Consider the following 69837-nt stretch of genomic DNA (forward strand, 5'->3'; position numbering starts at 1 on the left):
AATTATGAGCCAAAAATGATTGTTCGACACATTGAGCAGACTTACCAGTACACCATCAGTTATTTGAAGGCATGGCGGGCTAAACAAAAGGGTGTTCGAGATGCGGTTCGGCACATACGAGGCATCATATGATAACCTACCTCGTATGTTATCCCAGGTTGCTGCTAGAAATCCTGGAAGCTTTTATGACACATACCTTTTACCAGCCGTGACTAGGGGACAAAGAATTATGCAACGAGCCTTCTTTTGCATAGGTGCTTCTGTTAGAGCATTTCAGTTTTGTCTTCCGGTGATCTGCATTGATGGCACATTTTTGACTGGAAGATATAAAGGTCAGATACTCACCGCAATCGATGTAGATTGCAACAACCAAATTGTTCCGCTCGCATTTGCATTTGTTGAGAATGAGAACATAGACAGTTGGTATTGGTTCCTTGAACGAGTGAAGAATCATGTTGTTGCTGCACATCCAGATGTGTGCCTTATGAGTGATAGGCATGCAGGTATCCTGCAATCAATACTGAAATTGCAACGTGGAACCGCGACAACGCCTCCATTATGGCCTGATGTCCAAAACAGGTGGTGCATTAGGCATATGGGTGCAAATTTCTATGAACACTTCAAGAACAAGGATCTTAAGAACCTGTTTAAGAGATTGTGCACCCAAAATCAACAGAGAAAATTCAATGCATTATGGCAGATGCTTGATCAGTTGACTGCAGAGCTAGTGAAGGTAAGGGTATCAGGAGCAGGCACGAGTCAGGCTGCAGAGGCTAGGCATTCAATTGAGAAGCCATTTTCACACTGGATTCGAGGTGCACCTAAGGAGAAATGGTCATTCCTTTATGATACCAACAGAATACGGTATGGTATTCAGACAACGAACCATGCAGAGTGTTTCAATATGGTTATGCGTTCTTGTCGTGCCTTTCCACTTGTGGGAATTGTTGAGTTCATCATGTATGGGTGCATGAAGTATTTCAGAGAGCGTTACACGGCTGCAAGCATAAACATTAGCAACCCCCAAATTCAGTTTTGCAAAAGAGTGACACAATATATGCAAGAGAAGATTGAAAAGGCCAAACTGCACCGCGTCATATCCACAGGTACAATGGAGCATAGATTTGAGGTTCTATGTAAGGATAGAAGTGGTCGTGGTATCCGTAGAGATAGAGTGGTACAGGAGAGTTTGATTACAGTTGATGGCAAAGCATTCTGCTCCTGCATGAAGCCTAAGTTATTGCATATGCCATGCTCCCATCTCATTGCGGCATGTGCAGAGTCTGCGTTACAGCCAGGACTATTTGTTTCACCGTACTTCAGCAAGGAAGCAGCTGTATCCACATGGGGACATGAGGTATACGGGATTGGAATTGTGGGGCCATTCACTCAGGATAATGAGAATAAGATGTTTATTCCTGATCCAGCCACTAAGAAAGGCAAAGGCCGCCGTCAGACACGTCGTATTCGGAATGGTATGGACGAGTCAGAAGCAAGCAAGGCACAAAAGCGTTGCAGCCAATGTGGATCATTGAGTCACAACTACAAGAAGTGTCCTCAGAATGCACTTCACGATGCTGCTGACGTCGGTCCTTCCGGAAATCCCAGAGATGGAGCACCTCCTACGTTCAGACGAGCATCGGCGAGAATTGCTCGTGGAAGGCATTCGGTGTCATGATCCACAATTGTATTTCATTATTTGTAATATGTAGTAATGAAATATGGCAGGTATATAATGAAGTATTATTGTATTTATGTGTCCAGTTTGTATGAAATATATATTTACCTATGTGTTCTCATATATTTTTGAATGCAGGTATGGAGATGGACTCCTTGCTAGACCCAGTGATCGACTCGAGCCACAGGTCTTACTTTGCAGCTGTTGAGCACCGAGCCCTAGAGGAGACAGGAGACAGTTTGGGCAGCGCCAGGAGTTTCCGGTGCCCACCGCGTTGGAGCGTGTCAGTCGCCAGGACCACAGGTAATTATGAATGAACTTGGCTCATACATTCGTGTCGAATCTAACGATTCTTCGTGGTCCACTTTGTAGATTGTCAAGGAGTGGCTTGCCGTGCTCTGATGATTGGCTCACCAAGATCCAGCCGTGGGTGGACCAATGGGAACAGGCAGACGAGCACTTGGTCCATCCAACAGGACCACACACAGATAGCTCCTTTAGGGCTTACCTCACCTGGTACTTACCCCGGACTCGGGCTCGTCTGGTTTTTGTTGACACTCACCCGCAGCCACACCAGGCGAGGCCTCAGGATGGCTATGCCCGGCACCACGTGGAGGCACTAGCTGGCGCGGTGAGTCTCTTGATCATATTTGCATATATATATATATATATAATCATATTCATAAGATAATTCATGTGTTTGTAACTTTACTGAATTGATGCAGCTTCGCCTTTGCAACATGATGGAGACGGACTGCTCGACTTACCTGACGAGGGTATGTACCGGATCCCCAATGACCCAGTTTGAGCAGACAGAGGCATGGTCGAGGCAGCGTGATCAGTTGCGTCAGGTAGCGCAAACTTCGGAAGCCGTGTGCAGTACAAAGACAGCCACGGGTCGTCTCAGGCCTCGTCGTCGTTCCCGTGTCCGTCGACCATGCACGGGCCGACGTCGCAGTTCTTCCCAAGTGCAGGTAACGTACATATTTCTTTAAAATTACATCAAGTGTTCCTACATATTTACTAATATCAAATACAGGATACGATCCAGCTACTGCGTTCGGCCATACTGGAATGTTTAGAGGGACAGCACTAGTTGGCGGACCGTATCCAGGGATGGTACCGGGGCCACAGATACCGGCCTACACAGGTTAATTTATGTTTCATATTTCGGTTTCTACATGTCATTACGAAATATACGAGCGTACGCTAACATCCACATTTTTGCGTAGGATTCTACCCCGATGCGGGCGCCGGACCTTCTTCTTCCTCCTTTCGACCAGATAACGAGACATTCACCTTAGACGACTTCGACAGCTTGAGTCCAGAAGAGCCTGCCGCGCAAGGTGACCCCGATGTCTTGGGGTATTCACAGCTAGGAGGAGCACCACTTGGGATCTCTCAGCAGCAGACACCGCAGCCCCTTGCGCGTCTTGAGCGACAGGTGAGGTCTCCGGATGTTCTCACCTACTCCGAGGGACATGTCCGTGCCCAGCAGAGGGCTAAGAGGGTCCGACGCCCTAGGGGTGGTTAGATGTATATGATGTTTATTTGTAATGAGATAGCCGTGGACCGCTTATTTGTATCCGATGTTTATGATTGTGGTAGGTTACTTATCATTTGTTTCTATAGATATTATTGATGTGAACTTATTATGTTTGTGGGTTCCATAATGCTCGTGAAATAAGGGAAGTTCTTGCGATTTTTTTCTGTGATTTAATGAAGGACAAGTTACGTGCGGTAGGAGTTAGCGGCCGAGATCTTGCCGACGATGATGACGAATACACGCTCGAATAGCTCAAAATAGGTCCCTGGAAAAATAAAAGTCCCTGGAAAAAAAGGGGGGGCCTGTCGCCTGTCGCCCCCCCAACGGGCGACAGGGGTCTGTCGCCCGAGGGGTGGGCGACAGGCCCCTGTCGCCCGTTGGGGGGGGCGACAGGTCTCCCCCCCCTTTTTTTTCTCCAGGGACTTCGTTGCAAATTGGAAGAAAAAAAATTACACTTTGGGCATGTCGCCCTATGGGAGGGCGACCGGAGTATATTTTTGAAATATTTGAAAACAGACATATATTTTTGAAATTTTAATTTTTAAAAAATATAAAAATGAAAAAATGTCCCGTTACTTTGTGTGCATATTGGGCTCTTGCTGGCTGTAGATGTGAGGGAAAACGGACAGCAAGTCGCGGTTTTTTTTATATATTTTTAATTCTGTTTTATACAAAAATATATTTTCGATTTGGAAATTTACAGGAATATACCCCGGCCGCCCCGTTGCCGGGCGGCCGGGACCTGGCCGCCCGGCTGCCGGGCGGCAGGGACTTGAACGAAAAAAAAGAAAAAAAAATTGCAGACAGGTCCCTAGGGCCGGTCGCCCGGCAGCGGGGCGGCCGGCCCCCCTGGCCGCCCGGCAGCTGGGCGGCCGGCTCCCAGCAGCTGGCCCAGCCCTATATAAGGTGTTTGTCCTGTCACCCCCATTTGGCTTACTAAAAATCCAGAAAAAAGAAGAGAGAGAGGGAGGGAGAGGAGGGGTGAGGGAGAGGCAAAGCGGCGAAGCGGCGAAGCCCTGTCGGATTTTCAAAGCGGCGACTTTAGGTAACTAAAATTTTCTTCATTTTATAAGTAGATTATGTTGTAAATTTTTTTGAAACAGTAGATTAGCAATCAGTTCAATTATTGTTAGGAGTGATTAGTGGTACATTTAAATGCAGTTACTTATAGTGATTAGCGTTGGTATAGTACATTTAGTGTTAGATTTAGTATTAGAAAATAATAGTACATTTAGTGTTAGATTTAGTATCAGTTCAATTAGAAAATGTTAGAAAATTGTAGAAAATTATAGAACATGTTAGAAACATTTTTAGAAAATGTTAGAAAATAGTTTAGCAATCAGATTAATTATTATTATGAGTGATTAGTGGTACATTTAGGTGTAGTTACTGATACTGATTAGCGTTGATATAGTATATTAGCAATCTGATTGCTCACTTGTGATTGCCAGGGCTCAACACCACGGCATCGTCAGGATCCACGTACATTCCATGGAATAAGGTGACGGAAACAGTCCCCCAAGGAGTCCAGGTGCCTATGTGTTTTTGCGGATCCTTGTGCAAACTAATAAAATCAAGGGTTTTGGGGGACGACTTTGGCAAGAGATTCTTCATGTGCGAGAATTACGAGTACGACCCGCACAAGCATTACGGCAAGGACCGAGCAAAGGTACTACAAAACAATATTAGAGTTTGTCACTTTCTGATCTAGTAATGACTTCTAACATGATTTGGGGAAAGACTCCACAGCCTCTATGTGATTTCGTGCAGTGGTTAGACACCGAGCAATATCAGCAGGATAAGGACCACGTGGAGCGTCAAGCAAGGTGGGCTGCACAAAGGTGGCAACGAATGCTGCATGAAGAACAGATGGAGGAGAAGCGCAAGAAAAACCAGGAAGACATTCAGAAGAGGATTGCAGAAGTGGAACGTCAGAAGGCAGAGGAACGTGAAGCTGACAGGGAGAGAAAGCGAGAGAGGGCCCGCCGTGCTAAGGAAGCAGGGTCTGAAGCTATTAGGAAGAGAAAATATCCCCGGTGCACTCAGTAAAGTACCACCATGTAATCCCGGCATTTTACATTTCCTAAGGCATGTTAGGTTTACTCACAACACGATGTTATCGTGTTGCACATGCCATGGTTTTCATTGTTCAAGTATCTAGTAGTACGAACGCCTTAGGCCTCTGCTTTGTAATCGTAGCATTGTTTACAAAACTATATTGCAAACCGAAAATTTATGATTCGTAACTACCCTTCTATTTATGAATTTTGAGTTACCACTCTCTTCTGTGCTCTTGGATTTTTCTTCCAACCATCATATATATAAGAGCAAAACAAGCTCAAATAATTCGTAATTCGTCAAGGAGAGTTGAAAAATACAGAACAAACCAAATAAAACAAAACACATAACAATTCAAATAAAGCAAAACACAGAACAATTCAAATCAAGCAAAACACAGAACAATTCAAACACAGAACAATACCTTCGTAATATTACATGCTACAATCTGGTGCAAATACATATACATACATAACGAAATGTAATTATCACATACAGGTCGGAATACATATCCATACATCTGGTTCAAATACATATGCACACATAACGAAATCAAGACGCGACGGGCTCCAAACTCCGGAGGCAATCCATCGGTGGGATTTCCAGAAGGTCCAACTTCAACACCAGCATTATCTTCTTGCATTTTAGGGCACTTCTTGTAAGTGTGACCATCTGCTCCACACAGGTTGCATATTTTTTTCTTCTTTCCTGCCTCAGACTCATCCATTCCGTTACGGATACGAAGTATCTGCCGTCGACCTACCCCTCTCCTAGCATCTGGATTGGGAATGTATATTAGAGAGATATTTGGTGTAGTGAATGATCCCAGACTGTCTATGTCATATATCTCATGGCCCCAAGTGTGCACAGCGGTTTCTTTTCTGTAATATTGTGAAACAAAAACCCCAGGATCCAACCCAGATTCTGAACATGCCGCAATGACATGGGAGCATGGTAAGTGAAGAAGCTGTGGCTTCTTGCATCTGCAAAAAACCTTGCCTTCTGGCGTTATCAAGCAATCCTGAACGACCATTTGCCTGCGGACACCCTGCCCTATCCTGTCCTTGCATGAAACCTCAAATCTTTGATCCTTTGTGCCCATAGAGACCACTCTGTGATATTGAGCCTTTTCAATCTTTTCTTTCATGTAGTTAGTGACCCTATTACAAAAAGCCACACCTGGATCATTAAGTAAGACAGTAACTGCCTGGTACCGCTCTCTGAAGTACCTTGTGCATCCCGTATATGATGAATTCAACTATGCCAACAAGAGGAAATCCACAAACATGACGCATTACCATATTGTAACATTCTGTGTGGTTGGTTGTCTCGATCCCATATCGACGACCACCAGTGTCGTATAGAATTGACCACTTCTCCTTAGGTGCATCCTTAATCCACTGTGTGAAAGGTCCGCCGTCGGAACGTCTCCGGCTGGAGGTTGAGATCTGTTCCTTTAGCAGCTCGGCGCACATGTTATCTAGCACCTGCCACAATGCATCAAACTTCCGCTGCTGATTCTGAGTGCACAATCTCTTGAACAAATTCATAAGTTCCTTATTCTTGAAAAGCTCAAAAAATTTGCACCCATATGCCTTATGCACCACCTACTCACAACATCTGGCCGTAGAGGAGGTTGTCCTCGACTTCCTTCATGTAATTGCCTTATTGCTGCTAGAAGACCAGCATGTCTGTCACTGATGAGGCAAACATCAGGCCTTCCAGCAACAACGTGAATCTTCACACGTTCAAGGAACCAGTACCAGCTCCCTGTGTTCTCATTCTCAACAAAAGCAAAGGCGATGGGAACCACCTGCTTGTTGCAATCAACTCCAATTGCCGTCAGTATTGTCCCCTTATATCTTCCTATCAAAAATGTGCCGTCAATACATAGAACAGGAAGACAATACATGAATGCCCTCACACATGCACCAAGGCAGAAGAAAGCACGAAGCAGAAATCCAGGTCCCCCATCTAAACTCGGTACAATGTAGGTATCAGCCGCGCTTCCAGGATTTCTCTGCACAATTGCTGACAGCATGTGAGGCAAGTTATCATATGATGCCTCATATGTGCCAAATCTCATCTCAAACACCTTTTGTTTTGCCCGCCAAGCCTTTGCATAGCTGATTTTGTATTGAAAACGGTCGTCGATGTCCCTCATTATCAATTTTGGCTCATAATCAATTTTGTCCAGAATCACCCCATACATCTTCTTGGCAACAAAAGTAGATGTGATGTTACGGTGAGTTTGAGCAATAGCAATTAATCTACATGTATGTGGTGTAACAATTGAACACTCCCAGTGTGTCTTGTACTTGCCCTTGTAGGCATGTACTCGCCATGTACAATCGCCATTGGCACACTTCACCTCATATTCTTTGCTGCTAGACTTGACAACTCTGAATTCCTTCCTCAACGATATAGCCCAAAGCTTCACAGCATCTTTCACAGCTTCAATGCTAGGATACTTTGCCCCCTGCACGACCTCATTCTCTCTGTATTCGTACTCATTACTCCTAATATCTTGTATCACTGGATTTCCAAAACTCTTGCCTCTCCATTCACCTAGCAATGGGAAGTCCTCATCGTCTGATGAGTCCCCACATTCTTCCATCATTCGAGCCTCTTGGTCTTCATTCTGTACAGCTTCCACAATTCCAGGTATCCGCTCACCCTCATCAGCTAAACCTTGCGGCTCAGGTTGAATGGCATGCACGTTCTGATCTTTTTTTCTCCTACCTGATCAGCTATACCTTGCGGTTCAGGTTCTGTGACATGCATGTTCTGATCTTCATTTTCTTGTTCCACTGCTTGGTTCATATGAGATGATGTACTTGTTGATCCTTCACCGAAATGGCCTGCCTTCTGGTGAATCTGAATTAACATTGCAAGAGGCCACCCGCGGTCAAGAGCTGCTTGCATGTAAGTCCGCCATTCTTCGGTGTTTGCTATAAGGATCAACTCCCAGAAATCCCCTTCAGTTCCCCAATTTATCACAGTCTGAACGGTTAGGAAATGAGTCTTTGGATTCACATTGAATATCTCGTGAAACCATTTGCGTATGGAACCAAAACTCCTCTCTAAGGGTTTATCTATTCCGCACTCTCTTCGTTCAAAAGCTGATAGATCTACTCTATACGCATCATGAGAAATATATCCGTCACCATAATAAACTTGAAAACGAAGCTTGCTCGACATATCTGGACACAGAATCATGATATTAAATTGATTGCTAATCTACTGTTTCAACAAAAATAATTACAACAAAAATAATTACTCGACATATCTGGACACACAATCATGCTATTTGTAAAGCGTAGAAGAATTTTGGTTACCTGTAGTCGCTGGCTCGAAAATCCGGCAGGGCTTTGCCTCTCTCCCTTCCTCTCTCTTTTTTCTTTGTTTCTGGAATTGTAGTGATGCAAATGAGAGGTGGGGGACCAGCCAACCCTTATATAGGGGTGCTAGAGTCGGCCGCCCAGCTGCCGGGCGACTGGCCCCAGGGACCTGTCTGTAATTTTTTTCTTCTTTTTTTTGTGTTCAAGTCCCTGCCGCCCGGCAGCCGGGCGGCCAGGTCCCGGCCGCCCGGCAGCCGGGCGGCCGGGGTATATTCCTGTAAATTTCCAAATCGAAAATATATTTTTGTAAAAAACAGAAATAAAAAATAAAAAAACCGCCAGCAAGTCCCCCGTGCGTCCTGCTCCGTCGCCCGCCTAGGAGAGAAAACAGCCGTCTCCCGCCCCCGGTTCCGCTCCCCTCCCCCTCCCAACGCCGGCTACCAACGACAAGCCGAGGCCAGCTCCGATGGCGGCGGTCGCGGCGAGGCGGCTCCGTGTGCTCAATTGCCGCGGCTCCCTCTCGCCGGCGCTCTCCACGGCGGCGCCGCGGTCCCCGCGAGGTCGGTTGCACTCGAGCCGTTCGACGGAATGCCGCTGCTGGACGGGGTTGTTTTTGCCTGCTGACTTCTGCTTCGTTTGGATTGCGCGTGCCTTCTTTTTTTTTCTTTAAACAGATCCGCGCGCGCTGTGCACGCTCTCCACCACGCTGCGGTCCGGCGCCGGCGAGGACGAGATCGAGCGCATCCGCCGCGAGTTCGAGGACGCCAAGCGCAACTACCTCAGCATCCCCGCCGCAATCAAGGACATGCCCAAGATGAACCCGCAAGGTCTGCTGGGGCTTCCTTGTTCCTCCCGTTTCGCCGTTACTCTTGAGCGCCGAAGGTCGATTTTCCTCAGACTTAACATTCCTGGGGCTGGTTGGGGTCTCTGCTTTTCAGGCATCTACGTGAACAAGAACGTCAAGCTGGATGACCTGCACGTCTACGGCTTCGACTACGACTACACGCTCTCCCACTACTCCGAGCACTTGCAGTGCCTCATCTACGATCTCGCCAAGAAGCACTTGGTCGATGAGGTTTGGCTGCTCTCTTTATTGGGCGGCACTGATGGCGGATGGTGCACTGCACTTATTGTTTCTGAGCGAGGGTGTCACGTTTTCTGCAGTTGAAATATCCAGAGAGCTGCTTGAAGTACGAGTATGACCGCTCTTTTCCTATCAGGGGCCTTTACTATGACAGACTCAAAGGCTGCCTTCTCAAGCTTGATTTCTTTGGTTCTATTGAACCAGATGGTTGCTTCTTTGGGCGGAGGAAGGTAAGACAATCACTACATTGTTCTTTCTCATTTTCCCTGAAATGGTGCATTCTTGAGCTGCTTTTCATAATATATTTAGAAGTTTGTTAATACTTGATGTTATTTGCTTTCTGTGTTACTTATCTTTGGGATATCCATACATTAATATGTAGGTTCTCACGAGTGATCATTGTGTTTGTGATTGGTTGCCGTGTACTTGTTGACTGTTGAATTCAGACTTTGGCCAATTTATTTAGGTAAATGTCAACGCTGAACATAGATTAGGTGTGTTGATGGTTCTAGAGAATTTATGTACTATTTTTATGCTTGTTCTTTGCCTTCTCCTACAATAATTACATTATGTAATCTATGTATTTTGAGTTTTTGACAGCCTATGAATACAATTTCTTATCACAATGCTTGTTAATCAGCTGAGTTTGAGTGAGATAAAAGAGCTCTATGGCACAAGGCATATTGGCAGAGACCAAGCTCGCCAACTTGTTGGGCTGATGGATGTCTTCTGTTTTAGCGAGGTACTTTTGAATTAATCAGAGCCTTAGTTCCATTCCCTTCTTTCTACACTGCATCTATTTACTTACAGAATAGTAAACTATCAGTGCCTTATAGATATGTCATGTCAACTAGAGCACCGTATTATCAACTGGTTTGGTTAATGCTTTGTTCATAGGTTAATTATACTTGATCAGTTCAGTATTCATAGAGAAACTTCTGTGTGTATCTGATCATCCTTCGAGGGCATTTAGCTGTGCATGTGGTTCTGACCTAGCACATGTGGAGCAATATTTTGCACTTGTAGACGGGATGTAGTATGTATGACATTAATAATTAGCGTTATTAACTTATTATGCACTTAGTTTAGTAGCATGTTCTGTGTTTAATTGAAGTGATTGCTGGGACATCAGATCGTGCATCTAAACTGGTGTTTCCATACTACTTTCTAACTATGAGATGTTCCCTCCCTCACAGGCATGTCTCCTTGCTGATATTGTTCAACACTTTATAGATGCCAAACTGGAGTTTGATGCCTCTTATGTATATGAAGATGTAAATCAATCGATTCAGCATGTCCACAGAAGTGGTTTAATTCACAGGCAAATTCTTTCTGAGCCCCAGAAATTTCTAATAAAAAAAGTAGGTGGCACTGCTTTTGCTGGTTTTCTATGTCTGAAGTTTCAAATATCAATGATATAACCTGATTCTGCTTCTTGTCTTCTGGCATTCTTTCTGACATGTAACTCTAAGATTGGTGCCTCATTTGTGACCTGCAGAGCCAGGTGTTCCGTTTCTTAAAGATGCTAAGAGAGAAAGGAAAAAAGATGTTTCTTCTTACCAATTCACCTTTCCATTTCGTGGATGGAGGGATGCGTTATTTGCTGGAGGTTCTTGCTAAATTTAAATCTGCTTTTATGTTTTGTCCATGCTGTTTAGCATTCAAAAGCAAGATTTTAAGGCAAAATAGATTTCTATATGATCGATGAATAACAGATATATTTTATATGACCTTTTTCTTACTTTCTGAGATCTGACATGAGCTTAGATCAATGAATAACAGATATATTTTTATATGACTTTTTTCTTACTTTCTGAGATCTGACATGAGCTTCTATCCTTTATTTTTGTGGGCTAGTTTTTTTTTTGAGAATGTGAAATCATATTTTAATTGATCACATGCAACTCTTTGCACTGCCTTGTCATATTTTTTATACTAAAAGTGAATATTTTGCATATATACATAACACAACCTTCCTTTGTTTCTAGCTTTCAGTAAGAGTTTGTTGTATTCTACTAGGCTATTTCTTGTCTAATAGTATAGGGGATACAGTTGTTCCATGCAAGCGACATTCTTTTTATTATTAGTTTTGTGTATTTTTTGGTAATGTTCTAGACAAGTACTGTATTCCAAATAGAAAAGTATCATGTCAGTATATATGGCCAGTTGTTTTTGCTCACTCACAGTTCTCCACTTGACTTTCATAATTTGGTTGGGCAGGACCAGCATTTTGATGGAAATTCCTGGAGGGAACTGTTTGATGTTGTGATTGCGAAGGCAAATAAACCAACTTTTTATAACTCAGACCACCCATTCAGGTCCTGTGGAACATCTATGTGTTACTAAAGAAAAAAGATTAATATTTGATCCTTCTTACTAAGATATGGTTGTTTATATGCTTTTTTTCCCCTTTTTCCACTGATTCATTTGTAGGTCTGTTGCTAAACTTTGAATACTAGATGAAACCAAGTTTTCATATGTACAGATTCATTAGGGCCTGCATCTATATTGCCTCCAGATATTGTTTCTTTCTAATTCTGCACTATTATGTCTACTTTAGTTCTGGATTGTTAACTATATTTGCTGCTTGCTGGTTGCTTACAGGGTGTATGACACTCAAAAGGACACCTTAGCTTTTACTGCAGTTGACAAGTTTCTGCCAGATCAAGTATACTACCACGGCTGTTTGAAATCATTTCTGCAGATCACAAAGTGGAGAGGTCCAGAGGTTGGTTATTCTGAGCGTAAAGAAGAACCAATTTCTTTATGTTTTCTCAATTTTTTCTTTTCTCTCTGAGTGATACAACTTTCACCCTTTATTCTCCCTTAAATCTCCTACAATAATTTTCATGTTAAATGTAGTTGATATCATTGTTTCATAATGGAAGCTAGCAGTCACGTATTTGCAACACCTTGCGCTCATCAGCTGTGCATTTATCATGTTTCTTGCTCATCACTTTATCCTGGTATAGTACAGTTGAATAACCCAGATTTTTTTTCTCGAACACGCAGGAGATCTGCGTAGTTTTGTATTAAGATAAAAGAGAGTACAACCAACCCAATGCAGAGGCAAATGCATCGCCTCATTAACTGAGGATTTAGAGGATTGCAAAGATAGAAAACATGACCTGAACAACAATCTAGGCCAAACAGCTTAACTAACACATAGACCACTAAGACCTCTAGCATCATCCAAATACCAGAGGTGAACCTCTTCTTTCAAATAATAACCCACATACTAAAGATATAACTTTGGAAGGTCTTCGCTTGCACTAAAATATGCACTGCCACAGTATAAATTTAAGATTTTTTCAATGTTTCATCTTGGATCTTTTTTGGCCATGTATTAGGTGATATACTTTGGTGATCATCTTTTGAGCGACTTGAGAGGACCTTCAAAAGCTGGTTGGCGAACAGCTGCTGTAATTCGAGAACTCGAGGTAGATGCTTCACTTTTTTACTTGAGATTTTCTTGAGAACACGTCAGACATGGCTGCATGAAATTAAAGCACAGCCAAATTTAATATTTCGTATTTCACCTATTGATTACAATGTCTCATCTAAGGTTGCCTTGATCCTATTGGAATGTTGGCACCTAAGAAATTTTGAGCTGAGAAGGATCGGTAAAGGGAAAAATGTAATGAAAGGTTCAGAAAGTAACCTCTTACGCTATCTTGATCACAAATCTGTTGGATATGCTGCATACGCTCCTAGGTTACATGAACAAGTTTCTACTTGTTCTTTTAAGACCTGAATGGTTCTCTTATTATAGGGTTGTCTTAACTTTATCTGACAGTCTCACACTATTTTATCGTACAAGACACGTGATTATATTGAGACGATTATGTTCTATACCATATTACAATCTTTGTGACTTGCAGGATGAAATAGAAATACAGAACGGTGATAGCTACCGGTTCCAACAGGTGTGTACTATATCATCTGCTTCTTGTGTTTGTCTATGTCACTTGATTTTATGTTCCCCTTGGGCCTTAAGCTCTGTTTGTTCTTAATTGGCTTTCAAAAGTACTTCTTTTGAACAAAACTGTGCCCAACCAAATTTGTAACAAATATTGTGACTAACAATGGAATTGAAAAAAGGAAATACCATGCTGGAACAGCTTGAAACTCGACCTGCGGGGGCTAAGACCTTTCCACACAAGAAGACCTTTTCACACAAGTAGAGAAAACCCCCGAACCCCTGCCCCACCCTTACACATCGGCACCGTAGTCCGTGTGAGACGACCAACAACCTCATCCGGGCCTTAAACCTGTGCTTTGGTGTGGGCAGACGATGGGATTTTTTTAACCCCAGCCTGAAATTCACTCCCACCAGGAGTCGAATGCAGGACCTGAGTGCTACTAGAGCCCCCTAACCAATTCAGCTAGAGGCCCATTCGCTGGAACAGCTTCAAAGGCTGACTGTGTCGAAGTGGGATTTTGTTCAGGCAGACTCACTCTAGGCTTTAGGAACTTTTGCAGCTGTTATTGCTTTGCGAAGGGCAGTGGGGCACTTGTGGGTTGGTAAATCTTACACTCCATCCTCCTGCACACATGATCTGAAACATGACACATGGGTTATCAGTTGTATTGCAAATTGATCTATAGATTGATGATGGCATTTACCTTTTTAGTTGCCATAAATGATCTTTTTATTCCTCTACATACAACATATGCTGTTTGTCAGTCCCTGATTTTCCATCCACATGGATGCTTATCAATTTACAGAACTATATGTTGCATTGCAGGCAAAATTGAGTATAATTCATGATCTTCTTGGGAAAGTCCATGCAACCGTGGTTAGCACCGAGAAAGGCCAAGTTTACAGAGCATTACTTGATGAATTGAATGCAGAAAGACGACAATGCCGATCTGGGATGCGAGATCTGTTCAATAGCTCTTTTGGTGCAACTTTTCTTACAGATACAGGAAGGGAATCATCATTTGCCTATCACATTCATCAATATGCAGATATTTACACAAGCAAGCTCGAGAACTTCTTATCATATGCCCCTGAACCTTGGCTTCATCCACCTCATGACATAAAGATCATGCCACACAACGCGAAGGTAGTTTAAATTCTCGTAACAGAATCTAATTCAACCTGTTAAGTTCATTCCAATAACTACTTCCTAGAAACTCAAGATATAGTTAGCTGGTTTGCATTACTCTTATGAGGGAAACAAGCTAGAAATTTCATCGAAACTGAACACTGATTATCAAATAATAGTCTCCATTATTATAGTTTTCGTGATTTTTTGGGGGAACAAATGCTGATATTTCGAAGTATTGAGTTGGAATAATGATTTTGGACATTCTATGTTGTAGGTCCCAGCAAGCCTTTTCAGTACCTCTTAGTTCATTCTACCTTTTTTGGTTGGAGAAGGTAGTACCCATTATGGTTTCTGTGTGAGACCACGTGACAGGACTGTGGACTGCTGCGGCCTTCGCTTAGGTTAGGAATAAAGCACCGGAGATGCATGTCCAGCAGACCAAGCAGCAAGCTAGCAGTCATTCTGGTTTGCCATGAAAATGCAGCCATGTGAGTAGGTGACTCTTTTGCCTGTATGAGGAAGCTTCTAGCTGCCGCTCAAAAAAAAAAGAAGAAGAAAAGCTTCTGTCTGAGAAGCCTGCTTCCTTTTGTTCAACTTCTATGGATATTCTTAATAGTAAAGATGAACCCGATGCCCTAACAATCTGTATGACTGTCAAATGTCAATTGGAGTTACATGCAACCTATCTTGTCTTCCAGTTTACTTCCCATCGAGCAGAAAATATTTTGGGCTCGGAGGAACATTTTAGGGTAAATTATCAAACATCTATTTGTTCTTGTTTGCTACTGGAATGCCATCTTGATTTCCGTTGTTTCTGATCCTGGAGACTGGCTGGAGTTCCAGTTCTTGCTTGCTTGACCGTGAAGACCTGACATCACAAGAGTAACATTCATTAGGGGGGAGTCAAAGCAAACAATCCAGCACATATTTCTGGTACATGAATAACAACAGAAATTTCTGACAACAGGATCAGTGAATAACGGAGTTTTACCTCTGACGAAAACTTGATCTGTTTGCGCCAGAAGGGCTCGCACCTGCAGGTGCACATTAATGTCCAACGTCCTCATATTGTGATGGTGAAGCACACCTCTTTTTTTTCCAGAAGAACAAGCAAAAACGCATTAGAAAGTGGTTTAGAAAAAAAAGGGTCAAAAAGATGGTTGTGCAGACCCTGCTTCCAAATTCCAGAGAGAGATACTCACATTCCTACGGGATGTTGTCTCCTCCAGTGTGCACCTTTCATCGTTGAGTCGACTCTTTCGCTTAACCTTCAAAGCTTTAATGCATTTGAGGAGGAAATACAAGAGAGCGACGCCAAGGAATAGCATTGTCAGGATCTTACTTACTATCAGCCATCCAAGCACTGAAAGTATAGAAGGACAGATCAAAGATGTGTTCCATATTATATGGTCATAAACTGTAAATTACCAACAAAGGAAAGCAAAAATAGTAATCTGAATATTATGATCCTTCTTGCTTACAGTTATCTATTTTATCTACTTTTGTGTTGTTCTTATGTTTTGTTTTGATTTTGAATAGACGAACAGTCTTTGCAGCGGACAGTGACATCCCCATCATCTGTGAACAGTCAGGGTAGCATCCATAGTTTCCCGGCACCATATCCTATGGAAACCAAAGTCCTTGTGCAAACTTTAGAAACTCCAACAGAGACCACTGGATCTCCATCCGAGGGCACGGATTAGAGCTGGGGATTTTTTCATTTAGACGCCCGCCCCTCAACCCACCTGGCCTGCGATTTTTGCAAAAAAAAAAAAAAAAAACCCCTCCATCCGTAACCCCACGCGCCGTTAGCTGCCGTTCCGTCTCCCTCCACCCCGTCACGCGGATCGCTCCTAGGCACCTCCGTTCGAGTGCCTGCCCTAGGCGCCGCCGGCCTCGTACAAGCTCCAGCAGCGCCGCCCCTCCGTTCTTCTCTGTCTGGGCCTCGCGCAGGGCATGGCGCTTCGTCTCCCCCAGACGCCGCCGCCTAGGGTTTCCTCCGCCTCCCTCGGGTCGCCGCCTCCATCCACCGCCTCGTCGGGTCGCCGCCGCCCTCCGCTGCCTCCTTCAGGTCGCCACCCCCCCTCCGTCGCCTGGGTCGCCAACCCCCTCGTCGCGTGTTACTGCTACAATCCAGTGCTTGAGAAAGGCCTCTTAATGTAATTTTTCACATAATTTCCAGATTGTTTCACTAGGCGTAAAGCCTATGGAGGTCGTATTTGACAGTGGTAGCACCTATACCTACTTTACTGCCCAGCCATACCAAGCTGTTGTCTCTGTGGTATATTTCAGTCATTTGTGTTCCAATTCCCATGAATTTTTAAGGAAACAAACAGTAAACTAATGGTACTCTGACCTTGCAGCTCAAGGGTGGTCTCAGCAAGTCACTTAAACAGGTGTCAGATCCTGAGCTGCCTCTGTGCTGGAAAGGGCAAAAGGCATTCAAATCTGTGTTTGACGTCAAGAAGGAATTCAAGCCATTGTCTCTGAGCTTTCCCAATGCCAAGAATGCTATCATGGACATCCCTCCTGAAAACTACCTAGTTGTCACTGTAAACACTCGAGACTTAACTGACTAGCATCAGTGAACCACAATGTTTTACAGAATGAAACGATTGCTAAATGTCTTCTTACATTTTGTGCCAGAAAAATGGAAATGCGTGCTTGGGCATCCTTGACGGAACGGCAGCTAAGCTGAGTTTCAACGTAATTGGAGGTACAAAGTCCAGTCATACAAGTTCCTGAAATGTCTACAACCTGAACACTTTCATATTGCAATATTGATCAGAATTTGTTTCTGATGGCATATTTCATCTGACAACCTTCAAATACTGATGTCCTTTTTTGGCGGTAGTTGCAGTGGATGCCTCCAAGGATGGAACAAGTGCATGATGAGGCAGTCGAACAATATTTCTCCATGGAAGAATATCAAGTCCAAGCTTTGATTGAAGGCTCCAGCAATTGTTTAGATTGAATTGTGTTCAGTCCATTTGTACAAAAAAGAATTGATGAGCTTGAATTGTGTTATGTCATTTGAAATGATTTAGATTGAATTGTACTCTATCATCTGAAAATATGTAATGGAATTGTGTTATGTCATTTGAAATGATTTAGAATTCCAACTGAAGTCGATATACATCCACCAAACGAGGTGGATCCTTTTTATTTGTTGCTTGAAAATGTTGCGTGATCTGTAACAAGTAGTATGTGCCATGTGAATTTGCTGCATTGTCAATGGTGTGGTCACTGGTCAGGTTTGGTGGTGCTTGTTTGCTTGTCAAGCTCCTGTATTCCTTGATGAATGGAGTGGCAGAATCATGCTGCATTGTCAAGCTCCTGTATTAACTTGTTAAGTCAGTTTGAATGTATTTGGGTTCACATCAATTTGGAGCACCGTGGATCATGCTTCGGTTCAGTAATTAATCATTATTAATTATACTTTTCAAGAATTAGAAACTCTGAATCATTGTCAGGTTGTATGTATGGAAGTAAACTAGTCTTTCATCTGTTATTAAGTACTGAAGGTTAGTTTCTGAAAACATTGTTATATTTAAGTATCTGCTCCTTGATCCACAGGGATTTGGGCAACGCACGAATCTCAGGGCCATTGCTTCCAGATCTTGGAGGACTTGTGAACCTCCAGTACCTGTATGAATTGCTTAAAAAGCAGCAACGAACTGCAATGATCAGTGATTACATTCAGAATGACATTTTTCTGAATCTTTACATGTCCATGTTTGCAGTGAGTTGTATGGCAATAGCCTGATCGGTCCAATACCAGCAATACTAGGCAACCTTACTAATCTTATCAGCTTGGATCTTTGGGAAAATCTGCTTACCGGCCCAATACCAACTTCGCTCGGCACCATCAGCACGCTGCGATTTCTGTATGCACCATTTACAGGATTTTTCATATGCTTTTTATGAGGCTATGTTGAATTCTAACTATTTCAAAATTGTTAATGCACTGATGTTCTTCTGGAGGTTGTACCAGAACAACCTGACAGGGTCTATACCGCCATCATTAAGCAATCTGACGAGCCTTCAGGAACTGAAACTTGAAAAGAATGCATTCAGCGGCTCTCAAGATCGGACGCCTGGTCCATGGTGGCGGCGCTGTAGGGCAATCGGAGGGCGGCGGCGCTGTAGGGCAATCGGAGGGCGGCGGCGCTGTAGGGCTTCGGAGGGCGGCGCCGCTGATGGAGATGGAGACCGGCGGCGCTGGTGTTGCTGTTGGAGGCCGGCGGATCCCTAGGGCCGGCATCGACGGGGGCGGGACCTCCTGGGCATCGATGGGGGGCGACGGGGGCGAGAAGCAAACGGACGTGACGAATGGAGGGGATGACGGACAGAACGGAGGGGTGACGGCCCCGTGGGGGTAGCGGATGGAGGGATTTTTTTTTTTGCAAAATTCGCAGGCCAGGTGGGGCGAGGGCGGGTGCCTATATGCAAATTGTTCCCAGATCTGTCCAGCGCCCTCGGATGGGGATGCAGTAGTATCCGTTAGAGTTTCCAAAGTTTGCACAAGGACTCTGGTTTCCATAGGATACGGTGCCTAGTTTCTCAGGTCGTCTACAGTGATGGATAAGGTTGTTCCATTGCTCGGACCCTGCAAGAGAAACATCTCAAACTTCACTCTGAATACACCGGAAAGTGAAGAAACAACATTTTCCTATACATTTTTTTTGGGTCAATTAGCTACTTAATCAGTCGTCATTCGCCAATCGTCCTGCTAAAAGAAATCATGCAAGGAATGGATATTCGTGAAATGAACAGCTGCAATGTTCCAAGAGAATTGAAGATTTACTTGGTAATGCAGCTGCTCCATCGCATTGTTGCAGTCCTGGACCATCCCACGGAACCTGACGGCAGTTTCTTTCAGCACAAAGTGATTCTCAATGTTCACATACGTCTGAATCGGCTGCCAATGGCTGACGCCTTCGGTCTTCACCTCCACACTGGGAATGGTACTAGCCGGCAACCTCAGCGTCAACGTTCCCTCACACACTTCGAGGGAGAGCACTAGCGAAAAATGAGACTTGTTCCCTGTGAAATAGGTAGACGCTATAAGTTTAGAAATAGTAAAGTTTTTTCTTCTTCTAACAATGCAAAAAAAAAAGAGGAGCATATACTTTAACTAAGAAAATGGATTCCTCATTCAACATCAACAAGTATAATATAATGCATATAAAGTACCAGGGAAACTGCGAAGATCAGGATCATAAATGGAAAATTGGAATGTATCCCTGCTCTTGTTGTAGATTTGATGGCCTTCCCTTGATTCGTTCCCACCCAAGAAAATTGATGCTGGAGCTAGTATCACTGGACGGTCATTGATTGGTTCAACGTATATCGGGATCTGAGCGTCTTCTACACCATTTCTGTTCATGGAGTGTAGCGCTATAACATCATCTCCACAGAAGTCCTCGTTTCTGCACATGGTGATATTATGATTATTATAAGCGAAAGATTGGCAAGACTCTTGTAGAATATCAGGGCTTGTACAAGACTAGGGAGAGTAAGATTCTTGATTAGTACCCAAGGTACTGCAAAAATTGTAGAGCTCCATTTATCGCTTCTATTGTTCCTTCCAACATCAGGTCTTTGCCAGTTTTACCACCTTTGCTGACTGAAAGTACATCAGCTGACGACTGTTGAAGCTTCATTGGCGACAGAGCAAGGGACACATTTCCAGACTGCGCGTTCACTGTAACAGATATATTCTCTGTTGTATCTGAATAGGCTATTTTGATCCCTGGAAATCCACTGCCGAAAACATATCCATATTTGATTAGTTTAGAACCCGAATAGAAGAGGCTAAACCTTTAGCTTATAGATAAAAACAATAGAATAAATACAAGTATGTAGTGCTTAAGCAGAAAGCAGCATGGCTTACCCAAATTGTGGGCTGACGGTATCTTCAGTAGCATGCAACTTCTGCGGTAAAGATATGAACTGAGGTGGTCTGCAGATGACAGATATGAAAACTGTTGCAGTGACGACATTGTTATTATCATCGGATATTGTGTATGAGAATGAGTCACTCCCAAAGAATACATCAAAGGGCGTGTAACGATACATGTGGTTGAACTGCAGGATTGATCCATGAAGTGGCTTCAGAGAAAAGGAAAATTTGTCATTTGTGAAGTCACGAGGAAATAAAGTAACTTGGAAATTTTGTAGTACATTATCAATAAAGACTGGGCTGTGTGCATTGCCAAGCTGTTGGCCTGTAGCTAGAGACTGGGCTGTGTGAATCACCAAGAAAAAGAACTTACATATTTGTTCGATAAAAGCACTCAAGAGAAATATTGTAAATACAATTTGGTTGCAATAGTATACTTTTTTTTGACACAAGTTCCTTTCTTTTTGTAGCAACATGTAGGGTGTGTTTGGCAGGGCTCCGGCTCTTCCAAAAACAGCTCCGGCTCTGGCTTTTCAGATGGAGCGGCTTTTCTGGTGGAGTTGGAGCCGTTTTAGAAAATGTTTGGCAAAACAGCTTCACTTGTTAGATTGATGTGTAAGCCGCGTGAAGCCACGATTTCATGGCTTCACCTTGCCTGTGTAAGCCGCTGATGGCTTCAGGACCGGCTTCACACGTGAAGCCGGTCCCAAAACAAACGTTTGGGAGGGCTTCACCTGAAGCCGCTCGTGAAGCCGCCGGTGAAGCCCTCCCAAACGGGGCCGTAGTACGTTGAACTATTACATTGCAAAAGCTCAGTTTAGATGGTTAGCATGTCTAGCAAGGATTGATGGCAGGTTTACCAAAGTGAAGAGACTATCACTATGAGGTGGAGAAATTAAGAAATACTTATTTCACAGAATAAACTTACAGATGAAAAGTTAGCTATTTCAGCTTTACTTCCTACAATGTGGTCATTTGAAAGTACATCGAACAAAACTGATCCATCCTCCCGTACTGAAACATTATCATTTTTAACATCTGAAAAGTATTCATCTGCAAAGAGATACAGCTCATCTGAGTTACTCGACAAATAAGCAGAGAAATTGGGAATGCTCAATATGTTTCAATATATAACAACAAAAGTTATTCTCTACCAACTAGAGCTTAATAGCATATCTCATCAAACCAATATCTTTTCTTTTTGTATTAAACTGACTAAAAAATTACCTGGAAAAACTTCGACTTGGAATGGACATGGAGCTATTGTATATGAGCACCGCACCTGTGGTTTTGGGTTACTACTTGATTTTGATGCAAATATGTTTTGCTTGCATGCTCATGGGCTTGCTTGGGATGGAGTGGCATTTATAGGATCCATAGCTCAAGAGAAGTGGAGCTGCACAAATAGTGGTTGGGCTCATTGGTGGCTGGAACTTGTGGTGTTGTGGCCGCTGGACGGCTGGATTTTGCTTCCAGTGATGCGTCTTGTCGGGGGTAGTGGAGCAAGGACGGTGTGCGTGCAAAGCAATGGACCTTATTACATACTGACACGCGCTTCAGTTCCATGCTACGAGAAGGAATAGTGCAAGCGTCGCTGCATTGAAAAGTGACGTGGTTTTGACTTGGGCAGTAGTAGGTCTTCCTGGTGGGACAGACCACTGGGAAGATTCTGGAAGCACTTGCTTTTTATCCTTTCAGTTTTAGCTAATGGATGCATGTGTGATTAGTGGAAGCTTACTTGTAAGCCTTATCAAGCTAGTGCTAGTCCTGTTCTTCTGCCTGTGCTTTGTGCTATCAACGTCAGCGTTGACGACGCCTCCGATTGGCATTCCTTCTCTGTTGACAGTGTCATTAATTTTCAAGTTGTTAGCCAGGCAACATACTCACAGCCACATATGCAGCGCAGAGGGTTATCAACTCACAGTTCTAAACAGAGGAACACGCTTCTTGGTCATGGCCGTGCGACCATGTAGTGAAGACTTTAGATAATGACATATGCATTTTTTTTCGCGACCGTGCTTGGGCACGTTTTTCATTAAGAAGGGAAGAGGTGTTACAAAAGAGTCAGTTTTAGAGCGAGAACCGACTTAAGACAAACCGCCATACTCGATTACACGACCCCCGTTGCGCGACCCGGATCCCTACCTAGTTTACACACTGCCTGCTCAAAGCACCTAAACCCTGCTTGACATATGCATACTAGTAAAAGTAACAATAATATATGTTTTCAAAGAAAATAGTGTAAAACATTTAACGGATTACATGACACACGTAGTAGCTAGCTGCAATCTTAATTACTATGCATTTGTCGTTTGCTAACTATCCATATGATTACTGAAGATCAGGTCTTCAAGGTAACATGTGCGCACATATCAGTGGTGTTCTTGTCCACTTTGAGATCCTGTACTGGACCTTGCGCTTGATCTTGCACTGGACCCGGAACTTGATCCTGCTGCACCGGACCCAGAGTGCGACCCAGCATTGGAGCCTGAACTAGAACCTGCGGAAAACGAGGCACTTGTTGATCCAGCACTTGAACTACTTGCAGACCCTGAACCTGAACCGGAAGCTGAACCACCGTTACCACTACCAACACTGCCTAATCCAATGCCGACGGCAGCACCGAGTCCAATCCCAAGGCCCCCTCCAGAGCCTGCTGACCCTGAACCCGAACCAGAAGCCGAGGCTGATCCTGAACCGCTAGACGCTGACGCTGAGCCTGACCCAGAGCCTGAACCGCCTGAGCCACCGGCACCTCCCAGACCTATACCAACTCCGACACCAAGCCCAAGACCCAGACCCCCCGACCCTGACCCAGAGCCTGAGCCTGAGCCTGAGCCTGAGCCTGATCCCGAGCTACCAGAACCAGACGAAGACGCTGAACCGGAGCCGGAGCCGGAGCCCCCGGCACCAACGCCGGCGCCGACGCCGATCCCGATCCCGATCCCCAGGCCATTCCCGAGGTTGATGCCAAGGTCCTTCCGAGCAGCACGGCGGGTCTCGATCTCACCCACCGCCGGCGCCAGCGACGACACGGCGACCACAAGCACAATTCCTAACGGGACGGCCTTCGTGCAGACCATCGCGCCTTGTCTCGATCGATGAGTACAAAAAATCAGGCTGCTATGGGCGATGCAAACTCTGGCGCAGGCAGACCCATGGGAATTTATAGTTCGATTCGATCAGATCATCAGGACCTCCGTGCGTCCTGGTGATCGGCAATAAGGTCTTTTCCTGAGTGGTGTGGTTGTTGAATCGCGCGCGTGCTTGCGCCGGGGACGCTCCGTCCGTACATGTGGCGCCTTAGCCTTTGTGCTTTGCTGGGCAGAGAGAGAGAGAGAGAGAGAGAGAGAGAGAGAGAGAGAGAGAGAGAGAGAGAGAGAGAGAGAGAGAGAGAGAGAGAGAGTACTCTTGCCAAGGCAGGGCCGCCGGGCGTGCTCACGGCCATGCATGGTGTGGTGTGGCATGTGGGCGGCCGGTATAGTCGCTGCCGGCGAGCGCGGTTGCCTAGCGCCGGGCGACACGTTGGGATGCGTGTACGATGGCGTCGCGTTAGTGCGCCGGAAGCAAAGCTGGGGATTGGGAGAGAATGGCCGGCGCTCATCGATCACCTGCCGCAAGCACATAGTGCGGTGGTGGCGCTGGCGCGGCGCCGGCGATTATTGATGCTGCGTGCGAAGCTGATGCCTGTCGATGTAAATGGATTGAGACCCACGCATGTTCCTTTTCTTCATTTGGTTCATACGTTAAGACTTTCTCGATCCGCCGTGATCCCTGCATCTTGTTTTAGTCAGCGCTGCTGGTCAAATCTACAGTTATTTGCATCTCAAGTCTCACTATCCATACTTATAGGGGTGTTTGGAACTTTAATTTGGATGCAAGTGCTAATATTTAAAATTGGAAAGAGTTTAGCGCTAGTGTAATGTCCCGCCTCTCTGGGACCGAGCCCGCTTACATCTGGTAGCTTATCTAGGACATAGACTGTCATCACAGACCAACAAAAGTTCTTTTCTGCACACTTTGTCCTCACTCGTGCACACCCGAAAAGACTTGCCGGTCGGTCACTCATCCCCAAATTGCTCCAAGCCAAACACGTTTAACCTCAGAGTTCTTTGGAGATCGGCTTCCGAAAAAAAAATTACAACTTGTTAGTATGAGTATTCTATTAATCATATTAAGCCCGGGGTCGGATTGTCACAGCTAACCACCGAACAAGAGTGCTAATGGGTTGGGCTAAACTTTAGTGGACTCAAAAAAATTAGTATAAATATAAGTGCTAATAGGAGATAAAGTTTAGCACTCAACTTTAACCCATCCAAATGAGCTCTTAGCTAACAACGTGTGTGCTATGTTAGTTAGGCCTTCAAATTCTCAAAATGTATATTTAGGTCATCCAGATCCCAAAGGCGCCCGATGAGCTCCAGTGCCGACATGGCAAGTCAGGTGCCATGCTGGTGAACATTAACAAAAATCTCCATAGGTAGTCTTCTTCCATTTGCTCATCTCCCTCACCCTCTAAATGGCAACTTGAGGGTGAGCTGCCCAAGGCTAGACTATGGCTGGCGTCAAGTCAGACGATGGTAGCACCGCGACCAAGGTGCAGTCGTGTCGTGCAGGGGCACAACGTAGGTCGCTCGGAGGCAGTGCACGATGAGGAGGCAGCCCATGACGATCGGAGTGGTGGTGGCGAGTCGCCGTGATGGAGGAGAAAAGGACCGGGAGAACGAGGGTGGTGGCACGATGCTCAGGGCTCGGCTGGACGGAGAAAGGCCGGAGGAGGTTCGTTGGCGTGCGGCTCGGAGCTCCGACGGACTTCAATGGCGACCATCTAGAGCGAAGATGATTCCGACCAAGAAATGGCCGGATCGGGTGGGGAAGGTGGAAAAGGAGGTGGGGAGGCTATCATGTAGGGAATCAGAGAGGGACGTGGTGTGGCACTAGGACGAGAGGAGCGTTAGCCCGATGCGGCCACTGCCTTGCACGGTGGTGGCGCACCCGCTTGTGCTAGTCCGATCGCGCGCAGGCCGCCGCCACCGTGCTGGTCGGACGCTTCCCCCTCGAGGATAGCGCTCCACACGCCGGTGAGCCTCGCGCTGTTCTGGCCGCCTTGGCGCTGGGGCTCGCATGTTGCGCAGGCCAGAGAGAGAGAGAGAGAGAGAGATATTGGAGGCGAGAGAAGGGGGGTAGAACAGGAGAGAGAGAGAGATTGGAGGGGAGACAAGGGGTAGAAAGGAGAAAAATAGAGAGTGGTTGCAAAATGTGAAGGACTTCACGGTGGTATGCCACATCGGCACTGGGAGCTCGCGTGGTGTGTTTTGTTGTGTATTGTAAAATCAATGGATACGTGTCTACAACTTGATCCACCCTGGTCATCATCAACTGGTCGAGCAGTTGAGCACCCACAATATTAGACATCTTGCTACATGCCACATAGAAAAGTAAAATTTAAAGGTTCCAAAAGAATGCACATAAATAATAAGGGCATAAAAATAAGAAGAAGAAAAACGACATGAGACCGACGAATATAGATATAGACTGCAGAAGTGATCTAGCTTTACGGATCACAACACAAATGGAACATCATAATAGCAGCTTGCTAACTGGGAGCAAATTACGGTGGGAAATTTGCCGAGGACAAGACGCATGCGCCACTACACCAGCTTTGTCAGCCCTGACGCGCGCGCTTGCTCGATCCAAGTCAAAAAGGGGTCGAGCGACAAGGCCGGCTGTCGCCCCCCGGCCGGTGAATAATGAAAGGATCTGCACTACAGTACTGCAACTTGATCCGCGCCTAACTCGAAACAATCCATGGTATGGACGAAGCAGCCAAGCTGCTATACAAGTATCGTCTCGAACTTCCGACGACGACATGCCAGCCGAAAGCCGAACGACCCTTTCCCACCGCCTCTGTGCGCGCACGGTCCCGTCTCCCGACCGACGCGACGGCCGCGGCAGGCGAAAGCCGGGACAAACACCGATCTGACCGCGCGCCATCCCCGCCGGCGCCCGCCCAATCAGAATCGGGGTGGCCTCGTCGCCTTTTCCGCACAGCACCATCCACAACTCCATGATCGCTCCCCAGCCACGCTCTCGCCCACACACCCGCATGATATCATCGCGCGCTAGCTTTGCACAGCAGCACGCCGCGCGGCGCCCAAAAGCAAGCTAGCGTCGTCCCGGCCGTTCCCCTCGGCGTCGCGAGCGCGGCCGCCCCCCGGCCCCTATATAATCGAGCGCCGCGCCGGAGGCTTCTCTCGATCTCATCGGTGATCGTCGTCCCACCCCAAGCAAGTGTCCGAGAGCGAGCTTGCGGCGTCCGAGTAGAGACGATGGCGAGCGGCAGGGGCGGCGCGGCGGCGAGTGCTCTAGTAGGGCTGGTGGCTTTCTTCGTGTGCCTGCTGTCCTGCGGCCTCGCGCAGGGCGGCCGTGTGGCGCGGAAGGACCTCGGCCTTGACCTCGGCGGCGGCGGCGGGGGACAGGGCGGCGCGGGGCTGGGCCTCGGGCTGGGCCTTGGGCTCGGGGTGGGCACCGGGGGCGTGTCCGCGTCGGGGTCTGGGTCCGGGTCCGGATCCGTGGCCGGGGTGGGGTCGACGTCCGGGTCCCGGTCCGGGTCGATCTCCGTTGGCGGGGCGAGCTCGTCGGCGGGGTCGAGAGCCGGATCGTCCGCTGGGTCGAGTGGGTCGGGGGCCGGGTCCTCTGCTGGGTCCGGTGGCGGGCAAGGGTTTGGGCTGGGTGGTGGGAGTGGGTCTGGTTCCGGGCACGGTGAGGGCGGCGGGTCTGGCGGTGGGCTCGGCAATGGGGTCGTCGGCGTTGGGTATAGTGAGGGATACGGTCATGGGTCGCCTGGCTCGGGTGGGAATCCTTGATTGATCGTACGTGTTTGAGGTCATCGCTTTGTGGTTATGTTGGATATTATGTGTTTTTTTTGGAAAAAGCTTATCAAAACCATGTATGCTATGGTTATTACAATACTAGTTTTAGTCTGGTTATTGATAAGTTACTGTAGAATCGTTGTCATTTGGCAGCAGCTAAGAAATAATTAAGCTATGCCAAACATGACTATTGTGTGCGCGTGCGCGTGTGTCATGGCAAAAAGTGTATTATTTGGTGATGAAAAGTTGTCTTGAAGAGAGAAATGTATTTTTCTTTTTCCGTTTGTGATATATGCATCCAATAAAAAAACGGTCTGTGTTTGTCACTTCATCATGCATTTTTTACTTTTGACGGTCCACTTTATTGATCGATCGGAAAAAAGGGTTTCCTGATCAGATGGTCTCAAATCTAAATGGCTTGCAAATAGCAATTGCTACAACCATTCTACGAACTACATCTCACTCTCCGTCGGACCCAAAGTTTGGAACTTACGAATTATGAATTACTTTACCAGGAATCGTTGTCACTGTTTTGAGAACGTGAGGTCCTTTTTAGTTCCACTAGCTAATTTGCATAATCGAACTTGGGAACCAAACAGAAACAGGCCGAGCTTTCGCTGCAGCCTACGATCCACATGTTGGTCTCATACAATCCACAGGCTGAGCTGCTTTCGGCCTTGCTTCTACAATCCAACCAACTCTTTGACGATCAGCATAAGTAGTAGGCCCAACGTCACTTCTTCGGAAACATCCAACAAAAAAGTAGTAGGCCCAACAACTCCTCTGTCCCCGTGTACTGCAGAGAGGTCGCCCTTCGTCAGCCCAGCCCATATATAATTTGGCAAGGCCCATATATATATATATATATATATATATATATATAGGTTTCGGAAGATTTTTTCTTCCTCACCTTCCAATGTTTACGATTCGTGCAAACCATCTCATCCGTTGAATGTCTTCAACTCTAACATTCTTCTTCCTGCCTCCTTCCTCACCATGCGCCAAATATTTCCATTTTAGTATTTTCACCATTTATGTTTCTAATTACAACATTTGTCTTTACAGTTTCAATATTTTGAAAATTAAATGTTGGACATATTTAATAAAATATTGAGTTAATTCTATCAAAATGTTGAACATGTTTGCAGCAAATAATTGAACTAAAATGAGCCTCAAGTTGGGCTCGAGCACAGAACGCTTCCATGGCCCATATCCTCGCCAGGAGAATTTCCAGTCCTGTCAGTAGCTTCCGGTTGATGTGAGAAATGGAGTGATACAATTGCGCCACCAGCAGTGGGTTAACCGATCCGCGCTCACGGCCGGTGTTGACAAATCTTCCCTCGCTCCTATCCTATACCCTCGCTCGTCACATTTTTCCTTGGTTCCGCGCGTCGAGGCCGCACTGTCCCTTTCGTTTCTCACCGCCGGTCCACGCGGTGCGTGCGCTTGTCCTAGCTGCCTGAGGACGTGCAGGTCGTCCCCAACTTGACAACCGCCAGCGATCCTCCCCAAATGATCTGACCGCGGCGGCTCCTCCGAGATCAGATCATACGCGCTCGCGTGATCGAGCTCGTAATAGCTAGCCGGACCGGACGTTGCCGCCCGCACCTTCAGGCAGCCACACTGTTTGTGTTTGAGCCTTTCAAACCTCGAGCTAGTAGCTAGTTTATCATCCATCGATGGCAACACGGGACCAAGCAATCGATCAGGAGCGAGTTGCCCGGTCACTTGCGTGTGCACAGGGTTTCAAAAACCGGTGCTATGTTCAAAACCGGAACAGTAGCACAAAAAATGCATTTTGTATTTTTGGATTTAGAAACATAAAATATAAAAAATTGGACCCGGTTTACCGTCCCAGACCGGACCAGAAACGGAAAAAAATCCGGAAACCGGCGGTTCCCGTCCCGTTTTTGAAACCCTGTGCACACTGTCCGCGCGCCACGGGCCCCAGCGGCAGCAGCCAGCGCCGCGTCATCCCGTCAACGTCCACCCCACAAAACCCCACGAACTTTCCCCGGCGCCTTCCGCCTCCCCCAACCCAACCCAACACGCGCAAACCTCCCGGCCTACAAAACCGTCCCCCATCGAAAATACGCCCGCCCACCACGTCCCCCATCGAAAACCGTCAACAAAGAAACCCCACCGTGCCCAAGCCCCCCAAAACCTCAAACCACCCGCCCGCCCGCCATGGCGTTCCGGCTGAGCAACAACCTCATCGGCGTCCTCAACTTCGTCACCTTCCTGCTCTCCGTCCCGATCCTGGGCGCCGGCATCTGGCTGGGCCACCGCGCCGACGGCACCGAGTGCGAGCGCTACCTCTCCGCGCCCGTCATCGCCTTCGGGGCCTTCCTCCTCGCCGTCTCCCTCGCGGGCCTCGTCGGCGCCTGCTGCCGCGTCACCTGGCTGCTCTGGGTCTACCTCCTCGCCATGTTCGCCCTCATCGTCGCCCTCTTCTGCCTCACCGTCTTCGCCTTCGCCGTCACCAACCGCGGCGCCGGGGAGGCCGTCTCCGGCCGCGGCTACAAGGAGTACCGCCTCGGGGACTACTCCAACTGGCTGCAGAAGCGCGTCGAGAGCACCAAGAACTGGAACAGGATCAGGAGCTGCCTCCAGGACTCCAAGGTCTGCAAGAGCTTGCAGGACAGCAGGGAGACGTTCGCGGACTTCATACGCTCCGACCTCTCACCCATCCAGGTATGCATGCTGTGTAGTATCATTTCTTTAATTTTTTCCCCTCTTTTTAACATGCATGCATGCTCTTCTTTTTCTTCATCTTCAGTTTCAGTTTGTGCGTGCCAAAAAATCAACTCACCAAAAGCTAATAAGGAACATTTCTTTCCAACCCAACAAAAAGAAAATAAAGAAGATCAACTTTAATTTCTCACGTGTCGTCGTTTTGAGCTTTTGCTGGCTCCTGATAGCAATTGCGATGTGACCTATTGGGAAGCTAACGCCAAAGACTTTTGACAAAGAAATGCTAGCTACTAGTAGTAGTACATTGTGAAACGCAACATCTTATCCAATAGGGCCGGCTGATGGATGGTTACTTTAATTACGGCTGTGTGCACCTCAATCAGACGAGCACAATTAAATTTAGAGTACAATTGCACCTTCGTGTTGATACTTTCAACGGGGATTACTCCTACTAGTCGTGTATCTTGTGTCCAAATCAACCTTTACTAGTACCTTTTCTTTTTTAAAAAAACATACATTTACTAGTACCTGCTCTGAACTGCTCCCAATGCTCTGACAGTTGCATTATTGAAGGGAGACTTTTCCTTCCCAGCACATGCCTACATGTCAACGGTCTGGTGCACTTCCATTCTACTCGATCAAGCCTTTTAGTTCGCGTAATTCAAACGTTTCACGAAACTGCTCCACCTGAAATTATCATCACTAAGATAAGATTACTTTACTTGTATCAGTTTACTTAAACGACGTCATGTGACGTTCATCTTATCAGAAAAAAAAAAAGATTTTCTGCGCCCTGTTTCGATCAGAGGCTGACCACCAGTTTGTTGTGCAGTCCGGGTGCTGCAAGCCCCCCACGAGCTGCAACTTCACCTACGTGAGCGGCACGGAGTGGACCAAGACGACGACCCCCGCCGGCGCGGCGGCGGACCCGGACTGCGGCACCTGGAGCAACGAGGCGCTCTGCTACGACTGCCAGTCCTGCAAGGCCGGCGTGGTGGCCACCTTCAAGCGCGACTGGAAGCGCGTCGCCGTCGTCAACATCGTCTTCCTCGTCTTCATCATCATCGTCTACTCCGTCGGCTGCTGCGCCTTCCGGAACAACCGCAGGGACAACGCCGCCTACCGCGGCGGCTGGAAGCAGGGCGGCTACGCCTGATCGCCCGGCCGGCCTCGCCGGAGGAGCCGGCCGGAGAGCCACTGCTAGCTGCTGCTCCATCGATTGGTTGCCGTCGTCGTGCACGATCAGCGCTCTGCTCTCTCTCTGTCGCTGCCCGCCTGCCCCCCGGTCGCTGTCGTCCTATATATGTGTCTAGGCTCGATCTAGCTCTGTACAGGCGAGATTATATTACTACGGATTCTTGTCGTCTGATAGTTACTTTATTATAGTTTATTATATGATCTCTGATCAGCAGTAGGTTTTGTACATGCTGTTCGTTGATTCGACACACCGCTATATATTCGCATATGCATGTCTTATTCTACACCTGTTATTTTGGTTTTTTCCCCTTATTATCGACTTGCAGCTCCGATTTTTTTTTTTGAGCAAATACAGCAGGTGCTCTGCTCTTGCATTAATAGTGCAAGGAAGAAATCAAATAATTACAGGGAGTAAAAAAAGGTAATGAAAATTACAGGAAAGAAAGAAAAAAGGTACAGCACCATACTGTTAGCCAATTAATTAATCCTGCATGCGCTTGGCCATAGGCGGCGATGTCATGCTGAGCTCCGATTTTCAGCTGTCTTTGCAGAAGAACTTCGCTTGACACACGAAACAACGATCTTATATAATTCTGAAGATACTTTTCGAAATAAATAATTCTGAAGAATAGATGATGACACAGCGGAGGATTAGCTAGCTAATTTATACTCTTTCCGCCTTTCCGGCGGTCCTTGTCAATCTTTACTCCGTGTTTTCTCGCCATGGTATCATCAACCTGAGTGAAGTTGTTGAGGTAAATGCTAATCACCATTTCTGGTTGTACAAAAACCTTTGGACTTATCCCCGTCCTGCGCTGCACACAAAGTAGCACACTCTTTCGCTAGGTCGATAGTGACCGTTCCTGGCCTGTAACAGCCTCCCCAATGAAGTAATCCAAGAAAGGATGGAAGACGAAGGCTTCAAGTCTTTAACCATGACGATTGACGGAGCGATAGGAAAGCTGTGGTGCCCCATGAGAGGCGAGTCCAGCCTAATGCACCCTAAAAATATCGGCAACGTATCAGGTGCAAACCAATCTATTCGTGTAAACTATAGAAACTTCAATCTGAGTCATTTGATCAACATCCAAGGGGTATATGGGATTGAGTAATTTTACAATCTGAACTCGCCCTTGGATTGGGTAATCACAATTTTGCAAATCCCTCCTCCCACCTCTCTGCGCCCCTCCCCTTGAATGTTTATCTGATGGCTCAGATTGAAGTTTTTATAGTTTGCACGGAGATATTGGTTTGCACCTAATATGTTTCCCCCTTTTTTTATCACAAAGCAGCTTGATACTTTATTCACCTAGTTGGGCAGAGATATCACGACACATAATACGGGTTACAAATTTTGGGAGGGGTCATGCCAAATACTTGGATGATGCGGGTCCCTTTCAACTCCTAAACGAGCTAGCTCATGAGCACACTTATTACAGGAACGACGAGTAGTGTGTGAAATACTAAAGACTTGAAAATATAGACTCAAGAGATGTGCTTCTCTGAAAATCACTCCTCCTGGGGCTCCATCAAAATCGCTTGATTGCAGTGCCGTAACCAGATTTCTGGAGTCTGATTCAATCATCCCCTTTCCACTTTCACTGTCTGGGTTCTGGAGACGACTCAGGCGCCACCGTCTTTCTTGTCGCCGTCTTCGGTGTGCAGCGATTCTTTCCTACAAACCTAGTAGTGGCCAACTGGCCATGCTTAAAACTGGATCGGACTAGGTCCTAGCCATCTTCCATTATCTTCCTTGTCAGTTGAGAAATATCTAGCAATGGAAGATGCTAGACAGTGATGGATCGGTGGCTGGACCTCCATAGAAGGCTCGACAGATTGTTACAGGCACCAATGTCAGGTCCCAAAAGGATGCTAAAACTTGAATGAGTTGAGAAAGTTGTGTAATAACTTCAATTGAGTCCATGGGCACATGGGCTGATGACTTGATCTAGGCTCCAATATGTAAATCGGAAAATGCGCTTGCTGTTACTAGTGGGGTTACTGATTCCGGAAGGTGGTGGTGACTATTGCTGGTTCGCTTGGAAAATATCATAGGGGGACTGGCCCAGAAGGTTTGATCTTTTCAGAAAATGAAGCGATGGAGGTGGCATTATATTGCTCGATGGAAAATTTCACTAGAAAATGCTCTGTGACATCAGTTTGAGAGGAACTTTGTCCACACGAAATCCTTCTTTTGTTTTCACTTTGCGATACTCTTCTACAACTATATTGTAAACTAGAGAAAACTTGCAGGCTGTGCGTTGAACTGTTTCATCAACAGATCAGCTAGGTAGATTAAGCATAGCTAATCGTCAACTTTTGCCCCCCCCCCCCCCCCCCTAAGGTTCGATGTCAAGGAAAAACTTTGGACTATAATTGGTATGCCCAAAACAACACACGTCAAACATTTAGTGAATACTAGCACGAATGAGTATATATTTTCATCGATAAGCATTCTTAGAAAACAACGGTTCCGAAAGCTTTTCGATATGGCACTCTACTTTTATACACCGTTTGGGTTTGGAGTCAGTAGAAGCGAGTCAGTCACTTGCTTTTGCATCTCTGCTTTGCCCAACAGCACAACTACCATTGGACAGTTGAGGTCAATGATTTGATTTTTCAGAAAACGAAGTGAAAGATCCGGCACCACCGCACCAGCTATATTGTTCGATGGAAAATTCCACTAAGAAATGTTCTATGACGTCAGGTTAGAAAAAATCTTGCCCACTAAGAAATACTCTTCCAAAAAATCATTATTAACTAGACAATGTAAATACTTGCAGGCTGTGCATGGGACCATTTCTCCCCTGTATCAGTGAAATATATAGCTCATCTTAACCCCTTTGGAAAGCTTGACATTAGCATGAAACGTCGCAGTTATCACTATCATTTCAAAAATGGTAATGCATTTCTCCCCTGTATCCGTGAAATATATAGCGCCTTATTACGCAAAAAGAAAAACGAAAAAAACTAGCATGTCTGAGTATTACTATTACCGTTGTCAGATAACAACGGCTCTGAAAGATTGGTCTGAGACTGTACCCTAACACCGATACAGTCTGAATCTACTCCCCCTTTCGAACCACTAGAATTGATTGCCAGACTCTCGCCCTTCACGTCATCAGCTTTGCCCCACAGCACCACATACAAGCCGGCAATGATAGTAATAGCTCCTAATATGCTGCATAAAACAATGTTCACTGTAAGAACAGTGATTATCTGAGTGCTCGTATCACATTGACGCATACCTTCCAATATGGAGTTCTTCATGCAGGAAGAGTGTAGATAATATTGCTGTGATCACTGCACTCAGGGGCGTAAAGATTGCGCTGTAAAGAGGGCCCTTCACAGATATGCACCAGGATTGGAGGAAAAAGTTTGCGCCGGAGGCAAACACTCCCTACAAAAAAGTGCTCAATTTGATTGGCCACCAGTATGCGGTGCAATTCAAAGTTTCAAACCAGTGTGTAGATGATTGATCAAGCATGGATTCAGGCAAACTTACTCCGTACAAGATGCAGGGGAACTCCCAGAACGAGTTCAGCTTCCAAATTTGCAAGTAATTTGGCTCCAGGAAGAAGGCCATCACCGCACATTGCAAGGTCGCTAAGAAGCACATCCAAGTCGCTAGAGATAGAGGATCAAGGTACGATTTGCAGACAGGCACCTGCAACCATTTGATGCAGCATCATCACTTGACCAGTCACCTAACGCCCCCCCCCCCCCCCCCCAAATAGCGTATTGAATTTTGCCGATGCAGGACGGTTGCAAGCATCACAATCACTGCAATTGGTTACCTGGATGATATACCAGATGGAGAAGCAGATAGCATTTCCGACGAGATAGATCCCTCCTTTCACCCAGTCGCCGGTCACCGAGACAAGGACCGCGCCGAGGAGCTTGGGACCCTTGAAGAACGCCATGAACACCGCTCCAGCGAGGCAGATGGCGGTGCCGACTATCTTGGCGACGCTTCTCAAGCTTCTGATATCCACCTTCTCTAACCTACGCGAGCCGGATAAAAAAAAAAGGTGGGAGACTGGGAGGGAATAAAGAATTTGGGCTGGTACGGGCGAGGTCATATAGTTCTATCCAAATGGCCAAATGGGCTGTTCTTGATGACATTGGCCAAATGGCCCCAGTAGTAGTCCAAACAAACGCAAAGTGCTGGGCCCAACTTTCCGCTCAACAAAAGGGACAAAAATGGAAAGAAAACAAAATAGAAAGAAAGGGCCAAAGGGAGAAAACTGTAGACGTACGCACCCGATGACAGCCGCGATGGCGAAGGTGATGCCGGGGGCGAGGTTGGTGGTGGCCCTGGCCATGGACGGCGACGCCAGGAGCAGCCCCTGCAGGTAGAAGTACTGCCCCGTCGCGCTGCCCGATCGAGCCATCAGAAGCACAAGAACAAGCAAAGGAGTGAGCCCAATCATCACTGCCGAAATTCCCTTGCTCCATTCGTTTTGCGCATACTCACGTGGCTAGGGATGCCGCGAAGATGAGGGCGAAGGCCCGGGCGCCGACGGCCATGGGCCGCAGCGTGCACCCCCTGGCGGCGAGCGAGGCGAGGAGGAGCGTGGCGGCGGCGATCCCCTGGCGGTAGGCGACGAAGACGATGGGGCGCATGCCGAGCCCGCTCGCCGTCTTGAGCGCCACGTCCACCAGCGCGTAGAACAGCTGCACCAGCACCATCCCCGCGCTCGGCCCGTACCGCTGCAGCCATGGACCGCCGCCGCCGCCGGCCATGGCTCGCGAGATCGGAGATCCGCGAGCGAGAGAAGGTGGGGGGGATTGGGGGCGCCCACTCGACTCGCCACTTCGCCAGCTATGTAGGAGCATCCATGTGCGCGCGCTCGCGGACGAAATAGCAGCCAGCTGACTCACCTGCGCCGTCACACTCCTCTTTGTTTATGGTTTCGGGTGATTGTTGTTTTCTCTTGCGGAGGTAAGCAGCTCCGTGGTCAAACCCATCGTGGAGATAAGAATTCGTGGATTTGCAAAATATAAGTGTCTACAAGCGAATTGAGTATGCGTCATGCCCTGCTGGACCTCATCATGAATTACTTCCTGTCTGCGTCGGACATGATTGCTGAATTCGCTAGCAAAACTTGCCCGATTTCTCTTCTCCTCGTCTCCGATGGCGTCGCCATTTTTACATTGCAGGTAGCATCTCCACCGCATGTGCTTCGAGCCTGCCAGCAGCCAAGCACCACCATATACTACAATGCGCCGTGTGCCTGTCGCATCAAACCCTTCAGTATATTGCCGACCAGACGAGTGGCAGAAATCAGGCGTCAACTCGCAGCAGCAAAATTCATGGCAAAAAAAAAAAAGACTGCAGGATTGAAAATGGACCGCCTGTTCTTTTCTCGATCAGCTGGGCACTTGCGCCACGCGTGCTGCTTCTGCTAGGAGAGGTGCGTCAAGAGTGTCCTCGACGTCGAGCTGGGCGTCCGACCGTGCGGCCCTGTCCGTCGTATCTTTGCTCCGATCCGGCGCCCTCCCCTCCCTCGCGTCCTCTGCTTTGCCCCACAGCACGACGTACAGGCCGGCGACGACAGCGACGGCGCCGAGCAAGCTGCCATGAAAAAGAACGCTCTTTCCGTTGTCAAAACTCTCTGGTCAAGCGAAAAGGAAGAAGAAGAAAAAAATGCTTTGGAGGTTTGCGGTTCAGAGAAAGAAACGTGCCTGCCGATGTGCAGCTCCTCGCGCAGCGGCGCAGGACGACGGCGGAGAGCGCGGTGGTGAGCACGGTGCAGAGCGGGGTGAACATGGCCGAGTAGAGGGGGCCCCTCACCGAGATGCACCACGACTGCAGGTAGAACACCACGCCCGACCCGAACACGCCCTGCGTTCCGCCGCGCGCGACATGACCCCGTCAGCCAAGACCCATCAGATTTTGCTTCGAGTTCCTGAAGGAAGCTCTGTGTGTGTGTGTACTCACGGCGAAGATGTAGCATGAGAGCTCGAAGAGGGAGTGGACCTTCCACACGCTCCGGTCCGGCAGCAGGAGGAAGGCGACCCCCGCGGATTGCAGCGAGGACAGGAAGCAGGTCCAGGCCGATAGGGTCAGAGGATCCATGTACGATCTGCAGATGGGCCCCTGGAGTCCAAATGAAAGTAGGAGTATGATTGTGCAGCCACTTGTGCAGACAATGTAGTGGTCTCTGATCACTAATCTATCTATTATTTTAATACAATAGTGTTAAAAGAAGCCATCACGTTCGCCGCGAGAATTTAGAAATTCTCACGTTAATCGAAAAAAAGAAGCATATACACCGTTGGATTTTATGAAGATCTAACGGTCTAGGCTAACCAAAGAGTTCATATCAAATACGACTAACCCAAAGAGACCATATCAAATACAACTAACACAAAGAGTCAATATCAAATACGGCTATTAAATAAGGAAAAACCACTAGAAATTATCACATTAATAAAAAAAATAAGGCTGCAAGGAGGCGTCCGCAACAGCAAAGAAGACAACCGAGTACATCTGGATTGGCGCTAGCGATCGCTCGGTGGCTTCGGGTCTTAGAGGCTCACGGAGACGGAAGAGTTTTTTTTTTTGCAATACCCAAGGAGACGGAAGAGTCACAGTGCAAAATTGGGACATACGGTCGCTTCCTGGTGACCTGCAAATTTGGTCGATTCCAATGATGGTGTAGGGAGCATCAAAGAGTTGACAAAAACTACAGCAAAGAGTTGATGATGGGAAGCCATGCCTAGCATCAATTCAGTTCAAGATAGGGGGTAGCGAGCAACAATTGTTGACAGCAGAGGGAAGAGATGGCCATGCATGGAAGTAAGCCAGTAGAACACTAGCAAGCAAATAAAGGAAACAGACAGAATCAAAGATTGATATGTGATACAGATTGCAATGAAGGGCCAGGCAACAACGACAATGGCGATCAACATGAGTACATGACTATGCGCAAGTATTGGACAGTAGTTATCAGGAAAGTTGAAGTTACTATCAAACACTGTTTTCCACAGATTATATCAAGAAGATGATGCAAGTAGAATATTGATAAAAGAGATGGACACTACCTAGTAAGAGAGGGATTCCGAATATTCGACAAACAATGCTGATGAGCTTCGTGGCAGGATGATAAAAGGTGAGTACAAAAGGGGATTGTGGTGCAGCATCATATGGAGATGCCATAGCGGCATATGGATGGCAACGGCGACTTTAGCAAGCTCAACGTCATGTTTATGTGATTTTGGGCTCGAATATTTGCCCTAGCAAGAGAGGGATTCCGAATATTCGAAAAAAAATGCTGACGAGCTTCGTGGCAGGATGATAAAAGGTGAGATGCCATAGCTGCATATGGATGGCAACGGCGACTTTCGCAAGCTCAATGTCATGTTTTGAATGTTACTATTGTGATGGAAATCAAATGGATTATTAGGACTTCTATGGTTTGACCAATGCAATGGAGTTCAATAGTATCACCACATTTAATTGTAGAGCAAAGGGTATAAACAACTTTGTTTTCTTAAAACAACTTTGTGATGATATACTATCTTATTGTAATGCAGAAACTGATGGGAGAATTTAGGCAAATGAACAAAACAAGGTCAACAAGAGAGGTCTTTCTAATGAGAACTTGAGGTGTTCGTGGCACTGTTATGGGGTAAGCAATATAATCAAGCCGCGCAAATGCGCGGGCCAACTTAGAATAATACATAAAGTTGAATTTTTATGGAGATCTAATGGTCTATAAAATTACCATATATTGATTAAAGAAAAAAAAGAAGAGTACACATCATTTAATTTTATAAAGATCTAAGGGTCTATACTTATAATAGAATTAATGTGTACCATTGATTTTGTGTGTCCAAATTGTAAGTTTGGTATTGATTCATTACAAATCATATGCATCTCTCACAATAGAATAAGGAGATGGTAGTTTCAAAAAAAAATAAGGAGATGGTAAAAATAAAATAGAATCCTATAGAAAAGAATAATTCAGTTTGGGAATATCAAATAATAGTTCAGTTTGGAAATATCAAATCAGGTTTAGAGTTCTACTTATATAGCGCTCCATGGTGCAATATAAATTCCATCTGGTGTTGCTACCTGATCGCGTATCACTTCTAGATACACGCGCTATTAGCACAGGACACCTTGCTAGTTTAAGTCAAATTATAATGTTAAATCATATTTTGTGCCGTCCCATGAAACTATTTTCCAAATTTAAAATCTCAACGCAACAGAACATAATATGGATAAAGCTTTTCTTAGAACACATAAGAGGGATAAAGCTTAGATAGCTTGAGACCTTGAGTATGCACACCATAAAAATATTTGAGAAAAAAAATTCTCATTTGATATATTTGTTTACTATTATAAGAAAAAACAACGACGATGTGATTGCTTGCTGATATACATCACTTTGGAAAAAAAACCCCACTAAATATGCTTATTGTTACCATGTTTGTTACTGAATATTGACAAAGTATGAATCTTGACTTACCAATGTGTGGAAATGTTCTTTGTTGTAACACCCTAATTTAAATTTTAGCAATTTATAATAAATTTAATTGGCTTTATTTAAATTTCTAAGGTTTATTGTGTTTAGTCTTGCATTTAATCAAAATTTTGTTCCTTAAGTAATTAATTTTTTTTCTTAGGTTTAACTTTGTTGATGCATTCATGCTGGTGCATTATTTTATTTGTTTGAGTGTTAGGGTTGAATTCAAATTCAAGTTTGAATTCAATTAGTTTGTTTGGTTTGAATTGGAGTGAAGTGGCAAATAAAAAAAGGGAAAAGAGAAACCCAACCCAAACCAACCAACCCAGCCCAGTCCATAATCAACCCTGCGGCCCACTCTCTCCTCCCTTTCCCTTGGGCCCGCTCCGCAGCCCAGCCTCGCTCAGTGACCGCACGGCCCACGCCGCGGCCTGCTCCCCTCTCTCTCCCACGCGGCCCGTTTCCCCCGCACGCACTTGGCTGCGTCCACCCAGCAGGCCACCCCGCGCACCGCCCGCACTTCGCCCGCTCAGCCCGCTCGCAACGCGCCCCGATGCTGACCCGTGGGAACCGCCTGCCAGCTTCATCTCCCCCGCGCCGCGCACTCGCAACGAACCCCGTGATCCCCGCCGAGACGCTCGCCGGCCTTCCAAACTCGGGCGCGGACGCCGAGATCCCCGCGCTAGCCCCTTTAAACCGCCCAGCGGACCCCCTGCGCCATCAATCACCCCACATCGCCGACCCAAACCCTAGCTAGTCCCGCCCGCGCCGCGCCGCCGCGCAGAGTCCCCTGCGCCGCCGCGACCACAACGCTCCGCCGCGCCCCAGCCTCAGCGGAGCCGCGCAAAAGCTTCGCCCCTAGTCCAGGAGGCTCTCCAAGCTTGCTGCCCGACCCCGGACCCTTGCCAGCGCCGGAATCGTGGACGACATCGCCGCCGCCGGTGAGACCAATTCCGAGCGTTTGCTCGCTTCCTTTGATCCTCGTGTCCCGCTGATCCACGGTTCTCGCTCGCAGCTCGTGTCCGCATCACCTCGACGGATCAGCAGGCCAGGAGGACCCCTGCAGCGACCCGGACAGCGAACTCCGTCTGTGCGCCGCCGTCGAGCTTCGTCGCCGCGACTTCTGCAAGACGCCCCTGCTTGATTTGAACCTCGATGAGCACCAGCCCGACCTCCTGTACCTTTTGCGCACGTTCCCATAGACTTTAACCTTCCCCAGTGGCCGAAACACCGGTCGCCGGTGTCTCACCGCCGCACTCAGCGCCACCGTGCCATGGCGACGCCCTGACCACTGCGCTGCAGCCCGAGCGAGTACCTAGGAAGCTAGGCCGTGCCACGCTGGTGCTGATCCATGCGAAAACCAGCCCGAATCGGGGGTAGAACTGTGTTCGCGCAGTTCGCCGGCGACCCATCGCCGCCCCTCCCCGCAGCGAGCCACGTGCGAGCCCTAAACCCCTTTCCTGAGTGGCCAGGTGGTTTACACGTTCCACGCTGGCCCTCCACGACCAAACCCCGGCCCAAACCGAGTCCGGTAGCCCCCAGTTCCCCTTCTCCGGCGCAGCGCCGCCGCGGGAGCGCGTCTCCGGCGACCCAACGCCGCCGCCCGCGCCCCAATCACTCCTGAACCGTCCGATCAGACACGTGCGACCCAGATTAGATTTAGATCTCACCAAATCCGAGCCCTCAGATCCAGATCCGGCGGTCCAGATCTAAACGTACCATTTCGCCTGGCCATTTTGTTAAAGAGCCCCTCGATTTCTCAGTAGTCAACCCGCAGTCCTAGTGTTTTGAAAAATAATTCTAACCAGGCCCAGTTTTTAGCGTTTTGGCCCCTAAGCTCTATAGAAATCGAAACCGCCGTCCAGGACCGCTATTTTTGCACGCTAGCCCTTAGATTTAATGGTTAATTATGTTTTAGTCCTCGATTTAGCCCAGAAACCCCCTGGAACTCTAGTTTTCTTACAAATAGGTCCCTGGATCTTATTTTAGGCCTAGATTTTACGTTTTAGCTCCGTTTTAGGCGTTCTTTATGTCCACGCGATCATTGTAACGCGTAGAATAGTTTTAGACTAGTTTAGTGTGCTATTTTTATGTATTGATGTACTGTTTCATAGTGTTAGCATTTGTTTGCATGTATGTTTATGTTGTTGCCTTTGTTTTTGGCCATGTGTTCGTGAGTAGACGTTGAGCTACCGGAGGAGCCCCAGTACCAGTACCCAGAGCAGCCGTCTTCTGACCAGTTTGAGCAGCAGCAGGAGCAGTACGAGGAAGGCAAGTATAACACGAACACCACCTATCACTTTAAATACATTTTCATACTGCATTTTAATACTGTATGCCTATAAGGACTTTCCTAGCCACTTTATATCCTTTTTATATATCCTTTGGGTTGCATTTTGGTTAGTTGTGCTAGGTGCCGCGCTATAACACATAATGATCCTTTTTAATTAATTTGATTAATGGTATATGCAACTTAATTCTGAGAGTAGCCCTCTGTGTGGCTTGAGTGGCTCACGTCTCGTTAAAATTGATTTTTGTTAGAAACATGGTTTAGGGGGCCAGCACGGTGCTTAGTGCTTGGTTGGCCACTCTCCATAAGGACCGGTTCATAGAGCGACAACCTGGGAGAACAGCGCTACCACAAGACTGGAATGGGACGGTCTTGGCTTACTAATTAGGTCTTTTTGGTTTGGAGTAACTTACCTGCGGGGCAAAGGGTGGTAAGCTTCAATGGTCCCTGCTCCTCCGGCTGGTCTATGCTTGGTTTGCGCACCTGTGCTTGTACCCCCGTGAGGTGGGCCCCATCGTCGCCGATCCAACTCTTCGCGGTTACGCCTTACCAACGAGATTCTTTGTAACGGCCTCGTAGTGAGTTTGCTAGTCATCTCACCTAAGGAAGTGTGATGAACAACTAGCGTAGCTCACGACTTGTGGGTAAAGATGTGCAACCTCTGCAGAGTGTAAAACTGGTATATTAGCCGTGCTCACGGTCATGAGCGGCCCAGATCCTCCTTTTGATTAGTGGGGTTATCTTCCTTTGACGAGACAGGTTTCCTCGGGTGGCTTGGTTCGGTTTGGTTCTCAGTAGTATCATATTTAATTTTGATTAATTACTATGTAAATGGGTTTATGGTAATTCATCAACTTGTAGTAAATAGCTTTAATAAAATTTTGCCAAGACTTAAAAGATAATGCAGTCAGTCAGCCAACCTTAGAGCCTCATAGTTTGTGTTATACTTGTTGAGTACAAGTTGTGTACTCACTCTTGCCTCTTCTCTACTTTTTCCTATTGGATACGCTACTGCTGCTCAGTTCCTGCCGACACGAGGGAGTTCGCTCAGCGCTTCCAGGACTACGAGGACTTCTAGGCGTTCGTCTCCCAGTCGACGTCCCTGTGGCGCCCTGCTCAGCTTCAGAGAGTTTTTATCGTATTTGTACTTCGCTTCCGCTGTATCAGACATTTTTGTCATTAATGTAATAAATAACATTCGTACTCGCTTTATTATATCTTTTTACGTGATATGTGCTGTGATATACTGTTCATTCTGTTGTATATACGTGTGACTTGATCTTGGCACGTATATGATTGCTCGGTTTATGTCCTTTTATAAACCGGGTGTTACATTTTTCCTGTCATTGCAGTTTTGTATAACTAACCTATCAACACGTGCTCCCGCACGGGCTGATTAGAATTAATATAAAAATAGAATTTATAGCTAATAATTATATTTGTCTATCTCACGCCCACTTTTATGTATAAATATTCTAACACATACTCTAAAATATATATTTGTCATTATCCAGTAGTTGCAGTTGATTTTATTTTGCATCACACATTCATTGTGTTTGATATATATATTTAATTGAACCATTTGTTTATGAATTGGTATTCTTATCTCTTCCATCATACATGAATACATGACACATATCATGGGTACACTTTTTATATAAAACATAACATAAATAATATATTAATAATGATAAAATAGTACTTTGGAATTTTGTATTGGTGCACTTTAATATTTTGTTGTACTTATATAATTTAGATTCAGATTTAGGGGTTACTGTAACTTTTAGTAATGACATGAAGGATAATTATATGCAAATTTGGGAGTTATTTGTATTATTTTTGTAATGACAGAGGTGGGTAATTTAGATATATGTTTAGGTGGTTACTTTAGTCTATTTTTATAATGACAGAGGTAGGTAATTTATTAGGAAAGATAACAAACCAATAACTATTATGATTAGAGTTGTCAGATTGATAGTCGGATGTTTTTTATTTTTATGAGAATTTCTAATTTTTTTAAGTGTCCAAATAGAATCCTAGGTGGCTTCACATGGAGGTTTCAAAGGAGCCTCCAATTAGTAATAGTAATATCTCTAATTTGCCACTATCGTGACAAAGGCATCCGCAAATACAGTTTTGGAACATGAAGGATCAATAAGGGATTGCAATTTTTCAATGGAAAATAATAAATCTAGTTGTATAATTTTGAAAGATTGATTATACTCTAATTAATGAAAATGGTTGCTTAGCACACTGACCTGCAAGATTAGCCAAAGAGACCAGCAGGAGCTGCTGCCGATGAGTAAGAGCGCTCCCATCACCCAGTTGCTGCTTGACGAGGGGATAATAAGCATGTACGACTCGTTGAGTGATAGGTTCACCAGCTTTGGGCCTTTGAAGAATGCAATCGTGATGGCTCCTCCGACACAGACCGCAGTGCCAAGGACCTTTGCTATGCTACTTACTTCTTTGATATTCACTCTTTCTTGCCTGTTGATGGATTTGATGCAAGAAACGCTAATGTCAGCGATGCAACATTTCAGAATCTCACCAGAGAAATTGAAATCGTGTAGTAGTTTTCGACAAAATTAGCTACTTTTCTGTTAGCACCAGGATTTTTTCGACTGGAAAATATAGGTAGGGAAACACAAAATTATTGTGCCCGGCAAAGGCGGTACTTTCTCTTAACAAAAAGTTCATTTGGCCATTAAACTAGCTATAATTTGAGTATCTTTGACTAGAATTTTTGAAAACGTTTACAAAAGAATTGTACTCCCTCCGTATTGTAAAAGAAGTCATTTAGGACATCAACACGGTTTCAAAAACAACTTTGACCACTAATTTTTTATTATAAAAAATTATAAAGTATAGTCAACATATATTTTTACGAAACTACATTTCAAGATGAATCTACTTATATCACTTTTATATTTTTAAACTCAATTCAAAAGAACTTATTTATAGTCAAAGTTTAAAATGTTTGATTTAAGACAAATTCAAAACTGACTTCTTTTACGAGGATCATGCAGGCACGAAGCTTTAAGTTCTGACAAATCAAGTTACAAGAGATCGAGATCACACCCAGTGCAGTATCGTAAAAGACAAAAGAGCAGGCATCCATGTGACGAGCTAGGTGACATGCCATCCCATGTCGTTATACACCAATATAACACGCAACTAGAGAAGTAAATTGACGCGCCTTGTGTTTGTTAGTGGTCCCTTAATCGATGACTCAACGCAGGCCTGTAAATTGACACTAATTGACGCATCGAGCGATTACTGAAACTTATAGGCATTCTGACATTCTGTTCACTCTATGCCTATGGACTATGGTATACTGAAAAAAAAAGAGAGGTGAGGATGAAGTACAGCAGGCATGTTTTCTATGTACTCACCCAACGGCTACTGCCATGGCGAAGGTGATCGCCGGTATCAAGTTCGTCATGGTCGTGGCCAGCGACGACGTCCCTAACTGCAGCCCTTGGTAGCACAGGTTCTGGTTCGCTGTTGCTCTGTTGCACAAAATCGGTAGCTGTCGAAAACAGAGGAAGCAAAATGGTGTTGGCTACTATACTACTCCAAGTCCCAAGAGCAAGATTTTGTACCCAAACAAGGCTGCCATAAACACCAAGAAGAAGCCTTTCATTCCAAGTCTCATCTCCTTGAGCATGCTCCTGACGAGTTCAGATTTCAGAAAAAATCACAACCAAAATTACATAAATCCTGGGGGAGGAAAGAGGAGCCGCATCAGATCGTACCGGTTGGTGATGATGGCGACGGGAGCGAGGACGAGAGTGGCGACGGTCTGCCTGTAGACGACGAAGACCATGGGGCTCATGCCGCCGGTGAGCGCCGCCTTGACCCAAAGCGTCATGGCCGCGAAGATGCACTGCGCGGCCACCATCGCCGTGCACGGCTTGTACCCCTCCGCAACCGCGCGGACGCGGCCGCCGGCCATGTGTCCGGCTAGGCACCGGAGCGGAGAGGGAGAGGGAGCTGCGAGCTTAGGATATACGACGCCGCGCAGAAGAGATCGAGCTTGTGTGTACTGATCACTGATCAGCTCGCGCTGTGTGCAGTTGTGCTCTGCTCACTCTGTTCTCCACTTTTGGGCGCTGGTAAAGATTGGCTCGTGCTTGTGTACGCCTGGGAAAGGAGCGGCTGCAGTCCGGCTGCGCGCGGTCGGCGTTCGATCGGCGCATAGCCACGCGCCCCGCGTCTTTGCCGCCGGTTGGTGGAGAAATACGAATTGGTAAAGACTACAAACCAACCGGCCGTATGTTTGGGCTTCTGAACGGCCGGTCCATCAGGCATCCATCCACCGTCCGGGTCATCATTTCAGTATTTCTCACCTCTTTCCATTTTTCTCTCCCCTCTCTCTCTACACGGGTGAAAGCGTCATCGTCTCCTTCCTCGACCCTGCCGCCCCATCTGCGGCGCCAGGCCCTCTCCTCATCCGGCGGCATGCAGGCCGCGGCTAGGACGGCTCGGGAGGCCACGGAGACGGCAGCCGACTACATCAAGCAGGCGGCCGCGAGGGCTAAGGACGCCTCTGCCGGGGCGACCGGAACGACCGCGGAGTACTCGAAGCAGGCTGCGGCGAAGGCCAGGGACGCGATGCTGAGCACCGGCGAGGCGGCGACCGAGTACGCGAAGCAGGCAGCGGCGAAGGGCACGGGCGGGACGGGGAGCCCCTCGCGCTCTCGCCCGCGCAGGAGGCGCCCATCCTCCTCCCTCCACCGCCCTCCCTCAAGCCATTGACCTCCCGCCCTTCTCCTCCCTCCACCATCCTCCCTCAAGCAGGCGAGCCCCCACCCTCCCCCCTCACACAAGCTGACTCCCCGCCCTTCTCCATGGATTTGTTTGATGCTCTCCCGTTTTCTCATTGCAACAAACTGAATTTGAGGATTTTTTTTCCTAGGGATTTTTCAGCAGAGATGTGGTGAGATTCAGTTGGTGGCGGAGGAGCAGATTCACAAGAAGGCGGAAAATGGTTTGTACAGGATTTGTTTTTGCGTTCGGAATCTATTTCATCTGGGTGGTTTATTTTTCTAATTTTTTTGGTAGAGGGAGAAACCCAAATCGAGTGGGACGAAGAGAAGGAGTCCTCTGTGAACAAAGGCAAAGGCAAGTCTCGATTCCGTCATCCTGCTATCAGGGGCGCCAATGATCCATGGCGGATCGAGAAGATCTCAAGGAGTGTCGATCTGCTTCCCAGTAAGCACTCGTCGAGAGATATCCCCTCCCTTACTCTTAGTAAAGCTATAGCGTAAGGGCACTTTTTAGCACACACCACATAGCAGTCATTATGTGTGTTTTAGCCGTATTTACATTTTTATCAGCACTAAGATTCCTCCCCACACCTCGTTTAAAATGTGCAGTTCTTTTTTCGGCTCAATTGTTACAATGCCAAGGGGCCAAAATCAGCAACAAGGGCGTCCTCAACCATCCAATGAGGTACGCTTATGTGATTTTTTTTGTTCAGTTTATTTTTTTACATATTAGTATTTTCAGGCAATAATGTGGTTTAATGTTAGCAAATTCATATTGTCCATTAGGCAAATACACAAGGAATATTAGGCAACCCCATTCATTGTTCAATTTGTTTTTTACACGTTAGTATTTTTAGGAAATAACGTGGTTTACTGTTGGCAAATTCATGTTGTCCATTAGACAAATACACAAGGAACATTAGGCAACCCCATCTATGCAGCTAATTTTTAACTGTTTTGTGCATCAGCTTTTTTCTTTGTGTATATCAGCCACTTGTTTTCCCTCGGGTAATTTTCTCCCAGGCAGCTTTAGGGGCTAGTCTATGAACCTGCTTTTTTTAATGATGATCCCGCCCTCTCCCCCGTCCTAGAAATTTTCAGTATGATGTCAAGAGCACAGAACCAGCATCAAAGCCAAGCGGGGTGGGTCGTTCCCTACTCATCTAATTTTTGTAGCCTTTGTAACTGTAAGTGGAAAGTATAGAGTTATATTGTTTTTGTTTGAAATTTTTGTAAACTAGTTTGGTGGCTTGACTAAGCAAGTGCAAAACTACAAACCAGATGTTTGCAACCCACAAACCTTTCTACTAGCATTATCAGAAGCATTTTAATGAATTTCAGTAGGCATTTAAATACTATTCAAATAGAATTTTAAATGTTCAGTTCAAGCACTTTCATAAGTCTCATGTGATAGACTCTCTTTTTGTCTGGAATGAAAAATTTTACCTCATTACGATCATAGGCCAAATAGATTAGGTTTCAATAGAAGAACAAACACAAGCCTTTTCTAAATCAAAAGTCTCTTGCTCATTGCTCTATATATTTTTGGAGTAGTGGAACTGGTTGACTTGCAAATCCTGCACTTATTTCCTGTTTACTTGTGCATTCATTCCCTCAGCTATAGCATATTTTCTCTTTTTTATATTGTTCAACTTTTGATCTTGGTAGGTTGTTTATGTTTGGCGATGTAGTTGCCCGACCCGCGGCAGCTAGATTAGTTTGGGTATCAGGGTTTATAGTTGGGATGCCACCAACATCATTAAGCAGTTAGAAAATAATGATAATAGCTATGAAAATAGGCAAATAAATGTACTATAATCAAGCAATATTGTGGCAAGGTCAAGGCAAAACAATGCAAATGTTGGACAATTTTTACAGCATTCTTTCTTCACTAATTCCTCTTTTCTGTTCTTACATTGTAGGTTCCAAAATTATTCAGCAAGGGGTATCAAGTACAAAGCATGAAGCAGATATGATGTGCAGTATGAACCGGGTCAAATAAATAATTACATATGTAGTGAGAGCAAGTACATTATTTTTTGTTAGTTAGTGATGTTGCTTATAGTTAGTCAAAAGTACTCTCAATCACTGGCAGAACCAGATATAATAAACTGAGATCTGCACCATTATATGATTCGGATCTACAGGCACATATATTTAACCAAAATAATAAATAGATCATGTTTTCACCCCTTAATTATAGGCTTTTTCTTTCCTCTTGTTGTGGCAGTATTTGTGCTAGATCCTACATTTTTTATGATACAAACACCATTGGTTCTTGATTAGGCAATAATATATATAGAAATTAGACAATAATATTATTTCAAATAGGTAATAATATGTGTTACAATCTAGCAATGTTTCAGATGTCAGGTACATGGAAAGCCTTTTCTCATGCTATAGCATTGCAACCGCTAGTTTCATTGTTGAGTCATGGCTCTTTCTTGGCCAGTAAATTGAATTCTAGGTCAATGTGCTTTTCTTCATGTAGTTAGACCTATCCAATAGCTTTGCTAGTATTTTCGACGGATTCTGGCAGCTGGAGCTTGACTTTGTTTAGAGCAATTGAATAGTGATGGATATCTTTTCTTTTCCTTTTTTAATTAGGCAATAACTTGGCTCTAAATTAGGTAATAATGTAGAAGGAATTAGACAATATTGGTTTCCAATAAGCAATGATGTTGTTCTACCTAGGCATAACAATACACTTAATTAAGCAATTTTGTTTTAGTATCTTATAATTTCTTTTTTATTGGTTGTATTTAGTACATAGTTAACATACAACTACCAGCAATGATGATACAAGCAATATTTCTTTGGCCTACTAATTAGAGAATTTTTTCCCTCCATTACTTACATAGTTGCATATCCTCTTTGATTTTTATGTTTTGTTTCAATATATTTGCAAGTCACCAGAGTATTGAACATGAATGCAAATCGAAAGACATTTTGAGCGGTTGGGAGCACATATAGAGTACATTTTAGAATTTTTATTCACATAGTGCAGCAATGAAAATTGTAGGTAAATTAATAGGTAACTTTGTAGGTCTGAATGTGTTCTAAGATGCATGATGATGCATGACATTTGTATGTTCTTTTATTTACATGAGGGGGCTGATGTTGTGTCTTATGAAGTGCCTGACAATTTGTCTGTTGCTTGGTATTTTTCTGTTCTATATGTGCCCTATTCGGTTCGCTGGATTGCCAGCCGGCGCTGGCTTATTTCCCCTGTAGCTACAGTGCTTTGTGAGGGGAGAAGCACCCAGTCGCTATAGTGCATTAAGCTGGGAGATGCCACCGGCCCCACCGGCCAGCCGCTGAAGCCAGCCAGCGTTGGCTGGAGCCAGCGAACCGAACAGGCTCATGATGCTTGATATTTGCCTAAACCTCATACCTAATGATGGAACTGTTTGGGGGAAAACAAATTTGTTGGACAGTGAATTGAATGATATTTTTATGTTTGGGCTGCTGATGGTATTGGAGAAAGGATGTGGCCGCCCAGGGAAGAAAAAATATGAAAAAAGCAAATTTGCCAGAATAGGAAAGTACAAATATATCACCGGTAGATTAGCTTTTCTAATTACGGACGGCCGTACGGCCGGCCGTACCTTAGCCAGGTCCATACAAATTTGATACCCAACAATTTGGTAGACACATACATTTAGGGTCATGTCTAATCACAAAATTCATTCATTTTCTATTGCTATGTTTTATTCATTTCCAAACACAACATTTATCTATGGATGCATTGTAAATTTGTAATCTTTTCCTAGTTACAATGGAACTCAGTTACCAATTCTCTATGTTTTTCTATTCATGGTTATAGTTACGATGGAACTCAGTTACCAATTTTCTATGTTTGTAGTTAATATTGAAAAACAGATTTTTATAACGGATTTTTATAATAATTCGAGGGTTACCAATTCTCTTTTTCATTGACCTCAGGATATATTCAACATGCCTTTCAAACAAAAAAGGTTTAGGAGACGTGGTGCATGTGGCTGGTTGCGATCGAGATTGTTGGGATTGACACTTAATATAATCATTAGTATATAAAATGAGCTCATTTCTATATTTGTATGATAAAATAACTGAAAACATACCGCTACTTAATATTGGTCACAATTATGTTTAGAAGATTATATAATATGAGTTTTCTATGATATGTACAATATACTATCCTCGTAAAAAAGAATGTACAATATACTATGGTGTGTGCAATCCGACCGCGAATGGTGATATGTTCCCAAGGGGCTAAACCCGCGCGGCCCACTCAGTTTTTGTTTTTTGCTCGGCCCACTGGTGATTGAGGCCTAGCTTTGCTAATTTTTTTTTCTTTCCTCCTGGAAGTTGTGATGGAACATTTTTTTTTCCATTAGTTCCAATGGAATAATTTGTTCTAGTGAAACATTTTTTTAAATTTCAATGGTAAGATTGTATCCAACTGAATAAATTTTAGTTTTTGTTCTAATGGAACTTTTTTTATTCCAATGTAACAATTTGAGTGGAACATTTTTTTCATTCCAAACGGTAAGATTAAGTCCAACTGAACAAATTTTTTTTCCCGTGAACTTTTTTATTCCCAATGTAACAATTTGTTCCCGTGGAACATTTTTTCATTCTAATGGTAAGATTGAATCCAACTCAACAAATTTTAATTTTTGTTGCGATGGAACTTTTTTATTTCAAAAAAAATAATTTGTTCTAGTGGAACAAATTAGTTGTAATCATGGGAGCTCAGAGCCACGACCCGAGAAAAATTAGCGGCCCATTAAAATCTTAATCCCCTTTGTGATGGGACAGCACCCAGTCGCGCAGGCTGGGGGGGTAGCGGGCGGTTCCGTAGGATCCGCGATTTGGGTCTAAAATCGGTCCAACAAATAGATCCACTCATATTTTATTGTTGAAATATTATTTTTACTGGAACATTTTTTGTTGTGAAACAATTTTTCAATTGTTCCGCAATAAAAGAATAATTGTTCCGCCTTGTATGATGATTTGACTTTCAGTCACATGTGTGACTCCTAACATTTGCTGCTAACCCAGCCGCAAAAAAGCAATGGTCTCGTGACTTTACCTGTGAGGTGATTTTTTTTTAAAAAAAAGAAAATTAGTCTTATGAATTTGCTCCCGCTCGAATTTGAACTAGACCGATGATGCTACTCAAATACTCTGAAAATTTGCTGAAACTAGGTAAGATAAGCGTGCATGTCAAGCGTGAACAACCAAACTCCATCTTATTGTTATTAATCGGAGGCTCCATCTTCACGTGAAACCACCTAAAATTCTAGATTGACACTCTATAAAAATAGAGAAATTTTAGAAATTCTAAAAAAAATCAGAAACATCCTGTTATCAATCGAACAACTCTAATCACAATAGTCATTAGATTTGTTATCTTTCCTAATAAATTTCTCACATCTGCTATTATGAAAATAGACTAAAGGAGCCCCTAAACAAGTGTCTAAATTACCCACCTATACATTATTAAAAAAATTCTAAAGTAACCCTCTAATCTTCATGTAAATTACCCACCTATGATATTATAAAAATAATGTAAATAACCCCTAAATTCGCATATAAATTATCCAATAATATCATTATTAAAAGTTAAAATAACCTTAATTATGAATATAAATTGTATAATTATAATATTAACGTGCACAAATATTAAATTCTGAACTACTATCTCTATCATTATTAATATATTATTTATATTATTGTTTGTATAAAAATAGTACCCACGATATGTGTCGCCATGTATTAATATACGATGGAAGAGATAAGAATACCGATTCACATACAAATGATTCAGATAAATATATATCAAACCAAATGGAGGTGTGATGTAAAATAAAATCCATTGCAATTAGATAATGATAAATATGTATATTGTAGTATGTGTTAGAATTTAATAGATGAAAGAGGACGTGCGATAGATAATTATAATTTTTTTGAGGGTCACCGGGGGTGGTCCCCACCTGAATTTCATTAAAGGATCTTGGCTAGGTCAAAATATTACAAGATTTTCAGCAATAAAACAGAGGAAAAGATACACCCGGATACAACATTGACGCCGCAAAGCCGAAGAACGACGTTGACGCCACACCCATTTCCAGAAGATAAGGTACAAGCCGAAGAAACGACCACCAATCGTTGACTAGAGCCGCCATTGAACAACATACTCGCCCAGAGAGCCATGGCCGTTGCACCTCCAAACCATCCCTCGTAGCTACGCCGCTCCGCTGTCACCCTCCATCTGAGGGTCAGGCCAACGGAGTGGGGACTAAAAATGGCAAAAGGTGTGCAAACCAGGACTCACGAGACACGAAGACCCTCCTTGAAGTTGATGGTAACACCTTTCGTAGCACATCCGGGCTCTATCGATCGTCATCCAACGCCATACAAGGGGAGGAAGCCTCGCAGGGGAATGACAGAAGAGATAGAAACACCACCCGGCATAAGATTTGATGACACCATCAACAAGAGGACCATCGACGGAGTAGAGGCGCCAAATGGGGGCACTCGCCGAGCCAAGATGCAAGCCTACGACCTGTATCAGCAGTTCCAAAGAATGTGCGCAGAAGAAGAACAAAGGCACCCGGTATCACCAAGACCTAGCGCGTAGCACAACGGAGAGAGCAAATGAACCCAAGCTCCCATGGTTGGTCGAGGACCCTGGCAGACCGTGCGAAGGTGAGACACCCCCTGCACACCGGGCGCAGAGCTTTCGCTGCACGGTAGCAGCTGCCACCATAGACCGCACTAGCTATCATGGGTATTGTGCGGGAGTCGCAAGACAATGCCTCCATGGAGGGGAACGGCGCCCGCAAGTGTCGTCATTGTCACTGGTTATTGGGAACCAGAGATGATGGCTTTCGCCGGCGACTCCCGGAACACCCGCCCATCGGGCCTTTAGCAAGCTTCTCCAGGCCGGATGTGGCCTTACACGGGGAGGAGCAGCTATGCCCGGTAGCCGGCGTCGGATCCGCTCCATTGCTGACCTTGCAGAAGAAACAAGTGGGATGCGCAACCGAGCAAGGCACCCCAGACCGCAGCAGGCCGCCGCCACGGACGGGAGCACAAGGCAGCATGCCGCCGCCGCGGGAGCAGCACGCATACCGCAGCGACGCGTCCTGGGATCTGCATCACCGATGCCCCGCCGCCGCCACCGACACCGGGCTGCTGTAGGCCGCTGCCGCGTGAGCTGCAGGCCGGCACCGCGGGAGCAGCACGCAGATAGCAGCTTCCGGCGGGACGAAAGCCTCTACCCCACCATGTGCAGAAGCAGCAGGTCGCGCTGCGAGCCGCGCCCGGCCGACCCGCTCCCACCGGAGCAGCAGGCCAAGCAAGGCGGCTGGAAGCGGCTGCCAGCGCAGATCCGGCCAAGATGGCGCTGGATCCGCCCAAAGAGACCTCGGATCTGGCCTCGAGGCGAGCCTCGACGCTGCGCGCTCGAACATTGGCGGAGCTCCGAAAATGGTGGAGAGGAGGAGTGGAAACGCGGAGAGATAGCCTTGCCGCCGCCGTCCTCGCTGTGCGCGGGACTTCCCGGCGACTTGCTCTGGTGGCGGCTAGGCCAGAGGGAGCGGGAGGGGGAGGGAAGCCGCGCGGCGCTGAGTGCCGCCCGGGTCGCCCGAGGAGGACGACGCGGGGCCGGAGCGGCGTAAGCAGCTATTTTTTCTAAACTCGATAGATAATTATAATTATTAGCTATAAGTTTTATTTTATATTATTTTTAATTAGTCTATGCCGGAGCACGGGTTAATAGGCTAGCGACAAAAATGAGAGTGCACTGCACTGCACAAATGATACAAATGGCCCGGAAACCGCTGGCTCTGGCTTGCACAGCCGTGATGAGCTCTGAAACGGGCTAGGTGGTAGCGACTGCATAAAAAAAAAGAACCATCTACGTGTCCGTTAGATCGCCGTCCGCCGGCAGGAGCGGCTCGGCGATGCCGTTCCCGGCGTCGAGCATCGAATCCGACCGGGTCATCGTCTTCTCCAAATCGTCCGCGTGCTCCGGCTCCCTCCCTCTCTTGCCTCCGTCGCCCGCTTTGCCCCACAGCACGACGTACAGCCCCGCGATGACGGCGATGGCCCCCAACAAGCTGAATAATTAAGAGAGCAGAAAAGATGTGTCGTCAGAACTCCGCCCCATACAAAAATGAACCTGCAGGCTAGCTAGCTCTTGAAATAAACTTGAAAGCAAGCAAGCATCAGACCTGCCGACGTGCAGCTCCTCCCGGAGAACGATCGCCGCGAACACGGTGGTGATGACGGTGCAGAGCGGGTTGAACATGGCCGAGTAGAGCGGGCCCCTCACCGAGATGCACCACGACTGCAGGTAGAACGTCACGCCTGACCCGAACACGCCCTGCCAATCACCACCACACGCACACGGCCACGGCGGCGTCACACCTCCAAGCTAAGGTTCCATGGCAACGGCCGAGAGCGAGCGAGGAACGAATGGAATCATCATCTTAGCTGCTGTACCGAGAAGAGGCAGCAGGCGAGCTCGAAGAGCGAGCGGATCCTCCAGGCGCCCGGGTCCGGCTGGAGGAAGGAGACGAGCAGCGCGGACTGCAGCGTGGACAGGAGGCACATCCACGCCGACAGCGCCAGGGGCTCCACGTACGACTTGCAGATGGGCACCTGCAGGATGAGCCAGAGCGACCAGCAGGAGCTGCTGCCGACGAGGAACAGCGCGCCCGTCACCCACCGGCTGCCCGACGACGGCGGCCAGTGGAGGAGCGCGTGCAGGCCGCCGTGCAGCAGCTTCGGGCCTTTGAAGAAAGCCATGGACATGGCGCCGCCGACGCAGACGGCCGTGCCGAATATTTTGGCCAGGCTCCTCGGCCTCCTCACCTCCACCTTCTCAATTCTGTTGAGCGAATCAGACATAGGCGTCAGAGATTCAGAGAAGACAGATTGACAGTGGCACTGTGGCAGTAACTTGACGTTTGCCGGCCGAATTTTGACCTCGTCAGAAACAAAAAGTTTCAGACAAATCGAGATAATAATACTAGTCTCGCCAAGTCACGATACCGGAGACGTACAAATAGATCTGATTGACAAGAAGACGATCCATAGTATTGCATGAGTGGCATACTCTGGTGGGAGCTAGTGAATGTCCCTACATACATAATTTAACATGGCATGCGAGAGTGCGTCCGTGAACCTACAATCATTTTATTGTCCTAACTGAAAACTGCGAAGCAAGCTGGAAGTGTTAGTTCTGCATGGGATGAAGAAACTCCAGGCCGCCTGTGAGTCTGTGACATCGTGTCTGGTTTTGGACTCGACTTCGCATAACAGAGATACGAAGGATAACTCGTACAGACTGTCATCGGTAGGTGGCGGCATCTTTCTTTGAACTGAAGAACTACACCAGGAAGCTAGCCCTCCACAATGTTGGTCTAGAGTGATCTTCAAATGGAGAGAGAAGAAATTAGCAAATTAGCATCACTTCTGTGACATGCGATGCCCGCGCTAGAAAAATTAGGAGCAGTAAAAGTTCTTGCGCCGGTGCCAACTCCCTAAAGAATTGTTGTTGTGTACTGGCTTTGTCTTCCAACTGCTTGGCTGAGCAGGAGACATGGCACTTTTATAATGATTACAAGCTAGCGAGTGAAGCCTGCACATTGCAGCAGTTGAGAAGCGAAGCTAACTTTTTATTGTGGGACCTGATTTTTTCTCGAGCTTCACTCCACACTGCAGAAGTAAGAATTTTATTTCCAGTGTTGTGACCTTCGTGCCTAGAAACTATTGTAACAAAGTGGCCCATGCTCTTGCTACTTTGGGGCGTATGTGTCCTTAGGGAGTCGACCTTGTATGGAACCATTGTTCTAGTTGTGTTGAGGATTTGGTGCCAGTGATATCACTTAGCCAATTAGTTAATGGAAATCTCTTTTCCTCACAAAAAAAAAAGAGAGAGAACTACATCGTTGCCGGTCTGTTCAGAGTTCACAACTGAAAATTTCCAGAGCTCTCTTTCGAGCTCCTGTAGATTTCTTTGATGATTTTTTGGAGGGGGGGATTTAGTCCTTATTCGAATTTAGGTCGCATGGACGAACAGCACTTGCACAGGAATGATCAGTACCCCTTTGTTCCAAATTATAATTTACCTTTTTAATTTCAAATTTGACAACTCGCTCAATTTAAAAAATTTGTGCAAACATAGTCAAATTTAAGTAATTTTTGAAGAATTTTTATTAATGAAGTAAGGCATAACAAAAAGAAGTGATATTTTGTATAAATTTTTGAATAGAACAAGTGGTCAAACTTAGAGTTAAAAAGTCAAATGAATTATAATTTGGAACAGAGGGAGCAGTTGATCAAAAGGTGGCCTGAGATCTTGATCTATCCCTTGAAGAAAGGGAGTGATCTGATTCGCTACCACGGCAGGCAGCATCATGTGTTGTTCATGTGGTGGCGACGATGGTCGCGGCAAAAAAAAAAAGTTTGCATTATTGAGTGATGAGGTGGCGTGTTGGTCTGGGCACCAGCGCGCCTGTAGCTCCACAGGTGCAGGCGTACGTGCAGCCACGTATGCAGCCAAATAATTGCAGTATGCCGACAAGTGGAACACAGAAAGTGAGAAACAGTGCCACTAGCTAGCACTATCAGCCGCCATTGGTGAGTACTTGTTTATGCTGCTCCTTTCTTTTTTATTTACATATTGTATTGGATTTGTCCTAAGTCAAATTTGACCAACTTTGACCAAGTATATAGAAAATATATTAGCAAGTATACTATCTAACATATACAATATCAACATATATTTTAGGGTGGATCCAATAAAACAAATTTGGTATTGAAAATGTTATTATTATTTTTATAAATTTGATCAAAATTTGCCAAATTTAATTTAGAACAAATCTAATACAATATGTAAATAAAAACAGAAGGAGTAGTGCGCTGAAACGGGATTCTCTTCCTGGTACTCACCCGACTGATGCAGCCATGACGAAGGTGATGGCTGGAATTAAGTTGGTCATGGCCGTTGCCATCGACGAGGAGCCCAGATGAACCCCTTGGTAGTAGAAGCACTGGTTCATCGTCGCCCTGTCGTCAGTCACATGGATACAGCAAAACGAAGTTACTATATATGTGACTGCTACTATATCTTCGAAGCGTTAGCAGCACTGGTGTTTGCATACCCGACAAGAGACGCGACGAAGACCAACGCCAAGCCTACCACTCCAAGGCCCGTCGTCATCTCCTTCATCTTCTTCCTGCAGATCGATCCGCGGTCACGACCGACGACGATCAGAATTATCAGTGGAAATGCACTGATAATTATCAGAATTGGTTCCTTTTGGTACACAGCTAGCAAAGAAATGCACCGTACGGACCTGTTGGCCGCGACGACGACGGGGACGAGGACGGCGGTGGCCACGGCCTGCCTGTAGACGACGAAGACCATGGGGCTCATGCCGCCGGTGAACGCCGCCTTGGACCACAGCGCCAGCGCCGCGTAGATGCACTGCGTCACCACCATGGCCGCCACCGGCTTGTACTCCTCCATGGCGACAGCGGCCATGGTGCTGGCTGGTTTCGCTCGATGGTGGCCCGATCTGGCTGGCACACGGTGCTGAAGGGCCTACGCAGGCGGCTTATATATATATAGCATGGGGGGCGAGTGGCACATTGGCACACAAAGAAAGAGAAGGCGAGTAGGCGACGGTGGTTGTTTTAGCCCACAGGGAGGCTCCTTCATGTGCTCTCACAGGGGTACCATACTTTCGGACGTGTCTGCTATCATAAGGATCTGCGGTTAATTGGTTGCACATCGCAAAAGTTTCGACAGGGACATGTGCTCACATGGTACCTAGCTAGCAAACTTATGGAACTTGGGAATGATAGTGAACTGGTGTTCATAACCTCAACGTGTGCTCTGTGGTTAGGCCAATCTCAGCGGGAGTGTCATAAGAGTATCATAAATATTAAATTTGTTAACATATACCAATAGTATGAGAAAAGAAAAGTATCATGAAATGTGAGAGGAGTGTCATCACCATGACACTCTACTGGCATAGTTCTTAATATTCCAATTTAGATAACTGTGTTGATGACACTCCCACTGAGATTGGCCTTAAAAGCCTCTTCGGAACAGTGTACTAGCTAGGACACAGTATTATTCTTGACACCATAAACCCCCTTTAATATCAGTTCGAAACCCTCATCAGTGTCGATTTCGGTTTCTCAAAAGAGACACCCATGCCTAGTGGCACTAATAATTAGAGTCGCTTTAAACTAGAACTGGAAATCGCATCTCATAATTAAATTAATCAAATTTGTCGGGCTGGCAGGAGGGACCCCCCCCCCCCCCTCCCCCACTCTTTTTTCTCAGCAAAATGAGCTTTTTTGCCAAATATGTTGCACTGAAATTTAAACAAATATTTGGACATCTAGATTCCTTTAAATGGAGAAGTTCTCAACTAGAAGGTTGTAAATCCATTCAAGAGCTAAAAATAACTTGCTATGGTGTCATTCTGTATCCAATTATTTGTGAAAAAATTTATGAATTTCCAAGACTCATGCTACATTCAATCTATTTATATTCTGTTCTTTTTACTTTGAAAGACTTGGGACGTTATTGGGCAAGTAGCCATTCATGGAATTATTCTATTTTCAATTTATATCAACTATCAAACGCACCTTCACATGAGCAGCCTAAGTAGTGTACATGGGTCCTAACCATTTGCATGGTGTACGTGAGCTCCAACCCCAGCTCCCGCCCCCGCCGAACGGCTGACCAGCCCAGCGGCAAGCTCAAACCACCCAGCCGAACAAGGCCATGGGACACTTCCAGAAAGCCTAACCTGACTACTTTGTCCGGTGGGTCGATCATCTGATGATGACAGCCGCGTGTAGGCGTGTACGAGTAGCCCAGATCGGATCGCTCGCGCAAGCACCAAGCAGCGTGTGTGGCCTCCAAACGATGAGGGCCCAGGATATTTGCAACCGGTGGGCCCGGCCGGGGCCATGAACGCGCTGCCGCCCACGGCCCGCCGATGAGAGGTCCGTCCGTTCGTCCGTGGGCTCAATGGCTCGTAGTATTCGGGGACCAGCAGCGCCACCGGCTCCGGCGGGTCGAGCACCAATAATTGCCGGCGGTTTCCGTCGCGTCCCCATCGGGCACGTGCGATGACGTAACGGCTCATTGGTTTGCCTGCTTGGGGAGGACGGAGATTAAACCTACAGGGTTGGGTCGACGTAGAGTATTGCATGTTGTTGTTTGTCCGAAACTCTGAAGTCTGAATCCGCCGACTGTTCCGAGAACCGGAGTGGACTGTGGCACGGCTCGTCTTTCGGTTGAGTGGATCCACGGAAGGGACACGGGCCATGGATGGGTCATTCGCCAGAAACCGGGCTTGCTGTTGGGTTGTCGGCTTGTTGCACGGGAATTTTTTTTATTTTTATTTGATTTATCAAAAATATATGTCTTTTTTTTTCAAAAATGTCACCCAGCCGCCGGTTCATCCGGCGGAAGGTTGTTACCGCCGGATGAACTGGCGGTAGGATGGGTCCGCGCTGGGCCGTGGTGGGCCGAGCCTTACCGCCGGTTCAACCGGCGGTAGGTGGAACCTACCGCCGGATCATCCGGCGGTAAGCACCTACCGCCAGTTGAACCGGCGGTAAGGTCCGTCCCTTAAAACCACGCACGCCCCGCTCCCCCAGCGCCGCCGCCCGCCCGCTCCGCCCGCCACGCCGCCCGCCCGCGCCGCCGCAGCGCTCTGCCCGCTCCAGCCGCGCCGCCGCCCGCCCGCCCCCCGCGCGGCTCCCGCACGCGCGCCGGCGCTCGCAGCGCTCCGCCCGCGACGCCGCCGCCCGCTCCAGGTACAATTTTAATTTTATTAATAATAGTTTTTAGATTAAAATTAGTAATATTAGTGTTTTTGAATATAGTTTTATGTGTAGAAATAGTTTTTAGCGTGTAATTATTTGAGTATAGTTTGATGTGTAGAAATTATTTTTTTATATGTAGAAATATTAGTTTATATGTAGGAATTATTACGATATAAAATCGTAGAACATGTAATTAAAAATATTAGTTTACATACGAATACAATTGAAAATATTAATGAATTCAAACAGACATATTTGTCGCATAAAAAATAATATTAATTAATATTATATTACAGAAAAATAGAAATTATTGTCAGTACTAAAAATTGTAAAGAAATAATTAAGATATATGTAAGAATAGCAGAATTATTTTTTAGCATTGATTAAATTCTAAGGATGAGTAATTATTGTCGTAAATATTGACAGGCATGTCAGATGATTTGTATTTTCAAGTGTTCTATAGGTCTGGAGAAGTTAGATATGGTCCCGAAGGGGTAGATTTGTCAGAGTTTAGCTCGATCACAAAAAAATACCCCGAGCTAGAGAGAGGACTTGGATTTCAATATCCAATTGGCTATTTAAAGCTTTCGGCTTTAGTCGAGATGAACATGAGATCTCTGTCATGGCAGTGGTTAGTCGAAGGGAACCAGTATTTTGGGAGCTATTGCCGCTTGAAGGGACGCAAAACTGGAGGAACTATGTCAATATAAGTAGTAGCCGAGGTTTACCGCTTGTGTTGTTTGTTCAAGCATTCGAGAAGATTAGTTTTAGAACTCAAGCGGGCGGGGATCATGAAGGCCAGGGAGATATAGTTTCCGAAGAAACTGAGACGATGCATGAATCTCATGAAGAAGATGGTGAAGTTGAGATTTTAGAAGATGATACACATGCTGCACACGAACCTCGTCAAGCAACTGGTCAGGCTGATGAAGGGGAAAACATTCCAGAGATAGTTGAAGAGTTTCAGAGGGAGAGTGAAGAACAGCACAATACAATGAATGATGACTACTCGGATGATGATGATGATGATGACGACGAAGATTATCATGTCCCACACAATTGGTCCGGTTATGAATTTTCAAAATTAAGTGTAAATGAAGGTGAAGCGGTGTCTTGGGAGTACAGGCAAAATGAGGTATGCATCGGTTCGATGTATGCTAACAGTGACAACATGAAGGAAGCTATAAAACATTGGTCGACTCTCTCTTTGCAAAGACAGTTCAAAGTTCTCAAGAGCAGTCCGAGAACATATGACGTGCGTTGTGTGAGAAGCGAATGTCCTTTCAGGGTGTATGCTTCTATGGGCAAGTGGCAGGATTTCTGGGAGGTTAAAAAAATTGTGGAGCACACATGCCTGCTTGAGCAATTAGAACCACAGCACCGCAACCTCAGTGCAGGTTTCATAGCTAACTACATGTACCCTTTGATCGTGGACAATCCTAGTTATGAACCTAAGTCAATCATTTGTGCTGTTGAGGAGGAATTTAAATATAAAATTAGCTACAACAAAGCTTACAGAGCGAAACAGAAAGCGCTGCAGATGAGGTGGGGAACGTATGAAGCTTCGTATCACAATATACCGGCATTGCTGCACACTATATGTCTTAGAAATCCTGATAGCTACTACGACTTGAAAACGTATCCATGTGCCCAGAAGCCTGGAAAGTAGGTACTCCAACGGTCGTTCTTGGCCTTGGGCGCTTGCATTGAGGCGTTTCCGCACTGCCGGCCAGTCATTTGTATAGATGGGACATTTTTGACAGGAAGGTATAAAGACACAATCCTCACAGCTGTTGCAGCTGATGGTAACAGACAATTGTTGCCTTTGGCAATTGCCTTTGTGGAGAAAGAATCAGGGGATACTTGGTATTGGTTTTTGCAGAGGGTGAAGCAGATGATTGTTAAAGATGTAGAGAACGTGTGTTTGATTCATGATCGGCACAAGGGTATATTACAAGCAATTGATGACATACAGAATGGTTCTACTGAGCGTAGTAGGACTGCACTTTGGCCGGACCTAAAGAGTAGGTGGTGCATGAGGTATATGGGGGCAAACTTTCATACCCAGTTCAAGAACAAAATCCTTATGAAGCTATTCAAGCGGTTATGCAGCCAGAATCAGGAAAGGAAATTCAATTTCCTATGGAAAAAATTTGATGAGCTAACAAAAAAGCAAACGGTGGAGCTAGCGAAGAGATCTGTCAATACAGAGGACGACGACCAGGTCTCGCTTGAAGATGTGGGCTTGGACGGTCCGAATGTCAGGCGCAAAAGGAGAAAGGCAATTAAGACATTCTCTGAGTGGATTGAGCACGAACCAAAAGAGAAATGGGCTTTACTGTTTGATGAAGGAGGTGCTAGGTACGGTTTAATGACTACGACCCTAGCCGAGGTATACAATTGGGTGCTGCGTGGTGTAAGATCATTGCCACTTGTTGGGATCGTGGAGTTCTTCTTGTATCGCACTTGCGAGTACTTCAGGGACCGTTACGCTGTGGCACAGAAAGATATGCTCGATAATCGCAAAGTTTACGGATACAAGGTTACGGAGCATATGGAGGAAGCTTTCAAAAAGGCCCGTTTACATCGGGTGACTCCAGTTGGCTCTATGGAACGTCGGTACGAGGTGATGTGTAGGTTCAAAGGCCGAATGGGGGGACGGCATGAGAAGCATGTGCAGGAGTGTGTTCTCCGTCCTGATGCTTGTATTTGCTCATGTCATAAGCCAAAGCTGCTGCACCTGCCGTGCACACATGTCATTGCTGCCTGTTTTGAAGCTGGTGGACTACAGGCTCGTATGTATGTCTCAAATTACTTCATGAAGGAAACTATTTGGATGACTTGGAGGCACGAGATATATGGGTTTCGCATCCTTGGAGACTTCATAACTGATCCTGAACACAATGCAACTTACATTCCAGATCCAGATCCAGATCCAGAAATGTTTCAAGGGGTGGGCCGACGCAAGAAGAAACGCATTAGAAATAACATGGATCGCTCGGAGGCTGGTCGAGATGTCCGCCTCTGCTCGAAGTGCCATGAGACGGGTCATACGTACAAGTATTGTACGGCATTGAGTTATGGTGGCCGCACAGATGGAGCGAGCCCATCTGAAGCTGCTCCAAATCCGGCACCGCAGGCAACGGGTCGTCGTGGCCGCCGTCCTAACAACGATGGCCTTATTTGATCGAGTACGATTGTCATTTGTGTCATTCGCTATTCAATCATGTTCGATGTTAAATTATGTAATATTAAGAATTAATATGTCGTAAACTGATTTCATCTTGGCGTACGAATATTTGTTGTAATATGTGCCCCAAATATATGTTCAACTTTATTGCTGTAATTGGAATTTGAAGTTATATAATATGTAATTTGTTGTGCATCATTTATAAGTTTATTACGTTATGTTTTATTTAGTATTTTATTAAAAATTTGTTGTATTACTTAATTTATGTTCTGAAATTTTATTTAGTATTTTTTTACGTTAATGTTATTATGTTTAATATTGTTATTTATGTTCTAAAATTATTTGTAATAAATCTCATTATACAGGTATGACGCACGAGGAAGGAGCTACCCCTGAGTTGCTAGATGCTCTCGTCGACAAGCGCCACCGGTCCGTGGCATCAGCTTAGGGACGTTTCGGGCTCGTGTGCCCATGTCAACGATGCCGATACACCGTCGCTGGGTTCCTAGGTACGGAATACATTTGTCACATATTTTAGTTGTTTCCTTAACCGTTTGTTCTAACTTGATTTTCATTTTCGCGATGCAGGTTACGCGCTTCAGGTCTTCTCCCGATTGCGCGACTTGTGGAGGGAGATATGGCCGACCCTGCATGTCGACCTAGGGACAGGGCTCCACGGTTCCAGTTCGACATGTCCCTCCTCGCGGCACTTCTCGACCGTTGGCATCCGGAGACGCACACGTTTCACCTCCCGGTTGGTGAGATGACCCCTACTCTTCAGGACGTGGCGATGCTTCTAGGCTTGCCGTGTGCTGGACGAGCTGTGGGTACAGAGGACGTGGGACTCTCGTGGCGCGACGACCTTTTGGCTCGGTTCGCCGGGGTTCAGCGCAACGAGCTAGCGTTGCCGTACCGGCCCTTGCCTGCGAACCACGCACACGGACCGACAAAGAGGTGGCTTCTACAGTTCAGTGTGAGTACATAAATATTGATTCTTTCCGTACTTATATTGATACGTATGTGCATTGACGACTCGTACCATTTTGAAGGCAGACTACATGAGGGCAGACGCAGACGACTTTACGGTTGCCAGGCACTTCGAGGCGTACTTACTGTGGCTGTTCGGCTGGGTCATGTTCTGCAGCTCGCAGGGTGACTCGTGCCCCAAACAGCTCATTCCTTTGGCGAGGTCGATAGCTGACGCTCCACTTCACGAGATGCCACAGTTCAGCTGGGGTTCTGCTGTTTTGGCTGCGAGTTACAGGGGTCTTTGCACGGGGCGTGACGAAGGTCTCAGCAGAGGAGCCCATTTTTGTTGGGTGTCCTCTACTGTTACAGCTCTGGTCTTACGAGCGCTTTCCCGTCGGTAGGCCAGAGATGAACTTCGAGCCGTACGTCCAGCTGTCCGCAGACCACGACGACGTCGACAGACCTATGATGGGTTCGTTGTGGTGCATCAGGAGGGTACGTAACATCGTTTGTTTTACTTATTGTTACATGCTTGCACAAATATACGATTTATTGGTTAATTTTTTTTCATTGTGCAGCCTTCTTGGGTCGGCGTGCAGACGAGGAAGTCGTACCACGACTTCGTTGGTATTGTTATTTATTTCTTTATTCATTGAGACATCTTACATGAAATTTGTTTTGCAGTCTTCAGATGCTCCAGAAAACTGTGGGTTTACCAGGTGGGTCGATCATGCACCAATTGATTCTGTTCAGGAGTTCATCGAGTACCTCCAGATTAAGATATTTGATCCGGAGTGCAAGGTGAACCATTACGAGGAAGTAAGCGAGGGTAACAAAGACGGCGAAGATGATGATAACAGCAATGCTGCCGCTTCACAAGATGAACCATGCACTAATCCTTACTGCAACTGCCCTTGTCACAAGAACAAGGGCCCTGGCCCTCCGGCACCACCGCCTGCGCAACCTGCAATGGGTGGATACTGTGGAGAAGGCTCAACGCAGTTTGCTACGTGGCATGTTGCATCGTTGTATTTGTTGTGTTTTTTTAAATTATCTAAGGCATGTTAGCTTAGATCAAAATCTGTTTACCGTAGTTGCAACGGGTTCTGCCATGCCACTGCATTTCTGCTGTGTGTTTCATTAACGTTGTATTATGATGTAATTCCTATGGTTAACATTGTGACGATTACGCCGGTACCGTGTAGTGTTTCGGGCGATGGGATGTGTCAGGGCAGTGCAATAATCACGAGTAGGTCGATGCAGTGACAGTACGACGAGTTTAAAGTGGGTGATGCGATGAGTAGGTCGATGCAATAATCCGTGTTTAAAGTGGTAGCAGTGAACGTTGTGGAGCGTGCGAGTGCTGATGGTACGAGCAGTGAGAGGTCCTGTTATTGTTTTTAGTGGAATGAGTGCGCACTGTGGAGCGTGCGAGTGCAGAACCGTGGACGACTATGGAGCAGTGAGAGATAATATCTGTGTTCAAAGTGCTTGGACATGTAAGCAGCCCTGCGTCTATAAAAGAGCACCTTGTGGTTCCTGAGAGCACAGACTTGCAATTCAGTTCCCACTTTTTTTAATTAGCCCAACCAAACAGGTATGAGCTCCTCATTCTCCCGGGCAGCTTTCCGTCGGGAAATGGAGGCTAATTTAGGAACCTCTCCTAACGATCCCAATAGATGTATTACAGATTGCAAGGTATGGCCGAAAGGTGTAGAGCCACCAGATTGCTATTGCCAAATGCGTTGTGTTCCGAACATATCTCGTGATTACGAGACTTTTGGCCAGAGATATTGGTGTTGCAAGAATATCGAGGAAGTCCAAAAAAGAGGTGCAACATCACAGGTATAGATTAATTTGTAAATATGCTTTTATTATTTTTATTAATTTTGAATCGTTTCTTGTTTGCAAAAGTACGCTGGTGAAGACACGCATACTCATTGGTGTCATTTCCATGAGTGGATTGACACGTGGATCACCCATCGTGATCAGCGATATATGGAGTGGTTAAAGAAGGTGAATGAAGATTTACGCAAAGGCGAGCGTGCAAAACCAGACATCGCGGGACGTGATAAGGGTACGGCCCGTGAATGATTGATGTTGTACTGCTACGTCTGAATAAATAATGTAACATTTGTTCGAATTACCTAAGGCATGCTAGGTTTAGTATTGGACCTCGTTACCGTAGTTTGCAACAGGTCCTGACATGCCATGTCATGTGTTCTGTGCGTTGAATTGTGTGGACCACTATTTAATTTGTGTTCAATGTTTGAACGGTGATTGTTTTTATTGTTTTTATTGTCTGTACTGGCCGATATATGCCAACGGAGTTGTTATCGCGTCGGTCTGAAAAGTTTATTTGTAGGGCAATGCTTCTGAATAATTTAGTTGCAGCTAGTACAAATTACACAATGCCGATTAATTTGAGATTGAAATTACAATAACAATTGCACTGGCATGTACATGGAACTCGGTAACGTCGTGTTCCATCTAGACCTAACATGCCTTAGGGAATATGAAATTCGAACATTACATGATAGTCATCTACTGAGTGCACCGAGGATACTTCCCCTTCCTAATAGCCTCGGGTCCCGCCTCCTTCGCACGGCGGGCCCTCTCTCGCTTCCTCTCCCTATCAGCTTCACGCTCCTCCGCCTGCCGACGTTCAACTTCTGCGAACCTCTTTTCGATCTCTTCTTTATCTTTCTTGCTTCTCCTCCATTTTTTCCTCTTGCAGCATTCGCTGCCACCTTTCCGCAGCCCACCTTGCTTGGCGCTCAACGTGTTCCTTAGCTTCGGTCGATTGCTCCATGTCCAGCCACTGTATGAAATCACAAAGAGGTGGTGGACTCTATTTCGAAGCCGAGTTAGAATTAACATACTGAACTCCGAAGGCGCAAACTAGATAGTGCGAGGTGATACCTTCGCTTTGTCCTTGCCGTAGCGCTTTGGCGGATCGAACTCGTAGTTCTCACACATGAAGAACCCGAAGTCATCGCCCAAAACTTTGGACTCCATCAGCTTGCACAACGAACCGCAGAAGCACATTGGAACCTGCACTCCTTCAGGCACAGGTTCTCTAATTTTGTTCCACGGAATGTAGGTAGAACCAGAGGAAGACATGGTGTCTGTGCGTGGATGGCTAAAGACTCCGTATGAGATGGCTACTGACTTCATATGAGATGGGGCGATGTTTTATTTATAGATGGAGCTATTTGGTCTATAGGCATGGTTCTGTGACATCTCAGAGTTTTAACATGCTAAGCAAGAAATATTAAATGTGGTTTGATGCTAAATAAACAAGAGAAAGTTAAATTATGCATTTCTTTTTGGAAAAGAACATCTGTGTTTGTATGTGTTTGTGTATGTGTGCCTAGGTTAGGAACCTCAAATAATTTACACACCAATGCAATTAGGCATATGAAAATGAACAAACATGTTCACCATGAAAAGAATAATCAATGTCTAGTTGAACCTTAGGGGTAAAAAGTGGCAAAAATTACATGAAATGATAAGTGATTTGATTTGTAGTTTTCAAAAATTTAAATTAACTTTTAAACCTTTGCTCGTTTAAACTTTTGCCTGAAATAAAAGTTGTAGGTTTTTAAATTCTCTACAACGTTCGTATTCAGAGTTTTTCATGTTTCAAAAGGAAATTTTGAGAAAAATTTGAATTCTTGAATCAATTTAATCTCTCTCTCTTTCTACTCTCTCTCTGTTTTCTCTCTCGCTCCCCTGTTCGACGCCGGCCGAGTGCGAGGCCGCCGGCCACACGCCGCTCCCTTGCCGCGCCCCCAGTCAGCTCCGCCTCGGCTTCTCCCGTAGCTTCTCGGCTTCGCCACGCGTCGCCATCCACGGCGCGCTCACCGAGGATGGCCGCCGAACCGCCACAACGACACCGTGACGGCCCGGTCGACCGTGCCTCGACCCGTCTCGCGTCCTTGACCACCTAGGGTCTTCCTTCGGAGCCCAGAGGCGTCCCCAACCCTTCCTTCTCCCCTCCTGATCGCGAGAGCCACGCTCAGCCGCCCCTCTCGCCTGGAACAGCCACCGCCGCCCGCCATACCCGCCGCCGTCCCTTAGGTCGCCGCGGAGCTCCCTCCTCCACCCTCCCTCGCGCCCAAATGACCCCGTAGCTAGCTTCCTTGGCCGCCGCTGGTGCTCCCCGACCCACCCGTCGCCGCCCAAGCTCGCTGGACCGCCGCCGCCGCCGCCTCCAGCTGCCACCGCCGGAGCTTCTGCTCCGCGGAGGAGCCTCCTCAGGCCACCCCGCGCCCAACCAAGGACACCCCTAGGTCCCTCTCACCCTCCTCTTGCTCCTCCCCCTACTCCCCCTCGCCGCCGGCCGCCGTAGGCGCCGGAATCCGGCCGCCCGAAGCTCCCCTGTTTCAAACCCCAGCCAAGGACCTCGGGTTGAAATTCAAGAAAGTTCAGGGGGTTGTTTGAATAGACTGTGACTCAGACGAATAGTGCTATAGGGACTCCTTTGTAATTTTTAGCTGTAAACTTTGAAATTCAATAGAAATTCGTAGAAAATTCGTAAAATAGAAAACCCAGTTGTTCTGGAATCCTTATGAAAATCTCTATGCAGTAGAATCATAATATGATGGGTGATAGTTGAAACTTTTTGCTGGAAAATTAGATTTATGTTACTAGGTGCATAAAGGCTAGTTGTTTATTCTTTTTCTTAATTATTTCTTGAAGCCTTGTTATGCTCTGAAATTTTTATGGTGGTTTGTTCATGTGACACTAGTGTTGCTATAAAAATTTTATGGTCAGTTCTCATGTGTAGCTAATTCTTTGATTTAATCCTTGTTTAGTAGACTTGATTTATGATAAATAGTTTATGTTCTTGA

At 46.0% G+C, this 69837-nt stretch overlaps 6 protein-coding genes, 1 long non-coding RNA gene and 1 pseudogene across 7 annotated transcripts; 4 read left to right on the top strand and 4 right to left on the bottom strand.

Moving 5' to 3' along the window:
• The first annotated feature begins 8975 nt into the window (after positions 1-8975).
• On the top strand, positions 8976-15444 carry LOC120695702 (5'-nucleotidase domain-containing protein DDB_G0275467-like). The gene is made up of 13 exons (XM_039978924.1): positions 8976-9183; positions 9298-9450; positions 9562-9698; positions 9788-9937; positions 10348-10449; positions 10904-11068; positions 11206-11316; positions 11928-12025; positions 12312-12435; positions 13058-13147; positions 13589-13633; positions 14456-14776; positions 15036-15444. Exons 1-13 carry the CDS (start codon positions 9090-9092, stop codon positions 15063-15065), a joined length of 1620 nt encoding a protein of 539 aa, XP_039834858.1. The 5' UTR covers positions 8976-9089; the 3' UTR covers positions 15066-15444.
• Positions 15084-23749, bottom strand: LOC120695354 (protein GAMETE EXPRESSED 2-like). Its single transcript, XM_039978627.1, has 12 exons — positions 23079-23749; positions 22405-22502; positions 21894-22001; positions 21595-21719; positions 20658-20875; positions 20300-20527; positions 19958-20193; positions 19569-19807; positions 19338-19370; positions 18601-18646; positions 15753-15795; positions 15084-15629 (listed from the first exon to the last, which is right to left on the bottom strand). The coding sequence occupies exons 1-12, from the start codon at positions 23747-23749 to the stop codon at positions 15527-15529; spliced, it is 2148 nt and encodes a 715-aa protein (XP_039834561.1). The 3' UTR covers positions 15084-15526.
• A 2812-nt stretch (positions 23750-26561) lies between these two features.
• Positions 26562-27869, top strand: LOC120695706 (putative glycine-rich cell wall structural protein 1). The gene has a single exon (XM_039978927.1). The coding sequence runs from the start codon at positions 26996-26998 to the stop codon at positions 27530-27532; it is 537 nt and encodes a 178-aa protein (XP_039834861.1). The 5' UTR covers positions 26562-26995; the 3' UTR covers positions 27533-27869.
• Positions 27870-29569: 1700 nt separating this feature from the next.
• LOC120695705 (tetraspanin-8-like) lies at positions 29570-31722 on the top strand. The gene is made up of 2 exons (XM_039978926.1): positions 29570-30232; positions 31065-31722. Exons 1-2 carry the CDS (start codon positions 29726-29728, stop codon positions 31386-31388), a joined length of 831 nt encoding a protein of 276 aa, XP_039834860.1. The 5' UTR covers positions 29570-29725; the 3' UTR covers positions 31389-31722.
• Positions 31723-34477: 2755 nt separating this feature from the next.
• On the bottom strand, positions 34478-36799 carry LOC120695704 (WAT1-related protein At4g30420-like). The gene is made up of 6 exons (XM_039978925.1): positions 35907-36799; positions 35693-35806; positions 35227-35434; positions 34935-35096; positions 34678-34829; positions 34478-34629 (listed from the first exon to the last, which is right to left on the bottom strand). Exons 1-6 carry the CDS (start codon positions 36266-36268, stop codon positions 34551-34553), a joined length of 1077 nt encoding a protein of 358 aa, XP_039834859.1. The 5' UTR covers positions 36269-36799; the 3' UTR covers positions 34478-34550.
• Positions 36405-46390, bottom strand: LOC120695703 (annotated as a pseudogene).
• Positions 46391-46519: 129 nt separating this feature from the next.
• Positions 46520-49165, top strand: LOC120695708. Its single transcript, XR_005683814.1, has 4 exons — positions 46520-47189; positions 47264-47413; positions 47578-47653; positions 48891-49165. It is a non-coding gene; the product is annotated as an uncharacterized LOC120695708 (long non-coding RNA).
• Positions 49166-54674: 5509 nt separating this feature from the next.
• LOC120695709 (WAT1-related protein At4g28040-like) lies at positions 54675-58587 on the bottom strand. The gene is made up of 6 exons (XM_039978928.1): positions 58326-58587; positions 58131-58205; positions 57919-58035; positions 55465-55852; positions 55194-55345; positions 54675-55079 (listed from the first exon to the last, which is right to left on the bottom strand). The coding sequence occupies exons 1-6, from the start codon at positions 58511-58513 to the stop codon at positions 54878-54880; spliced, it is 1122 nt and encodes a 373-aa protein (XP_039834862.1). The 5' UTR covers positions 58514-58587; the 3' UTR covers positions 54675-54877.
• Positions 58588-69837: the final 11250 nt, after the last annotated feature.

Source organism: Panicum virgatum, chromosome 2K, assembly GCF_016808335.1.
Source record: "Panicum virgatum strain AP13 chromosome 2K, P.virgatum_v5, whole genome shotgun sequence".
Classification (NCBI taxonomy): domain Eukaryota; kingdom Viridiplantae; phylum Streptophyta; class Magnoliopsida; order Poales; family Poaceae; genus Panicum; species Panicum virgatum.

Coding starts and splice junctions, on each gene's coding strand:
- LOC120695709 (XM_039978928.1), bottom strand. CDS start 58,513: ATGGCCGCTGTCGCCATGGAGGAGTACAAGCCGGTGGCGGCCATGGTG. Junction 58,036..58,130: donor TTCGTCGCGTCTCTTGTCGG/GTATGCAAACAC, acceptor GACTGACGACAG/GGCGACGATGAACCAGTGCT. Junction 55,853..57,918: donor GTCATGGCTGCATCAGTCGG/GTGAGTACCAGG, acceptor TTCGCTCAACAG/AATTGAGAAGGTGGAGGTGA.
- LOC120695354 (XM_039978627.1), bottom strand. CDS start 23,749: ATGGTCTGCACGAAGGCCGTCCCGTTAGGAATTGTGCTTGTGGTCGCC. Junction 20,194..20,299: donor CAATTTTTGCAGTACCTTGG/GTACTAATCAAG, acceptor CACCATGTGCAG/AAACGAGGACTTCTGTGGAG. Junction 19,371..19,568: donor TGGAGCAGCTGCATTACCAA/GTAAATCTTCAA, acceptor TTTCTCTTGCAG/GGTCCGAGCAATGGAACAAC.
- LOC120695706 (XM_039978927.1), top strand. CDS start 26,996: ATGGCGAGCGGCAGGGGCGGCGCGGCGGCGAGTGCTCTAGTAGGGCTG.
- LOC120695705 (XM_039978926.1), top strand. CDS start 29,726: ATGGCGTTCCGGCTGAGCAACAACCTCATCGGCGTCCTCAACTTCGTC. Junction 30,233..31,064: donor CCGACCTCTCACCCATCCAG/GTATGCATGCTG, acceptor TTTGTTGTGCAG/TCCGGGTGCTGCAAGCCCCC.
- LOC120695702 (XM_039978924.1), top strand. CDS start 9,090: ATGGCGGCGGTCGCGGCGAGGCGGCTCCGTGTGCTCAATTGCCGCGGC. Junction 9,938..10,347: donor GCTTCTTTGGGCGGAGGAAG/GTAAGACAATCA, acceptor CTTGTTAATCAG/CTGAGTTTGAGTGAGATAAA. Junction 13,148..13,588: donor CTGTAATTCGAGAACTCGAG/GTAGATGCTTCA, acceptor TGTGACTTGCAG/GATGAAATAGAAATACAGAA.
- LOC120695704 (XM_039978925.1), bottom strand. CDS start 36,268: ATGCTCCTACATAGCTGGCGAAGTGGCGAGTCGAGTGGGCGCCCCCAA. Junction 35,807..35,906: donor TTCGCGGCATCCCTAGCCAC/GTGAGTATGCGC, acceptor TCGATCGGGCAG/CGCGACGGGGCAGTACTTCT. Junction 35,097..35,226: donor CCATCTGGTATATCATCCAG/GTAACCAATTGC, acceptor AAATGGTTGCAG/GTGCCTGTCTGCAAATCGTA.